Here is a 72,089-nt window from a genome sequence, read left to right on the forward strand (position 1 = left end):
CAACAGGTGTTCACTGGATGAGGGTATCCTAAAAAATAACAGTACAGATCCCTACTCCGGGTTTATATACAGGTGTGGTCACTGCCGGTACTATAGTATACAGGAGCTGTAAAAGTAGTTCTCCTCTTAAAGGTACATACACTACACCTCCGACCCCCGCAGACCTCCTTCACATCTTCTCCAACCCGGTGGGGTTCTCCGAGGTTGGGAAGCCTTCACCTGAGAAGGTAAAATGGCACTAATCCTTTTTTCTGCCTGTTAACTCCCTTTGAACAGGCAGTTAAAATGATTTAATCCCTTTCCTGCCTCCAGGAGATGGGACCCGAAACAGCACATCTTCCCGCCTCCTGGCAAAAGGGCATGGAGGTAGGATGGGGGCGGGTTTGCCATCCACCCCCCACTTTCTGCTACTTTACCGGCAGTCCCGCCTCCATGCCTGCCTCCTCGGAGCTGAGAAAATCCAGCCCTAAATGTCTGCAGCATCATGGACTGCTGTACAGTGAGATGCATGCCCCGCTGCCCAAAGAATAGCAACTCTCCTTTTCTGCACTTCATTGGACAGCAATTCTAATGCAGCACCTTCAAAAGGAGCAGCGCAAGTTGCTTATTTTCTGTCTTTCATAATTGGTTTCTGAAACTGGCAGCTTCTTCCACCACAAATTATCTGCCTTTAAATTTGAACAATAGCTCTTTAAGAGCAGCTTCCTCACTGGATATCCTGCCCACACATGCAGTATGCACCTCACATCTGGATCACCCTGCACAGGGAACATGGAAAGGATCTTATCTTGCTATATCTGGCAAAGCCAGCCTTTGAAAACTATGTGCCCCGAGTGCACGCTGCAAGCCAATTTTGCACTTAGACTGGATATTTTATGAGTCAGATTATTTAGTCTATTTTATACAATTGTTAATTGTGTTTCAAGTAATTGTTAATTCTATTGATTTAATAATAAATCTGTTACTAGTCCATTTCCCTTCCATCCTACCAATTATTATTTGTTACCTAACTCGATAGCATTCTTAAAAATACTGTAGTGTGCATTTCTTTTTATATTTCATGATATATTCTGACTAAAGCTTTGTATTTGAAGGCAATTAAATCTGATTTCTGTTTTGCTTTTAGTACAAGTGATGGTGAGCCAAATGAAGTTCCTAGTTTCTCTATGGTTCAGAAGACAGTTCTCATCACATTTCTTTCAACTATTATGATAATGACTATTTTGGGGAATCTACTGGTTATGGTAGCTGTATGCAAGGACAGGCAGCTACGGTGAGTGGTTATATAAAATAATGTGAATCTAAGCTAAAATCTGATAATGGAAGCCATTTTTGTCTTTGTTGCACTTTTCAGGGTATCAGAATGACTATACTACAGATGACTATAGTATCAGAATGACTATAGTACAGACTATACTACATACTACATGTTGATTTACATAACAATATTTACTGAAGCATTAACAATATGCGTTGAAGAATCGTCAAGCTGCACATGAAAACTGTGTGCATCTGGTGTACATCAGGAGGGCAAGAAATCTCAAAAAGCTGTGGGAAATATCCATATGGAAAAAGCCCTGAATTGGTTATCTTTTTCCAATAGGAGATTTCAGCCAATCAAAAAATACTTTCTGAAAAACAAAATTAGAACGGAAATTCCTAGGGCCCTGCTTCACTGGTGAAAGTGCAGCGAAGTGGAGCCCCTGGCCGCCTGCCCTTGCCCAAAGCTGGAGACCTTAGCCCAAATTCAGGGGATGGAGTCATTTGCATAGCTGGAGCCTGCAAGGATACATCAGTGGTGGCCAACCCGACCCAAGTCTGTATTAGATTTTTTTTCTCAAACCACAGAAGAAATGTGAGAAAGCCTCATTTTCAGATTAAGCCTTGAATGTATTTCTAACCCCCATGACGAAGAAATGTGTATACATTCTTGATGGGGGAGAATGGGCCCTAAGTATGTAAAAGAGACAACAGGCATGACAATATGTGAGTGAAAGAGTCAGCAGTACACTGGCAGAAGAAATTGCACAATTTGAAGAAAAGTACAAACATAAGACTTGAATATAACTTCAGAATAACAGCACAGGACATAAATGGACCTGAAGGAAAGTAGTGGTTGTTAGAAATATATGCAAAAATTGCCATACTAATGCATAGAAATGTTAGGCAGGAAGTAGCTTTGCAAAGAAAAACTCTACTGGATAGGATTTAGCAAGTAAGGCAGCAAATGAGAATGCAGGTTATGCAAATCACATTGCATATACCACAATGGGAGAGAACAAGTACTGCAAAAAAGAATTTAAATGGGCAAAAATCACCTGATTTAAAAAAGTACTATTGCATGTTAGTCCATTGTGAAGGAATAGGAGTCCCATAGCAACGCTAAACACAGATGAATATTCCATTCAGCACACATTACACTTTATGTACAACCTACATTTTCACACAAATCATTGACCAGAGGAAAATGTACCTGTAGTTTAGTATTAAGTATGCAGACAATCTGAAAATATAATTAAACTTTTATAAATGTCCCTGTGATCATATAATCAGTATTATTCAGTGATAAATGTTATTGTCACACATCATTTTACTGCTTTGCACAATAATTTATAAATAAGTTGATATATGTACTGTGTTCCTTCAGCTCCTATTATAAACCTGCTGTGATAGTTTTCAACTGTTTCCCATATGTTATAAAGAAATGCATGTCATCTGTAAGCTGCTGAGAATCCTTATTAGTCATCTGATGGGGAAATCACATTTTTTTCTTCTATGGGAACAGTGTTTCCCATAACACTGTCAGCCACACTGATAAGAGTGGAGGTGTATTTTTTGGCCAGTGAAGGGTAATCTAGTCCATTAATAGATGTTGCGGAAATGATCTTCATGATTGTGAAAATCTGCAGTGAACCAATGCTTTCGCTCCTGATTGCTACCAGAACAGGATGGGAGGCAAAAGGGATGAAAATTGGAAAAGGGAGAAAACTATTAGGTAGAAGCAGCCTGAGAGCAGATATTTTGTCCAGCGCTGCTCTGTGACAGCATGACATTCCATTGCAAATACATCATGGGGCAGATTTTATATTATATATTGAGAGACTGCAATAAGTATATAGATCTCTGCCAATGCAACATATAGGTTTATATGAAAATACAATTTCTTTATTTGGGATCTATTTTTACAATTTCTCATCGTTTTTTTTATGAGTTTTTCTAAATGTTCTGATTTGTTATAGGAAAATCAAGACCAATTACTTTATCGTCTCTTTGGCATTTGCTGATCTGCTTGTTTCAGTCATGGTAATGCCTTTTGGAGCTATTGAACTAATACAACAAAACTGGATATATGGAGATAGATTTTGTCTCATTCGGACTTCGCTGGATGTCCTGCTTACCACAGCATCTATTCTTCATCTGTGCTGTATATCTTTAGATAGGTAGGTAAAATTAGGTACAGTTCTATGCTGCATCCTATTTAAAATAGCTCACAGAGACATGATAAATATACATACAGCACATTCTTTTTGACATAACCAAGTATTACTGTATGGATAACCATGTCATTTTTGTAGCCTTGGCGCAAAAAATATTGGGCTAGATTTTCAGTTGCTTGCGCCAGCAGTTAGCGCCTTAAGAGAAGTGATTTTCGGGCGCTATGCGTGTAGCGCCCGGGCGCAGCGCAGTTTGCGCCCCGCCCCAAATTAAGTTGCCCGTTAGCGCCGGCGCAAAGTTTAGCGGCCGCCCGGATGCGCGCGCAGAAAATGACGTCACATCCTCGTGCAACGCCCTTTGGCCGCCCCGAATACAAACTTCAGTCGGACCGCCCGATTGTGCGGCTGGCGTCCAGAGCGTTTGTAAAATGGAACGCAACACACCCTGGGGAGCGCAAATTAAAGGGCCCTCCTCCTGCACTATAATGGAAGGAACCAGTGTGTTGTGAATGGTGTATTGATGTTTCCGGCCACCACCACCACCACCTCTTCCTCCTCCTCCTCCTCCTCCTCCTCCTCCTCCTCCTCCTCCTCCTCCTCCTCCTCCTCCTCTTCCTCTTCCTCTTCCTCTTCCTCTTCCTCCTCCTCCTCCTCTTCGTCTTTTCCCCCCCAGACTCTGCCTTTGCAAAAAAAACACATGCACCCTTCCCCTTTAAGAGCTCACTGGCACCAGAGTGTCTGCCGTGCGCTGCGCCCGAGCTCGGGCGCAGCGCTCTGCACCGCCGGCTTAGCGCCTGAAGATAGTAGTGGAACACCTCTTTTAGCGCTCCACCAACCTCTTAGGGCGAAGCCACTGAATTTCCAGCAACGGGGCGCTACTTTGGGGCGGGCGCTAACTTCGGGCGGGCGCTAAGGTTAGCGCCCCAAAACTGTCTATACTGAAAATCTAGCCCATAGTTCCTTACAGTTCGTGACTACGAACTATTATATTTTATATAAAAGATGACAATAATCTTCAGGCATGGGAAAATCAATGTAAGTATATGTCGTAAATTTAATGGATGTATTAATAAGAAATAGTTTTACACCTCAAAATACAAAAAAAAATCAAAGATCATAGTACCTTCAATTTGCCATCGTTCATTTGTTTTTTGTAATTCAATAAAATGTCCAATCGTTGTCATGATCTGGAATGCACTACCTGAAGAGGTGATGGAAGCAGATTCAATAGTAACTTTCAAAAGGGAATTGGATATATACTTGAAGAGGAGAAATTTGCAGGGCTATGGGGAAAGAGCAGGGTACTGGGATTAATTGGATAGCTCTTTCAAAGAGATGGCACAGACACAATGGGCCAAATGGCCTTCTTCTGTGCTGTATGATTATATGATTCTATGAATTGTCATAATTAAATCAATATTTTTTCAGGCACTTATTTTTATTTTTGTTCTCAGGATGTGGACAAGTCTGGCAAAGCCAGATAATATGGCCCATTCCTTGTTGCCCTGAGAAGATGGTGGTGGGTTTTCTCCTTGAATCACTGCAGTCATTGTGCTGATGGTACCCCACAAGGGTATTAAGTAGGGAACTCCAGGATTTTATCCCAATGATGATGACGGAATGCATCCAAGTCAGGGTGGTGTGTGACTTGAAGGGGAACTTGGAGTTGACAGTGTTCCCATAATCTTTTATTATGTTGCTTGGCTCTCTGGCTTCAGGTGTGTTGCCGAAGGACTGGAGGACTGATAATGTGGTACCCTTGTTTAAAAAGGGAGGAAAGGATAGACCGAGTAATTACAGGGCAGTCAGCCTAACCTTGGTGGTGGGAAAATTATTGGAAAGAATTCTGAAGGACAGGATAAATCTTCATTTAGAAAGACACGGATTAATCAAGGATAGTCAGCACGGATTTGTTAAGGGAAGGCCGTGTCTGACAAACTTGATTGAACTTTTTGAGGAGGTAACAAGGAGGGTAGATGAGGGTAGTGCGATTGATGTAGTGTATAAGGACTTTAGCAAGGCTTTTGATAAGGTTCCACATGGCAGACTGGTCACGAAGTTAAAAGCCCATGGGATCCAGGGCAAAGTGTCAAGTTGGATTCAAAACTGGCTCAGAGACAGGAAGCAGAGGGTAATGGTTGATGGGTATTTTTGTGACTGGAAGGCTGGTTCCAGTGGGGTTCTGCAGGGCTCAGTACTAGGGGGGAGAAATTCGGTTGGTAGCGCCAGCGATTAGCGCCTAAAGAGGCCAAGAAGTGGGGCGCTAACCAACTAGTGCCCGGGCGCAGCGAACCCTGTGCCTCTTCCCATATTGAGTGGACTTTTAGCGCCAGCGCTAAATCTTACCGCCCGCTCACGGGCGCAGGCAGATCATGATGTCATTTCAGTGTGCAACGCCTTTTTGGCGCCCCGAACTGGAAATTCAGTGGCACCCCCTCCGTTCCGCCTGGCGCTAATAAGGACAGCTTACCTGGAACGTTCCCCAGTCGTTCTCGGGCTGGGGGGGCATTCTTTAAAGGGGACTGCACTGGTATAAAAGCGGCAGCCATTTTGGGAGCACAACTTCTTCGAGAGTTTCACAGAGTTGCTGAGCTGCACTCTGAGAGCCATTTCACCAGTGAGCCAGCGCTGGCAGAGGAACGTCAGCCTTCTGACCATCACCTTGCTGCTGGTGAGCATTTACAATGGGAAAACTTTCTTGTGCGCTATTATTATGGGGGCTGCATTGGAGGGGAACGTCCTGCTGCTGAACCATCTGGAAAGGGCACAGAGATGCAGGGAGAGAGGGGCAGGCATGGCCAGACGGAGGCGGGCCAACAGACGTCGCCACATCAGACCTTACGCTGCCAGGGTTTTCCGACAGCAGTTCTCTTACTTGAACATGTCAGAGGAGCAGTGTCTCAGAAGGCTGCGCTTCAGAAGGGAGGTGGTGACTGTGCTGTGCCACCTGCTTCAGCCAGATCTGCAGCCTCAGATAAGGTGCAGGACCTCTCTGTCGGTGGCTGTCAAGATGACTGTTGCCCTGAACTTCTACGTGAGCGGCTCCTTTCAGGCCGCAACTGGGGACATAGCCAACATATCGCAGTTTGCGGTGCATTGCTGCATCCATCAAGTAACTGATGCCCTGTTTAAAAGGAGGCGGCAGTACATCTCCTTCCCTATGACACTGGACAAGCAGCGGGAGCGCGCAGAAGGCTTCGCAGCAATAGCGGACTTCCCCATGGTGCAGGGCGCCATTGACTGCACGCACGTGGCTTTGCGGGCGCCTGTATTGAATCCGGAGGAATTCCGCACCCGCAAGGGGTTCCATTCCTTGAATGTGCAGCTGGTCTGTGACCACCGACAGCTGATCCTCGCAGTCAATGCGCAGTTCCCAGGCAGCAACCACGATGCCTTCATCCTGCGCCAGACTTCAGTTGCAGACCTTTTCGAGGCCCCGGCTCACCCAGGAGGCTGGCTTCTCGGTGACAAGGGCTATCCTCTGTGCCCATGGCTGATGACCCTGCTCCATTCGCCCAGCACCCCTGCTGAAGAGCGCTACAATGTGAGCCATCAGGCGATGAGGAACATTGTGGAGCACACAATCGGCGTGCTGAAGCAGCGGTTCCGCTGTCTGGACCATTCCGGAGGCACCCTGCAGTACTCACCTGAGCGAGTCTCCCACTTCGTGGTTGTATGTTGCATGCTGCATAACCTCGCTATCCTACGCACCCAGCCAATGCCACCAGACATTGAAGAACCAGCAGAGGAGGAGGAGGAGGAGGACCAAGATGGGAGGGAGGCACAAACTGGAAGGGCCGTCCGTCAGAGGCTGATCAGAAGTCGCTTCTAGGCCCCTCTCACGGAATGCTTGGTGCCATTCGAAGAGCAGGAATGGAACCGTTCTGATAACCCAAAGCCTCTGAAGGGCAATATGAATGTAAATAGCAGACATGGCCAATGGAACTAAAAACATTTGTTTATTTTGCAAAATGTGCTTCCTTCCAACATGACAAAGCAATGGCAACAGAAAGCAAAACTAACACTCTAACACATAAGTGACTCGCACACCCGGGAGACTATCCAAAACATAACTAACATTCAGACCAGCATCCACGGCCTTGATTTCTACACATAAGACGTCTCAGCAGCACCTTCTACTCTTTCCCCCTTGATGGTGACCTACTTCACTTGCGAGATCGGCCCCTTCCCTCCCTGCAACTCCTCCGCAATGGGACCCCAGTGGCTGCATCAAGGCTGGGGGACGCCTGCTGACTGTTCGAAAGCGCAGATGCCCCTGAGGGACGTCCTGGACGACCTCTGGCCTTGGAGGACCCGGATGCTGACTGCTCCAACTGTGCATGGGTGGAAGCAGTCTGTCCTGCAGGTGGTGGCAGCTGCAGTGGAGACGTGCCAGTAGTGGCATGAGGAATGCTGTCATCCTGAGAGCGGACACCTGCTCTGTGGTTGGCCGACACACTGACACTCTGACACTCTGACGGGGCAGCACCACAGCATGCGCACCAATCAGCTGGTCCACAGATTGCTGGCCTGCTGTGGTGCTGCAAGGGCCCCGGGTAATCCTGCCTGATCCAGCGAGGGTGGCAGCAGTCAGTGGTCGCGTGGCCTCAATCTGCGTCTGCATGAGACCAGTGAGTGACTGCGTGGCAGCACTCAGCACTTGTGTGGCAGGTGCCAGTGCTTCGGTGAAGCCCTGGACAGTCCTTTCCAGTGCTTCGGTGAAGGCCGGGACAGTCCTTTCCAGTGATGTCCCGATGCCCTGGACAGTCCTTTCCAGTGCTGCCCCGAAGTCCTGCGCACTCCTTGCCTGTGCTGCGCCGAAGCCTTGGACACTCCTTGCCAGTGTCTCGATGGATTCAGGCATCCTTGCCACTGCAGCCATGAGCTCAGTGTGCCTGAGCCGAGCCTGGGCGCTCATTTCTGCGAGGGCACGCACCTCTTCTGCGCTCTGTGCAGCAGTACTCGCGGCCTGACTCGCCCTCCGGGGAGACGCCCCGAGCTTCCCTACCCCCCTTGCGTTGCTGCATGCAGCCCGCTGGGTCCTGGAGCTGGTTCCTCCTCAGAGCCTTCTCCCCCGCTCCCCTCCAGGGAAGTACTATCCCCGGTCTGCAGATGGGCTGGCTCGCCTAAGGGTGGTACGGATGGTCCGGCTTCCTCCTGCTCGTCGCCTCCAGAGTCAGTGGCAGTGGCAGCTTGAGGGACCGGCTCCCGAGCTGGTGATGCAGCATCTGAAAGCAGGGAGGTTGAAGAGTGGCTTTAGCAAAAGGACAGGGTGGCAGCAAGGGATGCATGAGTGCTGCAATGCTCTGACTTGGGTCCAGAGTGAAAAAGCATGCTGGTGGGGGGAACAAGTGGAAGGAGAGAGTTCAAAAAGGTGATGACCTTACCATCGCTGTGCACAATGGGGTCGGCAGCTCCATTGGTGACAGGACCAATCATCCGGCTTCCAACAATCTGGTGGACTCGTTCCTCCAGGTCCGTGAGTGTCTCCGGTACAAAGCTGCTCCCTCCGGTTCCTGGCCAGCTTGGCCTGCAGGAGAAAGGACGGGAAGTGATGATACATTATGCCCTGAGCTGACATCACATGACCCCCATGGTAGAATAGCCCTTACATTATGCCCTGAGCTGAATCTGCGTGTGTGTTTCCAGAAAGGGCCATGTGTGCTGGCTGACAGATGGCCATTGGGGCTTCGCGCACCCTCTGGCCATAAAGTCAGGTGCAGATGGAGGGATCACAGAAATCACAGAAACCCCACAGTGCAGATAGAGGCCATTTCGGCCCATCGAGCCTGCACCGACACATATCCCACCCGATCCCCGTAACCCCTACACCAACACATATCCCACCCTATCCCCGTAACCCCACGTGTATTTAATCCCCCTAACACTAAGGGTCAATTTATCATAGCCAATCAACCTAACCCGCACATCTTTGGACTGTGGGAGGAAACCGGAGCACCCGGAGGAAACCCACGCAAACACGGGGCGAATGTGCAAACTCCACACAGACAGTCGCCCGAGGCCGGATTTGAACCCGGGTCCCTGGCGCTGTGAGGCAACAGTGCTAACCACTATGCCACCGTGCTTGAAGATGAAGATGATTGCGAAAAAGGCACTCACCCTAACGACCCGAGTGAGGTCGTTGAACTTCTTCCTGCATTGCACAGGAGTCCTGGGCACGATGCTGCTGGAGGCGACTCTTTGACAAACTTCCCTCCAAGCTCTGCGGTACTTGCTCTGATGAGGCCTCCTGCCATTGTTGGGGTACAGCACAGCTCACCGGCGCTCCACTGCGCCAACCAAAGCATCCAATGCCCCATCGGTGAAGCGCTCCGCTCTCTGCCTCACCCTCTCCATCTGTTGAAAGTTTGGAACGCCACAGAATGCACAGCGCCGATTTTGAGGCCTGCAAGGTGCAGAGTGTGGCAGCTGATCCTAATTGACCCGCCCCTTTAAGAACTGGCCGGCACCAGAATGTCTCAGGGAAATCAATTATTGACAGCACCTGCGCTGCGCCCGGCCGCCGAGAAATTGAGTAGCGCCGCCGGGTTAGCGCCTTAAGAGTCCCGTGCAGTGCCTGATTTTACGCCGCAATCACCTTGAGGGGCGCAGCAACCCAATATCGCTCGAGGTGGCGATAAGTTGCGCCTGGCGATAAAATTTGCGCAGCGCCATTTCTAGCGCCCCAAACGGGGCTATACCGAATTTCTCCCCTAGGTCTCTTGCTTTTTGTGGTATACAGGTATAGCAATGATCTAGACTTGAATATAGCGGGTATGATTAAGAAGTTTGCAGATGATACTAAAATCGGCTGTGTGGTTGATACTGAAGAAGGAAGCTGTAGACTGCAGGAAGATATCAATAAATTGGTCAGGTGGGCAGAACAGTGGCAAATGGAATTCAATCCAGAGAAGTGTGAGGTAATACATTTGGGGAGGGCTAACAAGGAATGGGAATACACATTAAATGGTTGGACACTACGTAGTGTAGAGGAACAAAGGGACCTTGGAGTGCATGTCCACAGATCCCTGAAGGTAGCAGGCCAAGTAGATAAGGTGGTTAAGAAGGCATCCACAGAATGCTTGCCTTTATTAGCTGTGGCATAGAATACAAGAGCAGGGGGGTTATGCTTCAACTGTATAAAACACTAGTTAGGCCTCAGCTGGAGTACTGCATTACAGGAAAGATGTGATTGCACTAGAGAGGGTACAGAGGAGATTTACAAGGATGTTGCTGGGAGTAGAGAAGCTTAGCTATGAGGAAAGATTGGATAGGCTGGGTTTGTTTTCCTTGAAACAGAGGAGGCTGAGGGGAGACCTTATTGAGGTGTATAAAATTATTAGGGGCATAAATAAAGTGGATAGAAAGGATCTATTTCCCTTAGCAGAGGAGTCAAAAACCAGGGGGCACAGATTTTAAGTAATTGGTGGAAGGTTTAGAGTGGATTTGAGGGGAAATTTCTTCACCCAGAGGGTTGTGGGGGTCTGGAACTCACTGTCTGAAAGGGGGTAGAGGCAGGAACCATAACCACATTTAAAAAGTACTTGGATGTGCACTTGGGACGCTCTAACCTGCAGGGCTATGGACCAAGAGCTGGGAAGTGGGATTAGGCTGGATAGCTCTTTGTTGGCCAGCGCGAACACGATGGGCCGAAATGGCCTCCTTCCGTGCTGTAACTTTCTATGATTCTATGAAAATGATTCTATAGAGGTCACGGGGCTATTAGGAAATGTTAAAGTTAGCTTGGTGAGCTGCTGCAATGTATCCTGTAGATAGTACATACTGCAGTCACGGTTCCCAATGGGTGCAAGAGATGGATATTGAATCTGGTGGCAGAGGCACCGATAAAGCAGACTATTATCCTGGATCATGTTGGTGTTCCCCAAATCCACTGTTATAGTACATTGTACCCTTAATAATTGGCCAACCTGCTAGTTGTAATGCACTAATGGTAGACATTTGCCATTGTGTTGACTCAAAGTAGAATATATAGAAAGGCCTAAACATTGCAAATTGTGTTCTTACCTAGATTTCAATCATCTGCTTTGAAAAGAAAATTAAAAAGTTCTGTCAGATTTTGTGATAGCTACTGCCCTGCTAAGTGACCTAGTCCTGCTCAACAGAAGTGCGCTTCTTGTCAACTTATGAAATAAACATGAAACTGACAGTGGAGAGTCTGTACCCAGACCATCCTCCAACTGAAGGGATGGCAGAATAAGGAAATGAAGGGACCTAAAGAGACAAGCAGGTGGATGAGGGGAGGAGAAATTCACGTGTGAAGAATGGAAATTAGTTATTAAGAAATGCAGTTTTTGTTGTTTTGTTTTCTAGGTACTATGCCATTTGTTGTCGACCTCTGGTTTACAGGAACAAAATGACACCCTTGCGTGTTACTATAATGCTTGGAGGTTGTTGGATTATCCCATCATTCATTTCATTCCTTCCTATCATGCAAGGTTGGAACAGCATTGGAATACAGGAATTGGTAAGTGAATTACAACCTAATAAAAATGCGTTATGTTATGAATGTATGTTACATACCAGTGTGTCATACATCGAAAATAATAAATGTGATAATTCAAAAGTCCTTGAATGTGTTGTCACCTCCCAAATTTGTGCCCATCTTTCCTACAACTTCATGTTTGAATCGCTCCATTTAGGTTTCCGCCCCTGCCACAACACTGAAATGGCCTTTATCAAAGTCACAAATGACATCCTATGTGACTGTGGCCATTGTAAAGTATCCCTCCTTGTCCTTCTCGGCCTGTCTGTAGTCTTTGGCACGGTTGACCACACCATCCTCATCCAATACCTCTCCTCTGCTATCCAGCTAGGTGGGAATGCCCTCACCTGGTTCCATTCTTATCTATCCAATCATAGCCAAAGAATCAACTGCAATGGCTTCTCTTCCTGCTACTGCACCATTACCTCTGGAATACCACAATGATCTATCCTTGGCCCCCTTCCATTTATAATCTACATGCTGCCCCTCGGCGACATCATCCAAAAACACGATGTCAGGTTCCACATGTACGCTCAAGACACTCAGCTCTACCTCACCACCAACTCTCTCAACTCCTCCACTGTCTCTGATTTATCAGACTGCTTGTCTGACATCCAGTACTGGATGAGCAGAAATTTCTTACAACTAAATATTGGGAAGACCGAAGCCATTGTCTTCGGTCCACACCACAAGCTCTGTTCACTAGCTACCGACTCCATCACTCTTCCTGGCTGAACCAGACTGCTCGCAACTTTGGTATCATATTTGACCCCGAGATGAGCTTCCGACCACATATCTGCTCCATCACCTAGACCGCCGACTTCCACCTCCATAATATCACCCTACTTCGCCCCTGCCTCAGTTCATCTGCTGCTGAAACCCTCATCTGTGCCTTTGTTACCTCTAGACTTGACTATTCCAATGCACTCCTGACTGACCTCCCACATTCTACCCTCCATAAACTTGAGGTCATCCAAAACTCTGCTGCCGGTATCCTAACTTGCATCGTTCACCTATCACCCCTGTGCTCGCTGACCTACACTGGTTCCTGGTCCGGCAATGCCTCGATTTTAAAATTCTCATCTTTGCTTTCAATTCCTTCCATGGCCTCACTCCTCCCTATCTGTGTATCGTCCTCCAGCTGGGATCTCTGCGTTCCTCCAATTCTGCCCTCTTAAGCATCCCCAATTATAATTGCTACACCATTGGCGGCCGTGCTTTTAGCTGCCAAGGCCCTAAGCTCTGGAGTTCCCTCCCTAAACCTCTCTGTCCCTCTTACCTCTCTCTCCTCCTTTAAGATGCTCCTTAAAACCTACCTCTTTTCTGTCCTAATATTTCCTTATATGGCTTGGTGTCAACTTTTGTTTTATAACGCTCCTGTGAAGCGCCTTGGGCCATTTTACTACATTAAAGGTGCTATATAAATGCAAGTTGTTGTTGTTGTAGCATATAATATTGCAACACTTGTACTGCAGCAATTTATACTGTAACAGTTGGGGTTCAAGCTAGCACCCGTGATAGCCCCACTCTGAATTATACTGTAAGAGTTGGGGTTCAGGCTAGCACCCGTGATAGCCCCACTCTGAATTATAGCTCCCTCCTCACAAGCTACATCTATGACCATAATCTGACACTTCTAAAATCAAACTCTTTCTGAAGCAACATTGCTTTAAGAATGCCATTTCACCAGTGCTGCTGGCTGTGTCACTGTACATAACTGCTCAACTGCTGTTAGTCACTTTGTTTTTGTTGACTGTACTTGCTGACCGTAACTCCACACGTGTGGTGTGCAAATGTTGATTGAACATCAGCCTCTGGCTGCTAATGCAACTAAATCAGGAGAGATAACTGGCCTGCACTGAAGAGATAAGGAATAGGTGCAAAAGAGGAATTGCAGTTTTGCAAAGGTATGAGAGAACATAACTACCAAAGCGGGGAGATATCCTAAAGGTATTATATTGAAAGTGGTACTGAAGTCAAAAAGGAGAGAGACAGAGAGAAACAGAGAGAAAACCACAGAAGGTTAGTGATGAGCAAAAAAGCTACAATTTACCTACATGCAAGACCTGGCTGTCCATTTTCCTGCTTTCTGCCATTGCCACTGCTTGTAATCAACTTTTCTACCACAACTCCAGCAGTAAGGAACTGAGCTGGCCTGAGCAAGATAAGACATTTATATGTTCTACTGAAGTGGTCTATAGTCTTGATTAAGTCATCCTAGCATTTACACATGTAATTCTAGACTGTCGCCCTTCCTCGCCTCATGTCTGGGTCTGTTGTAGACTAATTGATAGAGATTGATTGCCATGATTAGTCAACAACTCTATTATTGTTGTATCAAGCAACCGCCAGGATGGTAGAAGATGAACTAGATGGGCCTTGGTCTTTTTTCTTCTAGCAATTCCTATTCCTATGAACCCAGTGTGTTCTTACTGGCTGCCACTCAGTTACCTGAACTCTCCTGTCCTATCATCCCCTGTCTGTTTCCCTCTGCTCAGCTTGGCTCACTGAGTTGACTATCAACGAGCTTGACTGAATGCCTCATAACTGTTTTTTGCCACTTTACAAAAATGTCTAACACAGGAAAACCTATCAGAGGCAACCAAAAAGACAATGGCATGGCACAAAAACAGAGAAGATGATGCCACAATTTCTCAGGATCTGATCTTCAAAATCTAAAACCCCTTCCTCCACTATAACAGGGTAATATCGCCACATCTCTTAGTTCAGCTCTTTCACTTGACACATGTTCCTTAACTGCTAGCTTTCACCTACTTTACTCAATCTTGTTGCATCCCCAACCGGAAACACCTCACGCCCCAGGAGGCGAAGTTCAGTAAACTATTGGGATGTGAAAACGTCAGAGATACATAGCTGGTGCCAGATTAGTGACTGAATACCTACACTATCACCAAGGTACCCTTGTGAAGCACCACACAGCCACGAGCTTCCACCCGCTTCTCTGTTTCCTTAATCCCAAGGGGTATTGTTCATCCATCTTAGTTTGTACACTCTTTGCCTGCAAATCCACCACAGCAACAGGTGTAGGGGAGGAGATCACAGGTGCAAGAAGCAAAGGAAGATGTGCATGAGGAGGAGGACAAAAAGAGACACAACTAATTCCATGTGAGCTATGGTGATGGTGAGGAAGATGTGGAGAATGATAATGGAGGAAGAGATGAATTTGTACTCAAGCCCACACAGGAGTTCCTGAAGAAATCTCCCATCACATATTATTCTGCCCCAACCCCTTTGAGCTCACCCAAGAGGCACTCTAATGCAACAATCCAGATACTTTCTCATGGGGGGAGATTAGGTACTGTTTGTGAGAAAGTGGTACGAGTGATTCACAGAGCACTGAGCTGGATAAGTGGGGAGTGGATGAAGATGTGTTACCTTCCCAGTGGAGGCTGGAGGTGAAACTTTCAACTTCAGCGAGGTGGTATTGGATCAGCCGCCCGTTATGCATCCTTGGCGGGAGTTTACGCTAGGTTGCGCTGATTTTTTTCAGTGCAATTCGCCCAAAATCGGCCAAACCAGCACAAAAGCCCAAGGAATTTTAAGCACAAAATTACGTCCAGCGCAGAACTAGTTTCCACGATCTTTTGTGCTAGTTTAAAAACCATTGCAAGTTTCCGCTAATTGCGCCAGTTTACAGCCCTTCGAAGAGGCTCTTAAAATTAAGCTGTATAGTTTAGGTGCAAGGACACTAATATTATTTTTATTTAAATTTACTAAGGCCGCAATTTTGCTGGCACTCAGAGTGTGGGTTTGGAGGCGGGTCCGCTGTCAAACCGAAATGATTGACAGTGGGTTGGGAACCCGCTGAGAACCCGCCGCCATGTAAGTTTCCAAAGTGTCAGGTCTGCGACTTCAGAACAGACCCAACACCAAGCAGTGGGGGAGGCATTTAAGATAGTTAACTGCTTGTTAAGTGCTTGTCAACTACTATTTTGCCAGCCTTTTCTATTTTCCCACATATTTAACGGGGTTCACGTCGTTCGGAGATCACGTCAGGTAAGTAGGTCAGGTTCTCTATGTCTCCCCATTGCTGTGAATAGGTGACAGCTGCAAAAGTGGTGTGAAAGCTATCATTTCACAGCTGGTCACTTTCCAATGCCAGAAGCTTGAGCCTTCAGGACTTGGAAGACACTGTTGAGCTGTATGCAGTTTGGAAGTGTTTGTAGTAAACTCTCTATCCACTGTCAACTCCTTGGAGCAAGCTCTCTCACCATTGACAGATTGCTTCTGCCATTTCATCTTCAGCTGCCATCTATTCCAGCAACACCAGTGCCCTTAAATAAATCTCAGCTTGGTCCTCTGAATCCCTCCACAGTCAACCCCAACACCAAAATCACCAGGCACACCAACATCACAAACAACAACACCAACCTTCTCCGCAATTACCTGGTGCTGCACAGGACACAGGGCATCAGCACCCGAGCACATTGCTACCCGGGAGGCCAGCAATGGCACCACCATGGCCAGATTTACTTCACTTGACGCTGTACACCCTGGCTGCCACATGATGCACCAGGTTAAAACCACCCCACACCAGCACCATAAAGGATTCCTAAAATGACCAAGCCATTCCTTATCACACACATCACCATTGCGAGGGGTACCGTTATGTCTCACCATTCACTGCAACTCACTAAGACACTTCCAAAGGAGAACACAGATCTATTCAATAAGGCAAAGTGTTGAAAATAAAGATTTCAATGTTTGACAACACATTAATAGAAAATTTACATGAACATTGCATAAGACACCCAAGTGCCTACCATTGTGTGTTGTTAGTTGGTATGATTGCATTAGGATGAGGGTGAGTGTGAGGGGTGGCTAGTGAGATGGGGAAGTGATAATGTAGATAGAGAGGGATGGGTGGAGGTGCAAGGTACATTGGCGTGAATAAGGGTGTGCAGGAGTAGGGTAGGGAAGGCAGAGTTATGAGGATGTGATGAGTGGCACAGCAGGATGAGGGTGGCTTTGCACTAACGTTTCGTGATCTACTGAGATCATCGAAAGGTTTGTGCCACTGCAGCCTGGTCCTCCTGACGACATCCCTGCTTGTGTCTTCCTGTGCAATGTGTAACCAGGCTACATTGATCTCCTGGGGAGGTCTCTACCGCCCATAAGCATATGGAGGGAGTCATGCGAGAACCTGGGTGCAGCCGTGCACCTTTGTGCAGTGCTTGTCAGTGTTTGCAGCACCTCAATGCTGCAGAACACTGACAGCACAACTGTCAAAATCAATTTGGACATGGCCCCTTTAAGGAAACCGGCTGATGATGCATCATCAAATGACGTCGTCAGACCCGCTTCCTTTTAATTGGCCAGGAACCCCGCAGGGCGGGCTTAATTTGCAGATCCAGGGTCCAGTGGAATGGCGCTGGCCAGAGTCGACCTTCCTAATATTGCCGTCTCTCCGAACAGCAGCACATGCCAGGCCTCTGGTCTTCTTTCTGAGCACTGCGCCAGTGGAAGGTAGGAGGTGACTCTGAACAAGCTCCAGAGATGCAAACAGAGCAGCTCCCTGCCAAAGGTAAGCTACCATGACAGGAGGGCCACCTGAGACCCATGACCCTTTTGTAAAACGTAAGCAGCCAACCATCTCTTGCGATACTGGTCCTGAGGTTGCACTTAGGAGAAGCACTAGTGTAGGTGAAAGAAAGGCACGTTTATCCACCCAGGGAGGTAAGCAAGAATAGGTTGCTTCTGTTCACTTTGGACTTTGCTGTAATAAAATACAAAGTGCACTTACGTATGCTTTGTTTTTTTTGCCATTTGTTTATGGGATCTGGGCGTCGCTGGCAAGGCCAGCATTTCTTGCCCATCCCTAGTTGTCCTTGAGAAGGTGGTGGTGAGCCACATTCTTGAACCGCTGCAGTCCGTGTGGTAATGGTACTCCCACAGTGTTGTTAGGTAGGGAGTTCCAGGATTTTGACCCAGCGAAAATGAAGGATCAGCGATATACATCTAAGTCAGGATGGTGTGTGACTTGGAGGGGAACTTGGAGGTGGTGGTGTTCCCATACACCTGCTGCCCTTGTCCTTCTAGGTGGAAGAGGTCGTGGGTTTAGGAGGTGCTGTCGAAGAAGCCTTGGCGAGCTGCTGCAGTGTATCTTGTACATGGTACACACTGCAGCCACGGTACACCAGTGGTGGAGGGAGTGAATGTTTAAGGTGGTGGATGGGGTGCCAATCAAGCGGGTTGCTTTGTCCTGGATGGTATCGAGCTTCTTGAGTGTTGTTGAAGCTGCACTCATCCAGGCAAGTGGAGAGTATTCCATCACACTCCTTACTTGTGCCTTGTAGATGGTGGAAAGGCTTTGGGGAGTCAGGAGGTGAGACACTTGCCGCAGAATACCTAGCCTCTGACCTGCTGAGATTAGAGTCATACAGGAAAGGGTACACTTATTTGATGCTGACTTATTCAATCAGACAATGATTATTGTCATGGGCATTCAGGGCAGGGGTTCTCAACTTTTTTGCTTCAGAGGCACCCCTCCTGTGTTATAAAAATTCCGTGGACCCGTTGTAACACAACACAAGTACTTTTTCTGTATAAAAATTAGTTATTTGTTATTAATAGCTCTATTACACCTTACATGAGTGTCCACGACAAGGCCTTGGACAATGTGGACCACTTTCCATACCTCAGGAGCTTACTGTCAACAAGGGCAGATGTCGGCGACGAAGTCCAACACCGCCTTCAGTGTGCCAGTGCAGCCTTCGGTTGCCTGAGGAAGAGAGTGTTTGAAGACCAGGACCTCAAACCCGGCACTAAGCTCATGGTCTACAGAGCAGCAGTGATACCCGCCCTGCTGTATGCCTCAGAGACATGGACCATGTACAGCAGGCACCTCAAAGCACTGGAGAGGTACCACCAACGCTGCCTCCGCAAGATCCTGCAAATCCATTGGCAGGATAGGCGCACCAACGTCAGTGTTCTTGCTCAGGCCAACATCCCCAGCATCGAAGCTTTGACCACGCTCAATCAGCTCCGATGGACAGGTCACATTGTCTGCATGCCCGATACGGGACTCCCAAAACAAGCGCTCTACTCGGAGCTCCGGCATGGCAAGAGAGCCTCTGGTGGGCAGAGGAAACGCTTCAAGGACACCCTCAAAGCCTCCTTGAAAAAGTGCAACATCTTCATCAACACCTGGGAATCCCTGGCCCAAGACCGCACAAAGTGGAGGAGAAGCTTCCGGGAAGGCGCCAAACACCTCGAGTCTCTTCGCCGGGAGCAAGCGGAAGCCAAGCGCAAACAGCGGAAGGAGCGCACTTCAACCCAAGCACCCCACTCACCCGCCCCTTCAACCACTGTCTGCCCTACCTGTGACAGAGACTGTAGGTCCCGCATTGGACTCATCAGTCACCTGCGAACTCATTTTTAATGTGGAAGCAAGTCATCCTCGGTTCCGAGGGACTGCCTAAGAAGACACCTTACGTAAAGAAGAATTTATTAAATCCTAAATTTACATAAGCAAAATACTGCAGATGCTGGAAATCTGAAACAGAAACAGAAAATATTGGAAATACTCAGCAGGTCAGGTCTGATGAAAGGTCATTGACCTGAAACGTTAACTCTGTTTCTCTCTCCACAGATGCTGCCTGACCTGCTGAATATTTCCAGCATTTTCTGTTTTTATCCTAAATTTACACTATGTGCCCATTTGTTGCCCGAGGTCTGCTCCACCCCATCAACAATTTGTTTAACAGGAAATGAACTTGGAGCAATAAGCGCCGAGCTCACTACAGGCTCGTTTCTGTGTACACTCAGTCGGACTGGACTAAAATTTCAGGTCCACGTCCTACATTTTGGAAACAGAATTTCCCTCTTATTTCGATACCAAACCCCAACACAACGGTGAAAGCCAGCGACTTGAATTAACAACACCAGGATTGGTGGAGACGAATGACACATGAGAGAATTGGAGAAATATACAGGGCCTTGCGCGACTTTACCTACCCGACCTGATCGCCATAAATCCTTTAACGACAAATGCAGCCTTCTCTTTCCTTCTCCCCAACCCTTTCATAAATAGCCAGCAGTATCTCAAGGCCCAGTCTAGGTCTATCCCTCCATCAGAGAAGCTCATGGCCATGAATATAAAGCTCCGAGTCTGAGGTACGAGGAAAATCGTGATAGCACTTCAGCTATTTTATTAACTCAGACTGAAGACATTGAAGGAGAGAGTCACATCTGATCCCGATCATTATGGCCTTGCCACAGGCCCAGAGACTGGAAAGTCTCTTTCTTTCCTTTCCCCCTGTCCTACAAAGCCACGTGGCATGTATGCACTCATTCCACTGATGGCACTCTTTTCAAATGCATGAGTGGCTTCCAACCGACACAGGGCGGCTCCGCACGAGGAGAAAGAAAAGGATTGAAAGGAAGGTGCGTGCTACCTTGGTCCATGCAACGCCGGATTAATTCACGGATTTCCCCACCCCCAACTCAGGTTAACCCCCCGGAAGAGAAGGTATAACTCCCACTATTTTATTTAATAGTTAAAAGTGGCAAGTGGTTTATGAACTTGGAAACGATTAGGGCTGGATTAAAAAACAACTTATTGAGATAAATACTGCTGTAAAAGTTAGTGACACGTAAAGGGACTTGTCTAAGTGTTCAAAAGGTGTCCAACAGTAAGAACCTGAATTGACTGCGCATGCACAGCCTTTGTATCATTGAAACTATTCCACTCATCTCAATATACAGGATAGGCTACTGATGTTTATGCCATAAATATCAGTAGTCTCCCCTGTATATTGATGGGACAAACCAACTGGCGGACCCCCTAAAATTTTCTCGCGGGCCGTTAGGGGGCCACGGACCCCGCGTTGAGAGCCCCGATTTAGGGAAAAAGATGACGGATGTATTATAATGTTCTAGGATGGGTCCTGGATTGAAAAATTGTTCCTTTATTTGAAAGTGGGGAAGAAGGAGGTAAGGCATTATCATCAAAGATGTGTTACACAGAAGAGAAGACTTCAGTGATAAGGGGCACAAAATTTTGGGGGCTGTAACTGAGTTAAGGCCGGACATTTAGCGCCTTGCGCGGAAGTACCACCTCGGCTGCTAAATTCAGCTTACCGCCCCACACAGGAAGTGGAGCGCAATCTCGGGCGCTCAACTTCCTGGTGGGGCAGTAACCGAGGCGATGTCGGGACACGGAGCGCTGCCGCGTTTCAACGCCCCTCCCTTTCAGTTAAAGGGGAGGGCCGCTGCGCACTCTGCAGGGCCGCCGATGGCCCACACTAGGCCACTAGGGCGGCGTGGTGCTATGGCAGCAGCCCAGTGCCGAGATGCGGTGCCGGGCTATGCGATGGCGACCAGGGCCATGCCATGGCCCACCACGGAGGGCCGACCTGAAGGTCGGCCAAAAACAGAAATTTAGTGCCGCGGATTGTGGCAGCAACTCCCCTTTAAATGCTGCCCCGCGAGCGGAGGCCGGCCCAGTTCGCGACCTGCAAGGCTGGCACTGACATTGCTGGTGGCAGCCTCGCAGGGCGCAGCTGAATTTATGCTGCGGGGTGGTAAGGGGGGCAGCACCTGGGGCACTACCAGCGGGGGCGCGGTGATATCGGGTAGCACCTCAGCAACAGCCCGCCAAATTTCTTGGGAGGTGCTTTTTTTGCCTCCCCAGGGCGATAAGCCCTTTATGCCCCGTTAGCGCCCCTGGAGGTGCTGACAGCAGGCGCAAAGGAGCCGAATTTCTAGCCCCAATGTGTTCCGAGATACCTTTCAGCAGTCACTGAGGAGTCCTCTGAGTGCAGGTCGTCATGATGCTCACCTCCATATACTTCTACTCCCCAAACTCTCCTATCCTCTTACTCTGGCCTTTTGTGCCTCCCTCTCCCTTTGCCCCACAATTGACAGTCATACTTTCAACTGCTTAAGCCCTAGAACTCCCTTCCTAAACCCATCTGCTTCTCCACTTCCCTTACTCCTTTAAGACCTTCCTTCAAACTTGCCTCTTCAACCAAGCTTTTAGTCACCCCCTCCTAATATCTCCTTCTTTAGCTCAGTATTAATTTTTGTGCTCCTTTTAAAATGGCGTTTCTTTTTCTGGATGTCTTGCTAAGTCCTCTGAGCTTTGAAATTACATTCACTCCATCACTGACATATTCCCATTGTTTGTCATCTTCTTTGCATTGTTGGAAATGGGTCTTTACTACAAAATCAGGTCAGGTTTGTGTTTCTCCATAATATAGTTTACCAGCATGGCTACAGCCTGGTCCTTGAAATGGGCTATATGTTGCCATCGGTCAGCTATTTATGACTTCAGTTGCACATTCCCATGCTGGATTCTTGGATTTTTTTTACCATTTCTAGGAGTCAAGTGTCTCACTAGTTGTTTCAGAAGTGTGAAAGGATTTGCAGGTTTATTATGATAAGCTGTTACTTTGCCATTGCTGCTAACAAATCTTTATTTCTCTGAATTCACATGTAATAATGCCCCTTGCTTCCAAAATTTCATTAGCATTTCTTAAAAATGGCAGTAAAGGATGTTTTTTCTCCTATTTCTTCTCACCAGATGAATGTATGGCCCCAAATGTATTGGGTCCAAGTCACAAGTAGTTTAATTCTTGCTAAATGCTGATCCCAGGGCATAGAGCTGACTTAAACAAATTATATTTATTTTCTCCCCTCCTATAATCTCCTGAAGGAGTTCACTTCATGCTGGGTATGCTTTCACTAGCCATCCTCCTGTCCTTGGCCCAAGTGATTATTCTTCATCTCTTGATACTATAGTTAAAAATATATAGGCCCGTAATTTCCAATAGGAGGCTTCCTGCATGTGGATGCAAAAATCTACGCCCTTACCTGAGGGCTCCCGGGGTCTGGACTCTTCCGCTCCTGGGCCTCTCCTGGTGCGCACGCAGAGGCACAGGTATCCCGGGGCGCAGGCAGTTTGCAAGCGTCCCTGGGATCATGTGGGCCATGGGGAGCCAATGGGAGAAGGGAATAATTAACAATCTTGTGCGAGGCCCCTTGGGGCGGAGCGATCATAATATGATAGAATTCTTCATTAAGATGGAGAATGAAGTATTTGACTCAAAGACTAGGGTCCTGAATTTAAATAAAGGAAACTACGATGGTATTGGGGAATGTTACTCAAAGGGTTGACGGTGGATAGGCAATGGCAAACATTTAAAGATCGTATGGATGAACTACAGAATTTGTTCATCGCTGTTTGACATAAAAATAAAACAAAAAAGGTGAATCAACCGTTGCTAACAAGGGAAATTAGGGATAGCATAAGATCTAAGGAGAGGCCATATAAATTGGCCAGAAAAAGCAGCGAACCTGAGGATTGGGAGCAGTTTAGGATTCAAAAAAAGAGGACAAAGGGATTAATTAAGAGGGGGAAAATAGAGTATGACAGTAAGCTTGCAGGGAATATAAAAACTGACTGTAAAAGCTTCTTTAGATATGTGAAGAGAAAAAGATTGGTGAAGTCAAGCGTAGGTCCCTTGCAGTCAGAATCAGGGGAATTTATAATGGGCAACAAAGAAATGGCAGACCAATTAAATACATAATTTGGTTCTGTCTTCACAAATGAGGACACAAATAACCTCCCAGAGATGTCGGGTAACATAGGGTCTAATAAGAGGGAGGAACTGAAAGAAATCAGAATTTGTAGGGAAATGGTATTAGGGAAATTGATGGGATTGAAGGCCGAAAAATCCCCAGGGCCTGATAATCTACATCCTAGGGTACTCAAGGAAGTGGCCCTAGAAATAGTAGATGCATTGCTGGTCATCTTCCAAAATTCTATAGACTCTGGAACAGTTCCCATGGATTGGAGGGTAGCAAAGTTACCCCACTATTCAAAAAAGCTGGTAGAGAGAAAATGGGGAACTATAGACCGGTATGGCTGACATCGGTAGTGGGGAAAATGCTAGAGTCCATTATAAAAGATGTAATAGCAGAACACTTGGAAAACAGTGACAGGATCAGACCAAGTCAACATGGATTTACAAAAGGTAAATCGTGCTTGACTAATCTACTGGAATTTTTTGAGGATGTAACTGGTAAAATAGATAAGGGAGAACCAGTGGATGTGGTGTATTTGGACTTTCAGAAGGCTTTCGATAAGGTCCCGTTTAAGAGATTAGCGTGTAATGTTAAGACACATGGGATTGGGGGCAAGGTACTGACTTGGATAGAGAACTGGTTGGCAGACAGAAAGCAAAGAGTTGGAATAAACGGGTCTTTTTCCGAGTGGCAGGCAGTGACTAGTGGGGTACCACAGGGATCGGTCCTAGGACCCCAGCTATTCACAGTATATATTAATGATCTAGACAAGGGAACTAGAAGTAATATCTCCAAATTTGCAGACGACACAAAGATGGGTGGGCATGTGTGCTGTGAGGAGGATGCAGAGAAACTCCAGTATGATTTGGACAGGTTGGGTGATTGGGCAGATGCATGGCAGACGCAGTATAATGTGGATAAATGCGAGGTTATCCACTTTGGTGGCAAAAACAGGAAGGCAGATTATTACCTAAACGGCAATAGATTGGGAGAAGGGGAAGTGCAATGAGACCTGGGCGTCCTTGTGCATCAGTCGCTGAAGGTAAGCATGCAGGTGCAGCAGGCAGTTAAGAAGGCAAATGGTATGTTGGCCTTCGTAGCAAGAGGGTTCGAGTACAGGAACAAGGATGTCTTGCTGCAGTTGTACAGGGCCTTGGTGAGACCACATCTTGAGTATTGTGTGCAGTTTTGGTCACCTTATCTGAGGAAGGATGTTCTTGCCATGGAGGGAGTGCAGCGAAGATTCACCAGACTGATACCTGGGATGGCAGGAATGACGTATGAGGAGAGATTGGGTCAATTGGGCTTATACTCGCTGGAGTTTAGAAGAATGAGAGGGGATCTCATTGAAACTTATAAAATTCTAACAGGACTAGACAGACTAGATGCAGGAAGGATGTTCCCGATGGTCGGGGAGTCCAGAACCAGGGGTCACAGTCTAAGGATAAGGGGTAAGCCATTTAGGACTGTGATGAGGAGGAATTTCTTCACCCAGAGAGTGGTGAACCTGTGGAATTCTCTACCACAGAAGGAAGTTGAGGCCAATTCATTAAATATATTCAAGAAGGAGTTAGATATATTTCTTAAGGCTAAAGGGATCAAGGGATATGGGGAGAAGGCAGGGACAGGGTACTGAATTTGGATGATCAGCCATGATCTCATTGAATGGCGGAGCAGGCTCGAGGGGCTGAATGGCCTACTCCTGCTCCTATCTTCTATGTTTCTATGTTTCTATGTTTCATACTTTTGACAGGTAGACCTACTAAACATATGAATGGGGATCACTGAAAAAAGACAGAAAACATTAAATAGTTTTTTAAAAAACCATCACGTTTTTAAAATGAGTTAAATTCACGTTAAATTAAATATTTTAAACAAAAATTTAATTTTTTGAAAAAAATAATTAAAGTTTTTTACAGGGCTAAAAATAAACTTACCTTTTTTAAAAGTACTTTTAAATTATAAATGAGTGAAAATTTTTTTTTTTAAACTCTTATGCTAGTAAAAGTAGGCCTTACACCTGCTTTTACCAGGCATAAGGGCCTAGAAATTAGGTATAGCCCCGCTTGAGGCATTAGAACTGGCGCTGCGCAAAGTTTATAGCCAGACGAAACTTATCGCTGCCTGGCAAGATATTGGGTTGCATCGCCCCCAAAGGGGATTGAGGCGCGAACTCAGATGTTGCACGGGGCTCCTAAGGCGCAAAAGTTCAGGTGCTACCCAATATCGGCGCGGACGGGCGCAGCACAGGTGATCTCAATTACCGGAAACCACGAGACTTCCAGGCGCCGGCCGGCTCTTAAAGGGGTGGGTCAGTCAGCCTGAGCTGCTACACTCAACGCCCTGTAGGTCTCAGAATCGGCGCTCGCCCTTCTCTGGTGCAATAAACTTGGTGAGGATGGAGAAGGTGAGACAGAGAGCAGAGCGCTTCAGCACTGAGGCTCTGGACCAGTTGGTGTCTGCAGTTGAGCGCCGTCGAGATGTTCTGTATCCTGACAATGGCAAGAGTCCGAATCAAAAGGCTTACCGGCGATCTTGGAGGGAGGTTTCTCAGAGGGTCAACTCCAACAGCATGGCGACCAGGACCCCTGTTCAGTGCAGGAAGAAATTCAACGACCTCACTCAGGTCGTTAGGGTGAGTGTTGGTTATGCAAACTTCTGATTCCCTCCATCTGCACCTAACTTCGAGGACCCTGTTGCCATGATGCCCCAATGGCCATCTGTCAGCAAGCACCCATGGCCCTTTCTGGGCACACACATGGACATTTCACTCAAGGCCACATGTAAGGGCCCTTGCACCATGGGGGGCATGAGATGATCTCTCAAGGCCACATGTAAGGGCCCTTGCACCATGGGGGGCATGAGATGATCTCTCAAGGCATCATGTAAGGGCTCTTGCACCATGGGGGGCATGAGATGATCTCTCAAGGCATCATGTTACAGAACTTCCCCTTCTTTCCCCTGCAGTCCAAGCTGGCGACGATGCGAAAGGAGCAGCGTCGAACCAGTGGCGGACCTCCACAAGTGGTCACTCTCACGGATCTCGAGGAGAGAGTGCACCAGATTCTTGGAGGACGCCTGTCTGGTCCTGTTACCACTGCAGCTGCCGACCCCATTCCCGACAGCGAGGGTAAGGCTCTCACCTTTTGCAGCTGTCTCCTTCCACTTGGTCCCCCCGCCAGCATGCTTCCTCAGTGTGCCGCAATCTGCCATGCCTTTCCGCCAACCTGTCCTTTTGCTAAAGCCACTCTTCCACCTCCCTGCTTTCAGATGATGCATCACCAACTGGGGCTCCACGCCCTGAAGCTGCCAGTGCCAGTGCCTCCGGAGGCGAGGATCAGGAGGAAGCCGGACCATCCGTTCCAATCTCAGGGGAGCATACACATGTACAGACTGGGGATAGTAGTTCCCTGGAGGGGAGGGGGGTGGCTCTGAGGATCAGGCAGTTGCCGGAACAAGCGGCATGCAGCAACGCAAGCGGGGTAGGCAAGTTCGGCAACCGTCTCCCCGGAGGGCAAGGCAGGTAGTGATGACTGCTGCACAGAGTGCAGAGGAGGTGCATCGCCTGGCTGAAATGAGCACCCAGGCCCGGCTCAGGCACACTGAGCTGATGGCTGAAGTGGGGAGGATGCCTCAGTCAATAGATACACTAGCAAAGAGTGTGTTGGACTTCGGGGCAACAATGGAGAGGACTCTCCAGGGCTTCAGGGCAACAATGGACAGGACTCTCCAGGGCTTCGGGGCAACAATGGACAGGACTCTCCAGGGCTTCAGGGCAACAATGGAGAGGTCTGTCGAGGGCTTTGGCCCAACAATGGAGAGGACTGTCCAGGGCTTCGAGGCCGCTATGGAAAGGACTGTTCAGGGCTTCGGACAATCCCTGGAAAGGTCTGTCCAGGGCTTGTCCGAGGCAATGGAGCGGTCGGCTCCGGCCTTGTCCAAAGCAATGGAAAGGACTGTCCAGGGCTTCTCCGCAGCACTGGCACCTGGCTCACAGGTCCTCACTGCTGCCACGCAGTCACTTGCCGGCCTCGTCCACACCCAGATTGAGGCTATTGTGTATGTACCTTTAAGGGAATAACTGGTCTCAGACTGCAGTACCGGCAGTGACCACCCCTGTATAAAAGGCCCATGCAGGCTTCTGTAGTTTCAGGTTCCAGGTTGTCTCCATTCAGTAAAGACTTGTTATATAATCAACTCCTGCAGTCCGTGTCTCAATTATACACGGACATAATACTGGCGACGAGTAAGAAACGAACTTACCTGCAACTCGGCAGCACCTCAGATGACGTTATTGAAGGTGGAAGCCAGAAGAAAAAAAAAAAATCCGAAGAAACTCGAGAAACGGGCGTCGACCGTGGGCAACCGCCCTCCAAATCATTGAATTGAAAAGTGCAGGAGAGACTGTCGAGAGCCAGGCTTGGTTCTCCAGTCTGTGGTTTCCCAGCTAATCGGGCTGGTGGCAGGTAGTGCACTGATCCTTCCTGGGCTGCGGCGGGCTAGAGCTCGATCGGGTGGCTCTGCAACGGGGCCGGGCAGCGAGTCAGGAAGCAAAGAGAGAGAGAGAGGGTGGAGCACACAGGGCGCGGCCAGTGCTTCGAAGCTGGGCAGCGTTCGGACTTAAGAAGAGGGAGGGAAGTGTCTCAGAGGGTCCGCTCCACGACGGGAACGGTTCTTCAATTAACGGAGCAAACATTGAAGCGCGATAGAAAAATAAAAATACCGCGGAGCGCGGCGTTGGCAGCAGCGATCGGGGAGGCGTGAAGACCATAGGGCATCGTCATTACAGGATAGTAAAATAAATATAATCGCCAGCAACAGCGTTGGCAGCAGCGGCAGCGGCGGGAAACCGCGGGAGGCGCCATCTTAACTCGGCGAGGAAGAAGGAAAAGCATGGGAGGCGCCAATTTGATCCATCGGGGACGAAGGCAAAGCGCGGGAGGCGCCATCTTAGATTTTCAAGATGCCAAAGACTGGCGATATCACTGCCTTCGATAATGCAATAGAAGACTGGACCACGTATGTGGAAAGAGCCAAGGTATATTGCGAGGCAAATGAAATAGCCGATGAGAAAAAGGCATCGGTATTGCTAAATTTAATGGGCGCAAGAACGTACGGCCTATTGCGGGACCTGATTACTCCAGCCAAACCGAAGGCGAAGAGTTTTAACGAAATTGTTGCTATCCTACAGGAACACCTAAATCCTACACCGCTGCTGATAGCAGAAATATTTAAATTCCACAGGAGAAATCAGCATAAAAATGAGAGCAATGCTGATTACCTTACGGAACTATGCAAGCTATCAAAGCACTGCCAGTTCGGAGCAGGACTGGCAGATACCTTACGGGACAAATTTGTCTGTGGACTCCTGAGTGAAGGAACCCAGAAGAGGTTACTCTCAGAGAAAGAGCTGACGCTAGATAAGGCTTTCAGCGTGGCAGTATCGTACGAAGCAGCAGCAAGGGGAGCTGCGGAAATACAACAAAAGCCACAGGAATATGGCACCCACGAAATGAACGGGGATTTGCAAAATGTTATCACTGCGGCAGAACAAACTATGACCAGAAGGACTGCTGGTCCAAGGACAAAATATGCAGGCAATGCGGAAAGATGGGACACATTGCACGAGTTTGCAGGTCTGGGAAGAAGAACAACGTCAACAAAAAGGCTACTAAGGAACCGTACAGGAAAGTACAAAAGATGACGGACAGTAGTTCCGAAGACCAGATGAGCGATAGTGAATCCAGGAACAAGAGACTAAGCTGTCTCAAACTTCACAACGTAATCGCAAAAGAGGATCTCCGAACCATTTGGGTCACCCTCACGATAGCAGGGTCCCAAGTCAAAATGGAATTGGATACAGGATCAGCGCTAACCGTCATGAATCGACGAGACTACGAGCGGCTATTCTCACACATACCCTTGAGAGAGACATCCATTGTCTTGAGGGTGTATACGGGGCAAAAAGTATACCCCAGAGGAAAAATAAGGGTGCCTGTCGAATACAACGGCAAGAAAATACGGAAATTGTATCTCTACATTCTGCAAGATGGTGGACCACCGTTATTGGGACGTGAATGGATCAGAAAGATAAGTTTAGACTGGCACTCCATTCAGGCACTGACGGTGGCTGGTAAAAAGGATGACGACGTCACTCCTGGACGATTGTCAACAATCTTAACTGACGCCAAAGAGGTATTTCAACAAGAACTGGGCACTCTTAAAGGCGTAACCGCCTCGATAAAAATAGAGGAGAATGCAATTCCCAAGTTTTTCAAAGCAAGACCGGTACCATATGCAATTCGCCCAGCCGTCGAGGCAGAGCTGGAGAATCTGAAGAATGCAGGCGTGTTACCTAAGGTAGGCTGGAGCGAGTGGGCGACACCCATTGTTCCTGTCATAAAGAAAACGTTAAACAATAAGTCTGAGGAGCCAAGGAAGGTTCGCATCTGTGGAGACTTCAAGGTGACGGTGAACCCAGTCCTTCACACAGTACAATATCCTCTTCCAAGGATAGAGGATATCTTCGCCTCACTATCTGGAGGGAAGCGTTTTACAAAAATTGACCTAGCACAAGCATATTTGCAGATGGAGGTTGAAGAATCCTCTAGGAAGAATCTCACGATAAACACTCACAAAGGTCTTTACCAGTATAATCGACTGGTATTCGGAGTAGCATCAGCTCCGGCGATATGGCAAAGAGCGATGGAACAAGTCCTGCAAGGGATTCCGGGGACTCAGTGTTACTTAGACGACATCCTAGTGACAGGTGAAGATGACAGTGAACACCTTGCCAACCTAGAGCAGGTGCTCACTAGACTACGTGAACATGGGCTACGAGCCAATCGCCCCAAGTGCGAGTTTTTTAAGAAACAGACATCGTATTGTGGCCATGTGATTGATGAAGAGGGGTTGCATAAGTCCCCTGACAAAATTGAAGCGGTAGTTAAGGCTCCAGCGCCTGAAAATCTGTCGCAACTGAGGTCATTCCTCGGATTGGTGAATTACTACCATAAGTTTTTGCCGAATTTGTCCACAATTCTGCATCCACTGAGCGCCCTACTACGAACGGGAGTAGCATGGAAATGGAGCGATGAATTTAAGCGGGCCTTTCAGAAGAGTAAGGACCTAATCACTTCAAGAGAAGTATTGGCTCACTACAACCCATCACTACCGATAAGACTGGCGTGTGATGCGTCTCCCTACGGCATTGGGGCGGTACTGTCAAATAAATTCTTTGATGGTTCAGAGAGGCCGATAGCTTTTGCGTCACGCTCGTTAACTTCAGCCGAGCGTAACTACGCCCAGATTGACAGAGAGGCCCTCAGCCTGGTGTGGGGGGTGAAGAAGTTCAATCACTACCTGCACGGTCAGAAATTTACTCTACTAACTGATCATCAACCTCTCGTCTCCATTTTCAACCCTCAGAAGGGCGTACCGATAATGACGGCACAACGGCTACAGAGGTGGTCCCTGTTCCTAGGGGCACACCAATATGACATCGAGTACAAAGGAACTAAACAGCATGGGAATGCTGATGGATTGTCGCACCTACCGTTGCCGATGGTGGAAGAAGAACTGGCAGTGGATCCAGTGGAGTTATTCCACTCGACTATAGTCGAATGTCTCCCTGTGACGACTGCAAACATAGAAAAGGAAACACGAAATGACCCGACACTCTCCTGGGTCTATGATTTAACAGTGAAGGGATGGCCAGCACATGGCGAACCACTGCTGCCAGCATTCTCGCCGAGAACAGCTGTCAGTGTGCAGAGGAACCTTGATGTGTGGATCCAGAGTCGTAATTCCACCCAAATTGAAGGATAGAGTGCTCAATGAGCTTCATGAGGGTCATCTGGGAGGGGTAAAAATGAAGAACTTAGCCAGAGCATTTGTGTGGTGGCCGGGAATCGATAGAGAAATCGAAGAGATGACCAAGAGCTGTACAGGATGCCAGAAGGTCCAAAACGCCCCACCACAAGCCCCTGGGAGTGGCCCTCATCTCCATGGCAGAGGGTGCACATTGATTTTGCTGGTCCCTTTATGGACTCGATGTTTTTAATTGCGGTGGATGCACATTCAAAGTGGCCAGAGGTAATAAAAATGTCCTCAACCACCACAGAAAAAACTATCACAGTCTTACGAACCATATTCGCCAGGAATGGGCTGCCTGAACAGATTTGCTCTGACAATGGACCACAGTTTATGTCTGAAGAGTTCCGGAGGTTCTTAAAGCACAATGGTGTTAAGCATTACACATCCGCCCTATATCATCCAGCCACTAATGGATTGGCCGAGAGGTTTGTTCAAACATTCAAGAAGGCTATCAAGGCAATGTGTAATGAAGATATACCCCTACAACACAAGGTGGATAACTTCTTGTTTGCCTACCGGAATGTGACACATGCGGTTACCAACCAAACTCCAGCCATGATGTTTTTCAATCGAAGACTACGATGCCGCTTGGATTTGGTTAAGCCAAACATCAGAAGAGATGTGGAGAACAGGCAGTTTCAGAATATGAATGAAAGGCCGACCAGGAGTTTTAAGATAGGTCAACCAGTTTTGGCCCGGGACTACCGCACAGAGAAATGGCAGCCAGGAACGATCTGTACACGGCAAGGACCTCTAATGTATACCGTGGACGTTGGAGAGAGCATTGTAAGACGCCATGCTGACCAGATTCTAGAGTCACTGGATAACGTCAACTCCACACCACGATCTGATACACCTGGCGATGAAACCGAAGTACCAATTGCATCTACCGCAGAATCGGTGATATTGGAAGCAGACGAACCAAACAACGACATTGATCCCGACGCAACCTTGCCAGAAGAACCTGATATCCCAAAGAGGCGTTATCCAGACAGAATCAGGAAGCCTCCTCAAAGACTGAACTTATAATTGCTTAACTTCAACCAATGTACCCAGCAACCGTAATTGTAATTGTAATTAGTTATTATTTAGTTGTTAAATGAATGTTATGTACTGTTTATCTAAAAGGGGAGGAATTGTTGTGTATGTACCTTTAAGGGAATAACTGGTCTCAGACTGCAGTACCGGCAGTGACCACGCCTGTATAAAAGGCCCTAGCAGGCTTCTGTAGTTTCAGTTTCCAGGTTGTCTCCATTCAGTAAAGACTTGTTATAATCAACTCCTGCAGTCCGTGTCTCAATTATACATGGACATAATAGAGGCAACGCGAACTCTCACTGCAGCCACCCTATCTGCATCAGCTAGGATCACCCCGGGCCCTTCCAGTCCCATACAAGGCCAGGAATCAGTGGAGCATGCGATTGTGGCGGATGAGCCGAGCCGATCCCCTCAGAGAGCCAGTGTGTCGTCCGACAATGGTGCAGGTGTCCTCTCTCGGCAGGTGACCATTCCACATGCCAGCGCTGGCACGTCTGCAGTGCAGCTGCCACCACCTGCAGGGCACACTGCTTCCAGCCATGCTCAGATCAAGCATCCTGCGTCCGCACCCTCCAAGCCCAGAGGTCGGCCAGGCCGTCCATCAGGGGCTTCTGCGCTTCCAGGCAGTCAGCAGGTTTCCCCCAGCCTTCACCCCGCCACTGGGGTTCAATTACGTAGGAGCAGCAGGGAGGGAAGGGGCCGAGCGCGAAAGAGAAGTCGTTCTCCATCAAGGGGCCAGCGGTAGAGGGAGGTGCTGAGACGTTTCTTTGGCCTAAATCAAGGAGACCCTTACCTGTTGGAATTGTTGGAAATAGTTTGTTTAGTTTTGCGGCTTTGCCGAAGAGTTAACTGTTATTTTGTTAGTTATGGTTTCTGTTGACATGACGTTGTTTTGCTGTAATGAAAGACTTTTGTGACAATAAAGAGAAGTTTAAATGTGCTATGGTGCACGTGACTAATTACAGTGATGCTGGCCTTCAGAGGCTTTCAAACATCCAAAGTGCGCAGCAGTTAAGACACTCATCATTCAGCCAGAGGGGCCTCGATACGAGTCCTCATGAGCCTGTGACGGATGGCCCTTCCACTTTCAGGAGCCCTTCCATCTTCCTCCTCCTCCTCCTCCTCCTCCTCGTCCGCGTGCTCCTCCTCCTCCTCCTCCGTCTGCTTCTCCAGGGTCAGAGGGAAGGTGATGAATTGATGCCTTCGCCTATAAAGGGCAGCTGTAACTTGCCGGATGCAGCAGTGGACTGCAACCTGAGAGATATTCGCGATGTCCCCAATGGCTCACTGAAAGGATCCGTTGCCATAAAAATTGAGGCCAACAGTCAGTTTAGCGGCCACCAACAGAGAGGTCATGCACCGTAGACGTGGCTGCAGATCCTCAGCAAGCAGGTGGCACAGCTCAGTAACAACGTCCATCCCGAATCGGAGCCTTCGCACACACTGCTCCTCCGACATGTCAAGGTAGGACACCTGGGCCTAGAAATTCAGTTAGGGGCGCCCAGCTGGCTAGCGCCCAAAAGTTAGCGCTGGGCGCGGAGCCATTTGCGACCGTCAGATATTCGGCTTCTGCGCCCCAATCCGGAACCGGGCGCTATTTCAGGGTGTGCCCGCCTCCGCTTGGGGCACTGAAACTGAATTTCAGCGCTCTTGGCGCCGCTGCGCCAGCCGCTGCAGAGTGGCAGGCTGCGGTACTGCAGGCCTCCTCCTCTTAAGGGGGAGCTGCCTGCAACGGGGAGATCGCCGCTGGAGAGTGCCGGCAAATGAGCCCGGCACCTCGGAGAAGTGCCGGGTTCGCGGAAAGCAGCCGGCAATGCCGCAGGGGGGGGGTGGAGGAGGCCGGGGAAGGAGGTGCGGACAGGCGGCCGCCGAAAAAGCGGCCGGCCGCACCTCCACCTTAAAGCGCCCCACTAAGGCTAGAGTACGGCCCCGTTTTCTGGTCGCTGTTTGCGGCCGCTGCGGAAGAGGTGGCCGCAACTAAATATGGGGATCGGGCCGGTTTCGGGGCGGAACCGGGGCACTGCGCACACTGATGATGTCATCGGTGCCGGCGCAGCGCTAACGGCTACCGCCGCCAATACCGCTGCGCTGAATATCAGCGCAAAATCATTTTTGGCGCAGAAGCCCTCTTTAGGCGGTAACTGGCCGCAAAGCTGGCAGCGCCTTAATGAATTTCTAGGCCATGCTGCCTAAAGACCCTCACAGCATACCCTCGGATTGGCCGACCTCCATTGCCCCTCCTCCTTCTGGCCAATCCCGGCCCTCTCTCCCGCTGTCTCTCTGCCCCTTCATAGTGTTCGGCCATGAGGCCGTCGCCCTCCAAAGCATCTCCCATTCCGATGCCAGTTGGTCAAAAGGCTGTTAGGTCTAGTGCTCCAACTGCTCCGGACAGGTTTGAGGGTCCCAAGTACTCTAATGCTAAATTCCAAAAACTCTGCTCCACAGTAGCTCACCAACTCTCTCCACCAACGATCGCAATGAACAGGCCAAGTGGCTGAAGCTTCTGTACTAGAGCTGTCCCCTTTAAATAGCGCCCCCCGACTCCGAGAAGGGCCTGCTAATGCTCCTTCGAACTGTCACTAATAGCGCTAGGCGTAAAGGCTCCGGGCGCCACCCAATATCCGCTCAGGCGCCCCTAAAAGGCGTTGCACAATGAAATGACGTCATGATCTGCTTGCGCTCGCGGGCACGCGCAAACACTTAGCGCAGGCGTTAAATGTATAGTCAATATGGGAGTTGTCGCTATCTTCATTGCGCCCGCCCCAACATTAGGTAACGCCCCAATTCTCGGTCTCTTTAGGCGCTAACCGCTGGCGCAAACAACCGAATTTCTAGGCCCATATTTCTAAGGGTTTTCAGCGGGTGGAGGTTCTGCAGAAAGCGGAACTCTCCACCCGCAGAGGTCCTTCTCCAGGGCAGGTGGATGATCTGTCGTGGGGATCCTTGACTGATCGGCAGTGCCGGTTTTCAGCGCATGCGCTTCGCATGCCTGAAACCGCCACTTGCGAGGTCCCTACAGATGTGTACGCAGCTCGTACACACCCGTAGGGATCAGAAATTACGGGCCATAACTTAGGCAAAACAAAAAGGTGTTCCTTCACTTATAGGGGTAGGATTGCATGAGTGTAACAGATAGAAGAAAAACAGACAGGGAAGTGTGCATGCCTATAAGGGAGCCCACCTAATTTCACTCGACTCACTGTGCCCATGCGCTGTATTACTGCTAGGTGCAGAAATGAGAAAGTCTGCCCCATAATTTATTTATACATTAGTATGTTATTGACCTTAAAATAAGAACACAATTATCACCTTGCTGATAACTTTTTTTTTAAATAGTTTAATTCTATCTTAAATGAACAGTTTCCTTCATTGGTTTATTTTTTACATTTTCAACAAAGCTGTATTGTGCCCTTGGACGCTGGTTAATATATATATATTTACATTTGTTATAATACATCCTAATGATGCTGATTCTACCACTCATCATGTCAGTGAAGTTCTGCCACTTCTTTAATAATATTTTGGCAAATGAATGTTGAAATAAATGTAGTTACTTATTTTAAAAATCGATATGTGAGAAATCAAAGTGTTCTCAAAGAGATAGTTTTATTTTGATTAAAATGTCTCCATATATAATTCAATTAAAAAAACGGTGCATAATATAGCAAAATTTTGTTTTTTTTGTCACTTTACAGGTAGAAGGAAGAAAATTCAGCAATGACACAAACACAACATACTGTATTTTCATGGTGAACAAACCATATGCCATAACATGCTCAGTTGTAGCATTTTACATACCTCTTATTTTAATGATGCTGGCATACCAACGGATATATGTGACTGCCAGAGCGCACGCGCGGCAGATTGAAATGTTGAAACGTGCAGGAACCTCAACGGACTCTGGGCAACAAGCTGACCATCCGGGCAACCACAGAATGAAGACTGAAACCAAAGCAGCCAAAACCTTGTGCATTATTATGGGATGTTTTTGTCTCTGTTGGGCACCATTTTTCATCACAAATATTGTGGATCCATTTATAAACTATTCTGTTCCAGACCAGTTGTGGACAGCCTTCCTATGGCTTGGATACATTAATTCAGGGTTGAATCCATTTCTGTACGCTTATTTGAACAAGTCCTTCAGGCGTGCCTTCCTGACAATTCTGTGCTGTGGTGAAAGGTACAGGCGATCTTCTTTACTGGGACAGACAATACCTTGTTCTACGACAACAATTAATGGATCAGCGCATGTATTGAGGTAAGTATTACACGTTAAATTTCCTTTTAAATCAGTCCAAATGTAGGTGATCAAACAATTTCAATATTAGCTGAAGGCCCCAGCTTTATGATCTTGATAAGTTTAAACTTTTAGTTTGCACTTCCAGTTCCTACTTTATTTCTCAAAGCAGTTAGATTTAAGACATGATAACACAGATGTTCTGAGCTTATAAGTATGTTTTTGGGTGGTTTCTGAGCAGGCGAGTGTAGGAAATACATTGGGAATCTTTTCTGCTGTTGGGCGGGTGTATTCTAATTAAATATTAATGACGGAAGTACATTACCTGACATATTTTCCATCATTAACACCTTAGCAATGCCTGGCAGCTTGAACACCATTCCATTCTTGGCAACCAGCATTGCTAAAGCAGTGGACGGGGATTTAAAACTTAAAGGGTAGCAAAGACTACTGCAAATGATCACAGAGCATCCGACTGCAGTAAAACATGGCAACTGAAAAAGTTACCTCAAATTTTAATACTTCTTTCTTTGGACCAGCATTTGCCACACATGATTTCCCTCCCGTCGATCTGAGGCAATGACCTGGTAGGATTGGAAATACCACTAGGAACCCACCACAATTATTATAACTAACCTGACCCCAGAAGATCTGCCAGAGTCAGGGTGGAATAAGACAGGCGGGCAAAAAGCCACTGAACTGACAAGAATTCCTCTGGATCAGGGATTCCCGGCCAGTAAGAGTTTGATAAGAGGAATAACTGATAGCTAAAACCTTTAGTGGATTAGAGGAATAGGAATGTTTCCATTTAATGTGATCTTTAGACAGTTCAAGAATGTAGATATTCTTAGAAAGGATTGTAGAAGATGGATGTGCATTGGTAATTATATTTTTAAAGTTCGTGCTTCCAAAGCTGACTTTGTGGTGAGTTGATTGAAATGTATTTTGTTCATGCAAGCTGCAGTTATTCATATTACTTAACAACTTAATTCCAAATATGGGCGTGGAATTTCCTGGGGTGGGGGACAGTGCAATTTAGGCAGATTGCCCACTGAGATTGAGGGCATGAATTTGGGGCAGTGCCCTGATTGACTGGATTTCTGTCCCATTTACCCTATGTCTGAAATTCTAACGGGAGCACCGATGAGTCTTACACCCGCCTCTCCAATGTCTACATCCAGCTTGGTGGGCATGTCTGGGGTGTTCCCAGCTTACCCTGGGGGTTTTACCCTTGTTAGGCCCAACAGAAGCACACCTGCTGGGAGCAGGCATGGGTTTCATGGTGCGTTTACTATATGCCCCAAAAACGTAATGAGAGAAAGGCAATCGATCCCATAGAGGGCGATTGCTTTCTGATTTCAGTCCCTTTGCTTCCTGTGGAAAAAAAAATCGGGGAACTTATTTGTTTGCCCAAAAATGTCTATGTGGTTGCCCCATCAGAATGGCAGGGTGCTGCTGCACCTTTCTGGCACCTCATCATGTCGAGTGTCTCTATTGTACCTCCATAGGTGCGGGCTGCCCACCCTGTTTATTAAAATGCCCAGGATTTAGGATGGTCAAAGGCCTGACCAGTCACTGGAAGGAAATCCCTCCCCACTGCACCTCCAGCAGCAGAACAGGATCCCAACCATTATGTGGCAATATTCTCAAATGTTTATAACAAAATACAATCCATGGCAGTAAATATATATAAAATGTATTTTTGAAATACATTTTTCATGTACTTCAAGTGCAAAAAAAAAAGTTTGTCCTGCTTTTATATGGACTCTTTTTCTTAACTATTTTCCAAGTTTTCTCCTTTTCTCTTCTGAAGTTAGTGGCTTATTATGGGGTATGGCTCACAGCCTCTGGCAGTCTTCCAGTACATTGCCCAAGTGGCCATGTTTCATGTTTAAGTCTTGACAGTGAGTGTTAGCAGTATCGATCATAGTGAAATCACAAGCAAGCCTACTCCTGTCTTCACCTAGAGTTCACACAAACATGCCTTCCAGGTTAATGATCAGGGCTGCTTTAATTTTTATACTTCTTTAGCCCAGCAACACTGAGGTCGATTGTAATGTATGTGCCCAACTGCAGTCAACGGACTCAGCACAGAATAGGGAGTGAACTTGGGATCAAATCCATCTCGATGAGTCATTGTCATTACCACGCAGCGCCTTTTCCTACTGAGCCACCACAATTTTCATGTCTCAAAAATCCAGCAATGAAACCAAGGAATTCACCGGAAGAAATGGAGTAGATAGAGTAGAAATTCGTTATGACCCATTTTAGGGGGCACAACCGAATGGGCGCGCCCGAACCCAGGGGCCCGAGGCTTGCCGAAATTGGGCCTCGTGCCTCACTGCAATAATTGGAGCAAACTGCCAACACCTTTCGTGCCTCCAGAGGCAGCTCACCCATTACAATCCATTCAGTTTGGGCCACCTGCCTCGCTGGCAGGAGACCTCGGGTTGGTCCCGGGATGGGGCGGGAGAGCTGGAAGGAGAACTGAGGTGGGTGATTGTGCCCAGCAGCCGCTCTCAAGGGTGCTGTGAAGCTGGCAAAAGCAGTCCTGCTTCTCGTGGCTCCACATGAAGGTTTTTAATTTTTTTTTTAATGTTACTTTTGTTGGTGGCTGCTTGTTAGGCCGCATCCATGGCAGGAAAACCTAAGCACCTCAGGGCAGCCCAATTTCAGGAAGGTGCCTTAAAACAAGCATTAGGCCTCTCGTTAGCATCTGCAGGAGGCCTACTGCCTGTTTTAGGTGGCAGCCAGGGACTGCTGAAAAATCCCCTGAGCTAATATGGGCTCGGACATAGTTCAGGTGTCTTTGAGGTGTGGGACATAGCGACACCAAATTGGTCCTTTTACCCCTATTTTCCACCCATAAAATGGGCACAATGAGCTCCAATTTCTACCACGAGCACTTCAGTGAGGAACTAGCACTGCCACAGGCATGGTGGGGTGCATGGCCGCCCATGCTGAAATTTCTGTGATTAATGAAATCCATATCCCAACAGCTCAGAACCATTGCATGTCATGGAATATTTGATCATCTCTATCTATTCTTAATATTATAACCTTCGGTTCCACTCATAGCCAGATACTAATCCAGCAAAATGTGACTGGACAATGCTGCATTCTTATTAGGTATCATAGAATCATAGAATCATAGAAAGTTACAGCACGGAAGGAGGCCATTTCGGCTCATCGTGTCCGCGACGGCCAACAAAGAGCTATCCCGCCTAATCCCACTTCCGAGCTCTTGGCCCATAGCCCTGCAGGTTAGAGCATCCCAAGGGCACATCCAAGTACTTTTTGAATGTGGTTAGGGTTCCTGCCTCTACCAACCTTTCAGGCAGTGAGTTCCAGACCCCCACAACCCTCTGGGTGAAGAAATTTCCCCTCAAATCCCCTCTAAACCTCCCACCAGTTATTTTAACTCTGTGCCCCCTGGCTTTTGACCCCTCTGCTAAGGGAAATAGATCCTTTCTATCCACTTTATCTGTGCCCCTCATAATTTTATACACCTCAATAAGGTCTCCCCTCAGCCTCCTCTGTTCTAAGGAAAACAGACCCAGCCTATCCAGTCTTTCCTCATAGCTAAGCTTCTCTACTCCCGGCAACATCCTTGTAAATCTCCTCTGTATCCTCTCTAGTGCAATCACATCTTTCCTGTAATGCAGTACTCCAGTTGAGGCCTAACTAGTGTTTTATACAGGTGAAATAAAAATTCTAAATTGGGGAAAAGCAATTTCCAGTCACAAAAACACCCATCAACCCTTACCCTCTGTTTCCTGTCTCCGAGCCAGTTTTGAATCCAACTTGACACTTTGCCCTGGATCCCATGGGCTTTTAACTTCGTGACCAGACTGCCATGTGGAACCTTACCAAAAGCCTTGCTAAAGTCCATATACACTACATCAAACGCACTTCCCTCATCTACCCTCCTTGTTACCTCCTCAAAAAATTCAATCAAGTTTGACAGACACGACCTTCCCTTAACAAATCCGTGCTGACTATCCTTGATTAATACGTGTCTTTCTAAATGAAGATTTATCCTGTCCTTCAGAATTCTTTCCAATAATTTTCCCACCACCGAGGTTAGGCTGACTGCCCTGTAATTACTCGGTCTATCCTTTTCTCCCTTTTTAAACAAGGGTACCACATTAGCAGTCCTCCAGTCCTCCAGCACCACACCTGAAGCCAGAGAGGATTGAAAAATGATGGTCAGGGCCTCTGCTGTTTCCTCTTCTGCTTCGCTTAACAGCCTGGGATACATTTCATCCGGGCCTGGGGATTTATCCACTTTTAAAGCTGCTAAACCCCTTAATACTTCCTCTCTCACGATGTTTATTTCATCTAATATTTCACACTCCTCCCCCCTGATAGCAATGTCTGCTTCGCCCCTTCCTTTGTGAAAACAGACGCAATGTATTCATTAAGAACCCTACCGACGTCTCCTGCCTCCACACACAGATTACCCTCATGATCTCTAATAGGCCCTACCCTTTCTTTAGTTATCCTCTTACTCTTAATATATTTATAAAACATCTTTGGGTTTTCCTTGATTTTACTTGCCAAGAATTTTTCATGCTCTCTCTTTGCTTTCCTAATATCCTTTTTAATTGCACCACTGCACTTTCTGTACTCCTCTAAAGATCCTGGAGTATTTAGCCCTCGGTATCAGTCATACACCTCCCTTTTTTTCTTTATCCTACCCTGTATGTCCCTAGACATCCAGGGGGCTCTAGATTTGTTAGTCCCATCTTTTGTCTTTAGGGCACATATTTGGTCTGAACCCTCCGGATCTCCTCCTTGAATGCCTCCCACTGCTCTGACACTGATTTACCTTCAAGTAGCTATTTCCAGTCCAGTATAGCTAAATCCCCTCTGAGCTTAGCAAAATTTGCTTTTCCCCAATTTAGAATTTTTATTCCTGGTCTATCCTTGTCCTTTTCCATAATTACCTTAAATCTAACAGAATTATGGTCACTAGCACCAAAATGCTCCTCCACTAATACACCTTATACCTACCCAGCTTCATTCCCTAAAACTAAGTCCAGAACCGCCCCCTCCCTTGTTGGGCTTGCTACATACTGGCTAAAAAAGTTATCCTGGATGCATTTTAGGAATTCCGCACCCTCTATACCCTTCACACTAATTTTATCCCAGTTAATATTGGGGTAGTTGAAATCCCCTACTATTACTGCCCTATAGTTTTTGCACTTCTCAGAAATTGGTCTACATAATACAAAGTACTGGATTGGTAGATATAGTTGACATGATGAGCTACTATTGAGAATTCCTCAACTTGCACCAGGATCAATAGGAAGCTTGACCAGAACTAAATATAATACTGTATACCTATTTCTGCAGGTAGTTCTAGCATTGCTGTTGGCTAGCTATAAAACCCATGTGGCCTGCCTCCTAGCGTCATAGAATCATAGAATTGTTACATCACAGTAAGAGGCCATTCGGCCCGCCGAGCCCATGCCAGCTCTCTGTAAGGGAACTTCAGCTAGTCCCAATCCCCCGCCCTTTCACCATAGCCCTGCAATTTTTTTTCCTTCAGGTACTTATCAAATTCCCTTTTGAAAGCCATGAATTTTTTTTCAAATGACAGTTACTTGGTACAATAATTGGAAACATTTTATTTTTACAAACCGGTTGCATAAATAAAATAATAAGAGTAGTGCTTTTCTGGCAGTTCTTGGAGTTTGCTAATGCAATTCTGTCAAAAAAGAGTACATTTAGTGATCCTGAGCTCCCAGTTGGCAGCCACACTCAAAGAGAGCGTGGATTGGAGATCGGGCTGTAATGCTGTAACAACAGTTCTCCAACCCGTGTTCTTTTTGAGTGTAAATTTATCCTTTTAACCATTAGTTTTGAAAATGTATTTCTTCTGACATTATTGATATTTAATTTCCATGACACTTTGGTTGCACACTATGTGACAATTGAGTTAAGAGTGATAATTGAGTGATGTTGTGATAACTGAAGCAATCATGAGAAGTTAATAGCAAAAATAACCTTCTGTATTCCTAAAGATGGAATGATTATTTTAGTTTTGCAGTTAAACAGCTATTGTCACTTTAAGCTAATTGACTGTCATTTCGAAAGAGTGCAAAAGGCAGCAATCGGCCAAACATACCAACTATCAATCATTCTGAGTGACAGTCATAAATTGGCTCCTTTTCTCTCCATTGCAGTCATTTTATTCTAATCCAGAGCAGTATTAATATAGGGACTGGACCTGAACTCTGATTTCATCTTATCACCATGCAGAGACATGTATAACTCGACCTACCTAGCTGGATCTTTATCAGGAGCTGTATAATCCCTGCAGAACAGTCAAGAACAACATGACAGATGGTCAACAAGACACCATTATTTGGAGCACAGAACTGTCATTCAAGAAGGCACAGAGCTCCTCTAAATTAGTCACTGATGCCCTTGAATTGAATTGCTAGAGCTTGGCATTTATAGAAAACTCTTGATCCAAAACAATCTGTACTACAGACTTCCAGGCACAAAATTATATTTTTATAATTTTATTTTAACACTAGATTCATGTTTTGGAATTTCCAATTCTGTGATAGCATCACAGTGTATGTCATCTGAAATGAAAGAAAATGTAAGGGTGCTGTAGATGGAAAATTCATGTTTTTTCTTTTATTGAAGTGCAAGTTGGCCACTAACATGCACTAATTCTTTCTGATTTTTTTCAACCTCTAATGAGTTTTCAATATTTTATATTCTCATTTATATAAATGTTTATAAGGCATTGTACATTCTGATTATGCTGTGCTTGTCGAGGAGTAATTTGATACGACTTCACCCAAGTCCAGTCTGTCATTGAAAAACCTTGGAAGTCTGAGAGGTAACTGATTTAAACCTGAAATAATGTAAACCATGCACTTTTAGAGACCGATTTTCCTGATCTTTGCCCCGGGAATGCCTATCATGCAGGTGCAAAGGTTAGGAAAAGGAGATGGACAGCTGTCACACCGGGTCTCCGTTATCTTATGTTGCCTGTGATTGCTGGGTCTTCTGGGGATGGTGGGTGGAGGGAAGGATTGCATAAGAGCAGGGCTGGGGCCAGCAACAGGCACAGGCCCAACAGAGGTGGGAGAGAGCATGCTCTCCCTTCTGCCTCAATTTCTGTTGATGTAGCCTAGAGGCACCCAGGTGCAGGGCCACCCCATGAAGCTGATAATGGTGGCTTGCAAGGGTCTGAGTGACTTGATAGTAAACTTGCAAAAATAAGATACTTACCTTTCTGTTGCCACTAGAACTTTGCTCCCAGTCCCTTCTCAGCTCCTCTGGCCTGAAAGGGCTGTGGGCAAGTAGTAAGGCCCACTTGCTGTGATACCCCTACATTTGAACTTCCACCAAGCAGAGACCCAGAAAAATGAAATGGAAGGTGTGGTGACTTCACCCACACACATCCCTCAGGGAGACTTCTCAAAACACAATGCAAAGGGCACAAGAGACCCAGTCTAATGGCTTTCCATAATTTTTTCCTCTGCTTTGAACCCAGAAAATAAGCAGAGTACAAATCAACCATATTACCATATTCAGGGTGTTGCCAGGGTAGGCAGGGTGAAGTTAGAGCAGAACCCATCAAAACTTTTGATCCATTTGGGGTTGCCACGTGCAACTGTGGGCATGACATCATGCAACATAATTCTCACATTTGCATCTTTAGCAATGTTGAATGCAAAGATTGCCTGTGTGTCCCTGGTATCGAATGTTGCTATGGCGATGGAGACATTTAGGTGGAGAAATTCCCTACCTTAGCGCCACCTGTTAGCACAGCGTAATGCGGAGAAAGCGGCAGCTGCCGCTCTTCTGCCAGCTGGTGGTGGGTCCCACGGCGGCCTCTATTTTCATTGTCCAGTAGCACTGCCGGTAAGTAGCATCGCCGTGAAAAGAAAAATGCCGCTGTGGTGACATCAGTTAGCGTGCAATGCCAACTTAACGTCACCAGGGTGAACTTCGACCCTAGCACTGAGTTCAGCGCTGGGTCTTAAGCACACCAGGTAAACCCAGCGTGCAAGCATACCGATAGGGGTGCTGCCAGCACATCTTAAAGGGACACACACATCTTTTAGGTAAGTTTGCATTTAAGCTTTAGGACAGGAGTTTTTTTAGTGGCTTGCTGCAATACATGTTAAGAGTTTTTTTAAGTGTGTAGGGAGTGCTGCTGGATGCTTGCAAGGCCTTGGATGGTAAAGGAAGGCCTCTGAGCAGACAGAAAATTCTGGAAATACTCAGCAGGTCAGGCAACAGTTGTGGAGTGAGAAACAAGAGTTCACATCTCATGTCAAGGTGCTGCCTGACCTGCTGAGTATTTCTAGCATTTAATGCTGTTATTTCAGATTTACAGCATCTGCTTGCAGAGGGAAGAGGAAAAAGCTGAAGAGGAAGAAGCTGAAGTGGAGGAAGCCAAAGTGGAGGAAGTAGAAGAGGAGGAAGCAGAAGAGGAGGAAGCAGAAGGAAGGATGCAACCCAGACAGCCCCTTTCTGGCTAGGATATCCAGGATGGAATCATCTGCCTGCAGTTCCAGTGATCACAACCCCAATTTCCCTTTCAACTTTAGCCCCACACCTTACCTTCCCTCTGTTACTGACCATCATCTCTTGGCCACAATTCTGAAATAAAAGCCACCACAAAGCAAACTTTCCAATCCAACATTATACATCTATCCAGACAATATGACATCAAGAAATCAACTCATCGCCCTTATGCATTCCCTTAGTGACAGTCTAGCGTATGCCTTTGCCTATCCTAGTGATGTCACGCAGTGCTACCCCAGTGGCTGCAGCATGGCTGGTGGAGTGCACAAGGGTGGAGTTGTGGTGAGGGAAGGGCAGGAAAGCAAGAGATACAAGAAGGAGGATAATGTATGAGGATACCAGCGTCTTGGATCATTTCTGCCTCACCGCTAGCCAAGGGCTCAGTCATGCCCCTGCCAAGAATGGCCTGCACCGTGTTCTCCAAGGGGGTGAGGGGAGGCTAGGAATGGGAGATGTGCCTCATGATTGGTACAGATTGTTGGTAGGTGAGCGACTGGGGGATGGGGGAGTCGTGCATTGAGCAGAGTGTGAGGCTAGTGGTGCAGTTGGTAGGAGACAGTTTTTGAAAATGCATTCACTGACCTTGACCAGTGGTCTGAGGTCATGAAGCTTCTTTGGGCACTGGAGCCAGGTGGTGGGGGTGACACTGCTGGCAGTGATGGCATCAGTGATGTCATCCCACATCCTTTTTTCTGGAGGGCCTCCTGGCCCTTGTGGGTAAACATAGAAACATAGAAACATAGAAGATAGGAGCAGGAGTGGACCATTTGGCCCCTCGAGCCTGCTCCGCCATTTAATGAGATAATGGCTGATCATCCAAATTCAGTACCCTGTCCCTGCTTTCTTCCCATATCCCTTGATCCCTTTAGCCTTAAGAAATATATCTAACTCCTTCTTGAATATATTTAATGAATTGTCCTCAACTGCCTTCTGTGGTAGAGAATTCCACAGGTTCACCACTCTCTGGGTGAAGAAATTCCTCCTCATCTCAGTCCTAAATGGTTTACCCTTATCCTTAGCCTGTGACCTCTGGTTCTGGACTCTCCCGTCATCGGGAACATCCTTCCTGCATCTAGTCTGTCTAGTCCTGTTAGAATTTTATAAGTTTCAATGAGATCCCCTCTCATTCTTCTAAACTCTAGTGAATATAAGCCTAATCGACCCAATCTCTCTTCAGACATCATTCCTGCCATCCCAGGTATCAGTCTGGTGAATATTCGCTGCACTCCCTCCATGGCAAGAACATCCTTCCTCAGATAAGCCAACCAAAACTGCACACAATACTCAAGGTATGGTCTCACCAAGGCCCTGTACAACTGCAGCAAGACATCCTTGCTCCTGTACTTGAATCCTCTCGCTATGAAGGCCAACATACCATTTGCCTTCTTAACCGCCTGCTGCACCTGCATGCTTACCTTCAGCGACTATTGCACAAGGACACCCAGGTCTCGTTGCACTTCCCCTTTTCCCAATCTATTGCCATTCAGATAATAATCTGCCTTCCTGTTTTTGCCACCAAAGTGGATAACCTCACATTTATCCATATTATACTGCATCTGCCCAATCACCCAACCTGTCCAAATCATACTGGAGTTTCTCTGCATCCTCCTCACAGCACACATGCCCACCCAGCTTTGTGTCATCTGCAAACTTGGAGATATTACATCTAGTTCCCTCGTCTAGATGATTAATATATATTGTGAATAGCTGGCGTCCTAGCACCGATCCCTGTGGTACCCCACTAGTCACTGCCTGCCACTCGGAAAAAGACCCATTTATTCCAACTCTTTGCTTCCTGTCTGCCAACCAGTTCTCTATCCAAGTCAGTACCTTACCCCCAATCCCATGTGCTTTAACTTTGCACGCTAATCTCTTATGCGGGACCTTATCAAAAGCCTTCTGAAAGTCCAAATACACCACATCCACTGGTTCTCCCTTATCTATTCTACCAGTCACATCCTCAAAACATTCCAGTAGATTAGTCAAGCATGATTTACCTTTTGTAAATCCATGTTGACTTTGCCCGATCCTGTCGCTGTTTTCCAAGTGCTCTGCTATTACATCTTTTATAAAAGACGCTAGCATTTTCCCCACTACCGATGTCAGGCTTACCGGTCTATAATTCTCCGTTTTCTCTCTACCACCTTTTTTAAATGGTGGGTATTTTTTAAAGAGGGTAGAGAACCTCTCTTGCAGTGTTGACCCCCTGCACAAAGCTGGAGTGCTGCATGCGAGACCCTGGGTGCCCCTTCCCGGCTTGCTGAGCCATTTGTGTTAGTGCTGAAACACTTTTCCCATTTTTTGAGGTTCGATAGGGAATTCAGCTTTAAGTGCTGAAGACTGGCATATGGGACTTTTTGATGTTAATTTTTTTTTCAAAGGCACTAAGGGCTGAAAAATGCGTTTTTTCACTTGATTTTAATTTTAATTACATAGAAGATAAGAGCAGGAGTAGGCCATTCGGCCCTTCAAGCCTGCTCCGCCATTCAACGAGATCATGGCTGATCATCCAAACCCTAGCACCCGGTCCCTACACCGACAGCCATCCCACCCAAGCCCTATCCCTGCAACCCCGTAACCCCACATATTTAATCCCCCCTAACACTAAGGGCCAATTTTTATCATGGCCAATCAACCTAACCCGCACATCTTTGGACTGTGGGAGGAAACCGGAGCACCCGGAGGAAACCCACGCAAACACGGGGAGAATGTGCAAACTCCACACAGACAGTCACCCGAGGCCGGATTTGAACCCGGGTCCCTGGCGCTGTGAGGCAACAGTGCTAACCACTATGCCACTATTAGTTCTTAGTGCATTGCCCCTTTAATTCATAGCCCTTTTAATTGCCTACAAATCATTGCGAACTCCACATCCTCGCTTCCAGAGGCTGTAAGAAGCTGCAATGCCATTTCAGGCTGGGAACTTCGGGTCAGATGCCTCCACCAGCACCACCTGGAGGACATTTCACACTAAGTTAGCTCTGCGCTATAAATCTCCAGCCCCCAGGGTGGATTTTGCCCGGTAGTTTGCAATCATTTTCAGTGGCCATACACCTGAGGTCGCGGTGACATCAGAAGGTTTCTGTCGATGTCCAATTTCTTGGCGTTTGCCTTGGTGCCCCTACTGCAATTGATCACAGAAACTGGCTTCTCAAAAACACAACCAATTCTTTACTTTGGAATTTATTTGGGCAGGCACTATTAGAATCATAGAATCATAGAAATTTACGGCGCAGAAAGTGGCCATTCTGCCCATTGTGTCTGCACCGGTTGAGAAAGAGCTGTCCAGCCTAATCCCACTTTTCAGCTCTTCACGTGAATATCCAAGAACTTTTTAAATGTGATGAGGGTTTCTGCCTCTACCACCCTTTCAGGCAGAGTGTTCCAGACCCCCACCACTCTCTGGGTGAAAAAAGTTCTCAACTCCCCTCTAAACCTCCTACCAATTACTTTAAATCTGTGCCCACTGGTTATTGACCTCTCTGCTAAGGGAAATAGATGCTTCCTATCCACCCTGTCTAGGCCCCTCATAATTTTATACATCTCAATTAAGTCTTCCCTCAGCCTCTTCTGTTCCAAAGGAAAAACCAGTTGGCCAGGTCCTGTGCTGAGTTTCCTGAGGCAGCTGCCCCAGTTGTGCCTTTATTGGCATGGCCATCTGCCCTGTGCATACAAATACAACTGACCCTAGAAAATGAGATCTGGTCAGGGGTTCAACTTGTGACCAGGTAGATGTTCCTGCTCAGTTCTATCCCTTAAAGGTCTCCCAAGGAAATTTGGCCCCTTTGTGTCTAGTGCACATTTTATCTTTAATATCACACCTCCTTCGTCACATTTTGGAATGGGGGTGTTTATATGTAAACATTTTTGTCGTTGATTGGCTCAAAATTTGTATTCATAAAACAGCAACAATTCAGTACTGAACAGATACGGAATGTACAAATGAAATGTGAAGAAAGCGTTTACCTAAAATTACAACATTTGCAAGAAAATAGTTAATGTTACTATTAAAATAGCATTTTCTGTGTATAAAATCATTTCACAATGGTTTTCGTCAGAGGCCTGTGCTTCTCTGAGAGCCCTTGGGCTCGAGCTTATAGACTTGCTAGAGCCAACACTGACAGCTGAAGAGACGCAACAAATGCAATTACCAGCTAGCACCGGAGCCTACAATTTTTTAAATTTTTTTTATTCATTGATGGGATGTGGGCGTCGCTGGCTAGGCCTGCATTTAGTGCCCATCCCTAATTGCCCTTGAGAAGATGGTGGTGAGCCGCCTTCTTGAACCGCTGCAGTCCATATGGTGTAGGTACACCCACAATGCTGTTAGGAAGGGAGTTCCAGGATTTTGGCCCAGCGACAGTGAAGGAACGGCGATACAGGTCCAAGTCAGGATGGTGTGTGGCTTGGAGGGGAACTTGTAGGTGGTGATGTTCCCATGCGTCTGCTGCCCTTGTCCTTCTAAGTGGTAGAGGTCGCAGGTTTGGAAGGTGCTGTTGAAGGAGCTTTGGCGAGTTGCTGCAGTGCATCTTGTAGATGGTACACACTGCAGCCACAGTGCACCGGTGGTGGAGGGAGTGAATGTTGAAGGTGGTGGATGGAGTGCCAATCAAGCGGGCTGCTTTATCCTGAATGGTGTCGAGCTTCTTGAGTGTTGTTGGAGCTGCACTCATCCAGGCAAGTGGAGAGTATTCCATCACACTCCTGACTTGTGCCTTGTAGATGGTGGAAAGGCTTTGGGGAGTCAGGAGGTGAGACACTCGCCGCAGAATTCCCAGCCTCTGGCCTGCTCTTGTAGCCACAGTATTTATATGGCTGGTCCAGTTCAGTTTCTGATCAATGGTAACCCCCAGGATGTTGATAGTGGGGGATTCAGCGATAGTAATGCCATTGAATGTCAAGGGAAGATGGTTAGAGCCTTAATTGTAATTTTACTTTTCCTAAACATTTTGAAATTGTCAAGACCCTGCATTCAGAATCTGTGCAAGCACTGTCGAGAAAGCTCCCTTCATGAATCATGATTCATGATTCTCTGCAAGTAATTTGCCCAAAAACCGGAAACCTGGGCTATAACAGAATAGAGCCTTAATTGTAATTTTACTTTTCCTAAACATTTTGAAATAATGTAAAATATAAACTTGGAGCTTTTATTTTGAGGTAGGTTTTGGCAGAAAATCTCTTCTCTAGATTTTTTTTATTAACAGAGAGAAACACAGAGCTAGACAAAAGTAGAGAGACAGAAAGAAAGTGAAAGTGAGACACAGAGAGAAATAGAGAAGGACAAACCCACACAGAGGGAAGAGAGAAGCAGAAAATGAGAAAAACAGAGGCACATGCATACACTCAGATATATACAGAATTAGAGAAAGAGACCGACAAAAAGTCCGCGACAGAAAGGCACAAGTTTTTTTTCTATATTTTGTCCTTGAACAATACAACTGAGAAAGGAAGAACATTGGCACTTTAAAACCTACTGCTGATTAAAGGGCCACAGTGAGTAGAGAAATTGATGAGGAAAATTGAACTCTAGGGTGAACATCACAATATATATTAAAGGATATTCCTTTGATTACACAGCTATATTGTGCAATTAACTCTCTTGTCACAGTGTATCTTCTGATTTACCACGAGCAAGAACACAAACAGTCAACCAATATCTATCGATCTATAATCTGTAATATTTTATGTATCACGCTCACTTTCTTTGGTTACAAGAAAGTCTCATCATGCTATTTCCAGCGCGTTTGTGTGTTGTATCTGGGTGCCACGCTATTCCATCATATCTGGTACTTTTAAACTAAGATATGTATAAGATATCTATACTTATCATTAAACTTAACTCTTGACTCAGTAGTCTTGACTCTAGGTGGCACTACTGCTCCTCCAAGGTCTATCTCCTAGGTCCATTCCTCCAGCTGGTGCTATAGTTGCGTTTTATTTAAACTTTATCGCTCAGAAAACCCATAGGCCAGGTGGCGGACTCCCAGCATAAGTTAATGAGTATGCAGTGGAGGGGGCAGAAAACTAGCTGATACTTTGGGGTCAGGAGCAGAATTCACTGGTGCCTGCTCCACCTCATTTCTGCCAGTAGAGTGGGCCAGCTTATTTTAGGGGTCCATGGACATTATTCCCTTCCATTGGCTATCATGTTTACTGCATAATAGTTTCTAATGTCGTATCATGTTTCTAGTGTTAGCCGTAGCTCAGTGGTAGCAGCCTTACCTCTGAGTCGGAAGGACGTGGGTTCAAGTCCCATACCAGAGTTGAGTACAGAAATCCAGGCTGACACTCCAGTGCAGTACCGAGGGAGTGCTGCACTGTCAGAGTTGCTGTCTTTTGGATGTGAAGTTAAACCAAGGTCGTGTCTGCCCTCTCAGGTGGATGATAAAGATCCCAGGGCACAATTATCACAGAATCACAGAATCACAGAAACCCCACAGTGCAGATAGAGGCCATTTCGGCCCATCGAGCCTGCACCGACACATATCCCACCCGATCCCCGTAACCCCTACACCAACACATATCCCACCCTATCCCTGTAACCCCACGTATTTAATCCCCCTAACACTAAGGGTCAATTTATCATAGCCAATCAACCTAACCCGCACATCTTTGGACTGTGGGAGGAAACCGGAGCACCCGGAGAAAACCCACGCAAACACGGGGAGAATGTGCAAACTCCACACAGACAGTTGCCCGAGGCCGGATTCGAACCCGGGTCTCTGGCGCTGTGAGGCAACAGTGCTAACCATTATGCCACCGTGCTGCCCATTATGAAGAAGACCATTGGCGTTCCTGTTGTCCTGGCCAATATTTATCCCTCAACCAACATCACTAAAACAAATTACCTGGCATTATCACATTGTTATTGTGCAAATTGGCTGCCACATTTCCTACATTACAACAGTGACTACTCTTCAAAAGAACTTCATTGGCTGTGTAGCACCTTGGGACATCCTGGAGGTTGTGAAAGACACTATATAAAATGCAAGTGTTTCTTTCTTCTTGCATGTTAGTGTCAGTTTTATTTTAAGTTTTAAGTGTGAATTCAGTAGCATGAGTAACGTTCAGACCTTTTGAAGACCCCAAACCTTACTACAATAAGATAATTGATCCCTGAGAGGATTACTACCTTCTCGAATGTTAGAGTGGTTCCAGTGGAAGCCAAAGACTTAGGGCTGAATTTTGCCGGTGCTCAGAGTGTGGGTTTGGAGGCGGGTCCACTGTCAAAATAGCAAAGATTGACAGTGGATAGGAAACATGCTGTCAACCCACCTCCACGCGAGTCTCCCAGGTGTTGGGTCTGTCTGTGCAGAACTGACCCGACACCAGGCAGCGGGGGAGACAATTTAGATCATTAAATGACTTGTTAACAGACAATTTAATGCTATTTTGAGCCTACCTTGTAATTTTACATGCTTCCCCACGGGTTACCCACTGCTCGGGGAACACACCAGCTCACCCTGGCGTGAGTTGAGTCTACTTTGATTTATCTGATAACCTGACAGCTGCAGAAGTGGTATAAAGAATACCATGTTGCAGCTGTTCAGTTTCAGAGCTCAGAAACTGTTGGTTACTGCATTTGTAAGACATATAGAGATTTCTTTAGCTTGCAAGTGTTTAGAGCCAATGCTATATCCAGTGGCATCTCATTGGAACAACCTCTCTCACCAATAACAGATCACTTCTGTCATCTCAACTGCAGCTGCCATCTATTCCAGCAGCATCGGTGCCCTTGAAAAAATCACACCTTGGTCCTCTGAATCCTTCCACGATCAGCCCCAACATCAACATCACCAGGCACACCAACATCACCAACAAGATCACCAACAACCTCCACCATCACCTGATGCTGCACAGGTCACAGGGCATCAGCAACCGACCACATTGCTGCCTGGGAGGCCAGCAATGGCATCACCATGGCCAGATTTACTTCACTTGACGCTGTACATCCTGGCTGCCACATGATGCACCAGGTTGACACCATCCCACACCAGCACAATAAAGCATCCCTATAATGTCCAAGCCATTCCTTTCACACTCATCACAATAGCGGGGGGGGGGGGGGGGGGGGCGCGGGGGGGGGAGAGTTATGTCTCAACATTCACTGCAACTCACTAAGGCACAGATCTGTCCAATAAGGTGAAGTATTGAAAATATAGATTTCAATGTTTGACAACACATTAACAGAAACTTCACAGGAACATTGGCTAAACCTCTCAAGTGCCTACCCTTCTATATTGTTAGTTGGTATGCTTGCAGTAGGATGAGGGTGAGTGTGAGGGGTGGTTAGTGAGATGGGGAAGTGATAATGTAGATGGAGAGGGAGGGGTGGAGGTGCAAGATAAGTTGGTGTGAGTAAGGATGTGCAGGAGTAGGGTACGGAAGGCAGAGTGATGGGGATGTGATGAGTGGCACAGCAGGGTGAGTTTGAGTGTGGCTTTGCAATAAAGTTTCGTGATCTACTGAGATCATTGAAGGGTTTGCGCCACTGCAGCCTGGTCCTCCTGACAACATCCCTGCTTGTGTCCTCCTGTGCAATGTGCAACCAGACTGCGTTGATCTCCTGCGGAGGTCTCTTCCGCCCATGGGAAGGGAAGAGAACCTCCCGGCGTGCTGTGACTCCCTCCATAAGCATATGGAGGGAGTCATGCATGAACCTGCGTGCAGACATGCACCTTTGTGCAGTGATTGTCAGTGTTTGCAGCACCTCAATGCTGTAGAACACTGACAGCACAACTGTCAAACTCCATGTGGCCATGGTCCTCTTAAGGAAACCGGCTGATGACACGTCATCAAATGACATCATCAGACCCGCTTCCTGTTACTTGACCAGGAACCTCACAGGGCGGGCTTTTCAGAGAGGAGCTGCAGATGGGAGCAGGACCGGTACCCACCAACCAGCTCTCCCGTCGCCATCCCGCCTCCGCAGGGAAAATCCTGCCCTGAATGTTTTTTTCTTTGGTCCATTTAGACCTCAGGGGTAACTCGGACAGAGTGTCAAGGTGCCGGGTTGGGCAATACTCATACAACTGACTTATAACCAAGATTTAGAGCAGGCTGTCTGGTCTGTGGCTAGAGAGACTGAGACTTCTACTTACCCCAGCAGGGTAATATACTCTCTTCCTCTCTCTCACACCTCTCTCTATGGCATCAGTCTCTCACTCTTCTCTCTTTCTGACTCGCTCTCTCTGACGCCAGTCTCTTGATCTCTCTTCCATCCCCTCAGCTTAATGCTCTTTCTGATGTTTATAGAAAACAAAAGCTACAAGTGTATAATCAGAACGGTATTTTTTCTCATTCTCTCTCTCTCTCTCTCTCTCTCACACACACACAGCCTCTTGTTTTATTTAACAAAACATAATAGAAATGTTGTCTTAATGAAGCTTTTGAAATTTGACATTTTATTTTTCAAAATTACTTAAAGAAAAGCTACTGAGTTGAAAGTGCTGGTATATAGAAACATAGAAACATAGAAACATAGAAGATAGGAGCAAGAGTAGGCCATTCGGCCCCTCGAGCCTGCTCTGCCATTCAATGCGATCATGGCTGACCATCCAGATTCAGTACCCTGTCCCTGCTTTCTCCCCATACCCCTTGATCCCTTTAGTCTTAAGAAATATATCCAATTCCTTCTTGAACATATTTACTGAATTGGCCTCTACTGCCTTCTGTGGTAGAGAATTCCATAGGTTCACCACTCTCTGGGTGAAGAAATTCCTCCTCATTTCTGTCCTAAATGGCTTACCCCTTATCCTTAGACTGTGACCCCTGGTTCTGGACTCCCCGACCATCGGGAACATTCTTCCTGCACCTAGTCTGTCCAGTCCTGTCAGAATTTTATAAGTTTCAATGAGATCCCCTCTCATTCTTCTAAACTCCAGTGAGTATAAGCCCAATCGACCCAATCCCTCCTCATACGTCATTAATATCTGTTACATCTCCAGCTTTTTCCAGTTCTGATGAAGGGTCCCAGACCTGAAACGTTAACTCTGTTTCTCTCTCCACGGATGCTGCCTGGCCTGCTGACTATTTCCATCATTTTCTGTTGTTATTGCAGCAAGACATCCTTGTTCCTGTACTCAAACCCTCTCGCTACGAAGGCCAACATACCATTTGCCTTCTTAACCGCCTGCTGCACCTGCATGCTTGGTAGACCAGACTGCACAGTTCACATTCAGTTCACAGTGTCACAGGTCTGAGCAAAAATATCAAGTCCAAATCCAAGCTTTTAGGAGAGGTTGCGCCTTCAAGTGAAAATTTGAATATAGGCATTAAGAGACACAAAAGACAATTCAATGAATTCCTTTCAATTCATTTCAATTCAATGAGTCTCAGTCTCTCTAGCCACAGACCAGACAGCCTGCTCTAAATCTTGGTTATAAGTCAGTTGCACATGTTCTTGTGAAAGATGTAATTAAAAAAAAATGTTTTAACCCTTATTTTCTTACATTAGAAATTTCACTTACTGAGAGAATAAAAAATTGGAACCATTTTGAACAATTAGTGGGAACCCAGTAGTTAGTTTGTGCAATCACAGGGTAATATTACTCACTATAAAATAGCAGCTAATATGTGTCATAAAGTGTGACAGCTTTAACATTGGAAAGGCCCAACACACTGCCCCCTACATAAATAACATGTATTGCAAGTACTTATAAAGAATTTTCAATGAAACACATACCACATCTATATATATAAAATGATATGTCTCTCTGTCTATCTTTCTGTCTCTCTGTCCGGCTATACAATCAAAAGTTACAGAGCGTACCTACACATATGTTATATCAAAAGAAAGCTTGTAGGTGTATTTACTTTTTCGTCACACAAAAATTGTTTGCACAGTGTACAAAAAACATTCAAAAATACTCAAAAATCCACTCATTAGCGCTTGACCAATCCTACCTCTCATTAGCGTTGAGTAACGTGCTGCTTGACCAATCCTACAATTCACTCACCTGATGGTTGACCAATCGGTGTGTCACAGGCGGGACCTAATGCTCCAGTCTCCCTAAACTTCGCCGCCATTTTTTTCATCCCCACAGGGACACCACCAGCCAAACAAACACCCACATTCCGACTCCGGCAGCCGCAGGTGAGTTTCCACGCAGCGGGCGGGTCATCGGCAGCAGGCGGGTCATCTGCAGCAGCCGACCGTCAACCGCGCCACCCGCGGGGGAGCTCCATCCCCACAGCAACCCTCACATTGCGGCTCCCGATCCCGCTCCTGCCCCGCCGCACCGGCAGGTAAGTTGGGCTCACTCAGGCCATGCCTTGCAACCGCTCGGCCCGACACACACTGCGGTCGGGGGAGCGGCAGCGGCCGCCCGTCAGCCGCGCGATCCGCGAGTGAGCTCAGCTCGAGTCCGTCTCCGCCCGACAGCCCGGCCGCGCCTCAAGTGCTAGGCCCCGCACGGCCGCTATCAGAAGGGGAGGGGGAGGTGAGGGGAGGGGGGGAGGTGAGGGGAGGGGGGGAGAGGGGGGAGGGGGGAGGGGGAGGGGAGGGGGGAGGTGGAGCGGAGGTGAGGGGGGGAGGGGAGGGAGGGAGGCAGGGAGAGGACAGCACAGGGAGAGGGGGAGAGGGACAGAGAGGGGGGCACACAGGGGCACGGAGGCCACCCGCGGGGGAGCTCAGCTCAGGTCCGTCTCCGCCCGACAGCCCGGCCGCGCCTCAAGCGCTAGGCCCCGCATGGCCGCTATCAGAAGGGGAGGGGGAGGTGAGGTGAGGGGAGGGGGGTGGGGGGAGGGGAGGGGAGGGGGGGAGAGGGGGAGGTGGGTGGGAGGGGGAGGTGAGGGGAGGGGGAGGGGGAGGTGAGGGGTGGAGGTGAGGGGATGGTGAGGTGGGGAGGTGGAGGTGAGGGGGGAGGGGGAGGGAGGGAGGCAGGGAGAGGACAGCACAGGGAGAGGGGGAGAGGGACAGAGAGGGGTGACACACAGGGGCACGGAGACTGCGCAGCCCAAAATTGCCCTGGCAACGCCGGGCTCCCCTGCTAGTTTAATATATAATAGATAAATTTGTCTTGTACAGATCATAGAATTACATAAAATTTACAACACAGAAACAGGCCATTCAGTTGGTCTATGCTGGTGTTTATGCTCCACACAAGCCTCCTCAATCCCAACTTTATCTAGCCCTATCAGCTTAAACTTCTATTCCTTTCTCCCTTATGTACTTACCTAGCTTCTCCTTATTTTGTTTATAGATCAGAGAGGAAGATATCTACTGTTTGACACTTCTAGCGCAATGTGAATGCATCCCTATGAGGCCCATTGTAGCATCTCAACTGCCAATCCAGTTGAGATCAGATAATTTAACTCAGATTGGGAATTGAATCTAGAACCTTCTGCTCTGTGTGGCTTAGGGTAACATCAGGCAATGCTTTTTCTCATCAGTTCGTGGGGTCTCCATTTTTCCATAAAGGCTGAGGCAAACTTTAATCAGGTGAGGAAAATAAACTCTAACATAGTTTATATGAAGTTGCATGATGTCAGTGTGAAAAATACTTGGAGAGGCAGGTGTCAAAATTGGAAGTAGTTATTAGTTTGGAAAAGTACAGTGGGCAGGGTGAATGCTGAACATGCATATAATCTTCAGGGAAAAGCAGATGGAAAAATAAAGAGATCTGGGCACTCTAGTGCATAAATCTCTAAAGGTTCCTGAACAGTGCCGTGAACCGATAGCTCGAGATAATAGGTGTTGGTATTCATAAAACAATTGACTATAAGACAAAGCATACAATTCTGTCCTTGTACAAAACCTTGGTCAGGCCTCCGTTAGAATACTGTGCAAGCTTTGGTCTCCTCACATGGTGGGTGACATTGAGGCTTTGGAAAAGGTGCAGGGGAGGGCCACTAGACTAATTCCCAGTTTAAAGCATCTTAGTTACCAAGATAGGCTAAAAGAGCTTGGATTCTACATTTTAGAGATGCATAGACTTAGAGGTGATCTGATCGAGGTTTATAAGATGATGAAGGGAATAGATTGTGTTCAAGTTGACAGTCTGTTCCAATTAAATAGGTTAGGGAGGACCACGGGTCACAAATTTAAGTTGTATAAGGCCAGATCTAAGTTAGATGTCAGGAGGAGGTTCTTTTCCCAGAAAATAGTTGACCTTTGGAACAGGCTGCCGGCTCGTGTAGTGGACGCTGGTTACCTGAATTACTTCAAGCATGTGCTGGACCTGTTTCTAGCTGTGGTGGAGATCACCTCTTAAAAAAGGTAGGTACTGCAGGGAATTCAGAAACAGAGTGATCTCCTGGACTAGTTTTGATCGCCTAGTGGGAGGTCGGAGAGGATGTTTTCAGATTCCACCCCCCCCCCCCGAAATTGGCCTGGGTTTTTATCTGTTTTTTTGCCTCTCTTAGGAGATCACATGCTTTTGGGTAGGGTGGAGAGTGTATATATTGTGATACACAAGGTATGAAGTCCAAACATAAGGTAACACAGTTGTGTGGGGCAGGCTGGATGGACCAGAGGATCTTTTCCTGTCCGTCATTGCTCGTATGTTCGTGGGTTCTCACTTCCCCTCCCCTCCAATATTCTCACCTCCTTTTGGAAGGTCATAACACATCCAGGGAGTGGTTCCACAGACACTTTCCCAACCACTCAGCATCTCACCCATGTGGTCACTCTTCACGTTTGAACCTGAACAATGAGTATACCAGGCTGTTTGACCACACAGGACATCACAGCCAAGCCTGATCCGATCTCATCTTCTATTCACATGCTCGGACTTTTCCAGGAGTAATCATTGAATAGTGATCAGGAGTGAGAATCTTGGCTCATGCAGGGATTGTGAGGCCAAATGAAGAACCCCACTGCTGCCCATAGAGATCAGTTATTTCAGCACAGACTAGGGCGGTGGCGCAAAATGGGCGGTATCGGATCGGCCGCCCGTTATATGCAACGCTTGATATTTAATTCCATTGACTGCAATAGAACTGAATATCAGGCGCTGTCTTTAATGGGCAGCCGATCCGATACCACCCGTTTTGTGCCACCGCTCGAGACGAATTTCTACCCCGAGACTTTACTGATGTGTACAGCTCAATGTCACATCAGCTTACATAAACCTTCAAAAATCCCAAACTCCAGACTGTAAACTCTAGCTAAGGTGTTCAGTATCTAACAAGCACACACATGTTCTGAGGCACAACATTGATTCTGCCTAAGTAGAGAATGGTAGTCTTAAATACTGTCACAAATTTCCCCTTACTCTCATAGCCTCCGTCAAAATATTCAATCGATCCTATTTTTCCAGTAGACCTTATTATGATTGACCAACTAGCAAGATAAACTCATCTGCTGCAGCAATAAATTTACTGTACATAAGACATTAACCAAAATTCAAGCAATAAATAGATTGGTCATTTGAATTAAGCTAACACAACACTCACTTTGTTCTTTCTTGTAACTCAGTTGTTTAATAAGTAAACAAAATGGCATATTGTAAAATAGGTTTACATGATGCATTTAGTGTGCCAACAAATAGGGAAACTTCAGAACTTAGAATCATACAAACCTTGCAGAGAAATGATTGGGTCAGTGGCAATTAGCTGGGACATTTAGTTACGTTAAAAGGACAACTTGAATTTGTTTAGTTGTAAATAAAAGATGACCTACTATATGTTAACAATAATACTCACACAGAAGCATTAACACAAACACTAGCCTGATTTATTGAATAAGCAATAAATCTGATACTGTAGGAATGGCTAGATTCCTAACTAAAGGACTGAGATCGAGTCAGTCTATTAAACAAACAATGTTTAATACTAATAAACAGAGTTTAACACTAAAACAATGGAAAGCTGGATAACAGGTCTGTACTGGTTGTTAGCTCTACGAGGACTGACTAGAGCCCCTCCCTGGTCGGATGTCATGACGTCATCACGTTTTCCCACCGCTGGAGGATCACGTGATAAATGTGATGATGTCATCGCGTTGGGTCTCAGTCTTAAAGGGACCGCGCTATGTACATGCGATAATATGAACAGAGGTACAGATTCATTCTGTAGCTAACAATTAGTTAAAGATAATTATGTACATAAGACCAGAGTCCCCTTGGTGGCTCTGCCACATGCGCCCCCCCAGAATTATCTTTAACAGTAAAAGTCAATCGACTAGGAGGTCTGACAAGCCTGTCAGAGCGACTCCTGTATTCTCGGAGTGAACGTTGTTGAACAGCGGGCGGGCTGGTGGATGGGAGCCTTCGGACTGGTGTGGATGCAGCTGGAGGGCGGTCACGGCATGGCGGCTGTGCAGTCTCTACTGGCCAGTCGATGTCCAGATGCGCCGGTTTGAGACGATCAATGGAAATGTGGTCTGGTTTACCACCGATGTCAACCGAGGAACTCTTGTCACCGGGCTCTATTACGCGGAAAGGTCCTGTGTAGGGAGCCTTGAGCGGATCCCTATGGGCATCATGCCGAATGAATACGAATTCAGCATTCTTTAGCTCCGCTGGAACGTGCGAAGATGGCAGGCCGTGATGCAAAGTCGGAATGGGCGTGAAAGCCTTGGCCATTTCCCGGTGGTTGCTGAGTTGGTCGGCCGCAGACCATGGCACGGTGGGGAGTGGTAGGAAATCTCCCGGTACGCGGAGCGGCTGACCGTACACGAGCTCTGTGGCAGACGATTGCAGGTCCTCTTTGGGTGCCGTGCGCAGCCCCAACATGACCCATGGAAGCTTATCCACCCAGCCGGCGCCTTGGAGGCTGGCTCTCAGCGATGCCTTTAACGATCGGTGGAAACGTTCGCACAAACCGTTTGCCTGTGGGTGATAGGCCGTAGTGCGGTGGAGTTTAGTGCCAAGACCCTGGGCCACAGCGTTCCAGAGCTCGGACGAGAATTGTGGACTGCGGTCTGAAGAAATATCCGCCGGAACGCCGAAACGTGCGACCCATGAGGAGAGGAACGCTCTGGCTACATCGGCAGACGTAGTAGACGCCAAAGGTACTGCCTCGGGCCATCTGGTAGTACGATCGACCATGGTTAGAATGTATGTGAAACCCTGGGACGGTGGCAGCAGTCCAACGAGATCCACAGTGACGTGGTCGAATCGCCGTTCTGGTACCGCGCACGTGGCCAATGGGGCCCTGACGTGGCGCTGCACCTTAGACTTTTGACAGACGACGCAAGTGTTAGCTCAGTCATGGATATCCTTATGCATTCCTCTCCAGACGAACTTAGCTGACAGTAATTTTTGGGATGCTTTCACACCTGGGTGCAAAAGCCCATGGATGGCATCGAAGACTTGGCGGCGCCAGGCAGCTGGAACGATCGGGCGAGGAGCCCCTATGGAGACATCGCAGAGCAACGAGCTGCCTGCTGTGTGGAATTGCACATTGGCCAGTTGGAGGCTAGAGGTGTCGGCGCGATACGACTGCGTTTCGGGGTCGGATGCTTGGTCGGTGGCCATGAGGGCATAATCGATGCCCAACTGGACTGCCCGTACGGGCACGCGAGAAAGGCAATTGGCTACCAAATTGTCCTTGCCAGCTACGTGCTGGATGTCTGTCGTGAATTCCGAAATGTTAGTTAGCTGTCTCTGCTGTCGGGCCGACCACGGTTCGGCAGTCTTGGCCATTGCAAAAGTTAGTGGTTTGTGATCTACAAACGCGGTGAAGGGACGTCCCTCCAACAGGAAACGAAAATGGCGAATGGCCAGGAACAGTGCCAGCAACTCACAGTCGAAAGTACTATATTTGCGTTCATTGCGCCGGAGTTGGCGGCTGAAGAACGCCAGTGGCTGCCATGACCTGTTGACCCACTGTGCTTGCACGGCGCCTATGGCATAGTCAAAAGCGTCCGTGATGAGGGCGATGGTGGCTCCTGGCAGAGGGTGCGCCAACATAGTTGCATTGGCTAGAGCGGTTTTTGTATTGTCGAAAGCGTCATCCATTGCCGCCGTCCAGGTTATTGCATCCTTTCCCATCTTGCCTTTGAGGGCCTCGTAGAGGGGCTGCATGAGTTGTGCTGCCTTTGACACAAAGCGGTGATAGAAGTTCACCATGCCCAGGAATTCTTGGAGGGCTTTGGTGGACTGTGGCTTCGGGAATGCCGAAATTGCTTCGACCTTTGACTGCAGCGGGATTGCACCATCCTGGGTAATGCGGTGGCCCAAGAAGTCAATCTGATGTAGGCCGAACTGGCATTTGGCTGGGTTGATTATGAGGCCATGCTGGCTGAGGCGCCGAAAAAGGGTGCGGAGATGGTCGACGTGCTCCGCTTTGGTGGAGTTGGATATCAGGATATCATCTAGATAGACAAATAAAACTGAAGATCCCGTAGGACTGAGTCCATGAGTCGTTGAAAGGCCTGCGCGGCATTCTTGAGCCCTAAAGGCATTCTGAGGAACTCGAACAGTCCAAAGGGAGTAATAACCACAATTTTTTGGATGTCCTGCTGGTGTACGGGGACCTGATGGTAGCCCCGGATGAGGTCGACCTTGGAGAAGATTGAGTTTCACGCCAAATGGGCGGAAAAGCCTTGAATGTGCGGGATCGGGTACCGATTGGGCGTCGTTGCATCATTCAGTCGACGGTAGTCCCCACATGGCCACCATCCGCCGCCGGGCTTTGGAACGATATGTAAGGGTGAGGACCAGGGACTATTCGACCGGCGAATAATCCCCAGCCGCTCCATCGTGGCAAACTCGGCCTTCGCTGCCGCGAGCTTACCGGGTTCCAGTCGCCGAGCTCGTGCGTACACTGGGGAGCCGGTCATAGTAATGTGGTGTTGGACACCATGCTTAGCTGCCGAGGCGGAGAAAGTGGGCTTGGTCAGCTCCGGGAATTCACTTAGTAGGCAGGTGAATTCGTCCGGCGAGGGTAACGCGCAGGAGACAGTATGGGCCGGTGCGGAACTGCGGAAGCACGGAATGGAATGGAAGGTAGCTGCATTGACCAGTCGACGGTTTCGGACATCTACCAAGAGGCTGTTGGCGCATAAGAAATCCGCACCGAGGATGGCTTGTGATACTTTGGCTGTGATAAATTCCCACTGAAACCGTTGTCCGCCGAAGCACACCCGGACCTGCCGTTTGCCAAAGGTACGAATGGCCCCGCCATTAGTTGCCTCAAGGGTGGGACCATGCCTCCCAGACTGGATGTCAAGTGCTGAGGCGGGAAGGATGATGCACTGCGCCCCGGTGTCGCATAAAAAGCGCCGGCCTGAAAGGGAATCGGTAATGTAGAGGAGCTTCCCGGAATTCCCAATCGCCATCGCGGCCACGGCCCGTACCTTAAACTCGATCCTCCTTTTCTGGGGCTGCTGCCGGGGTTGCTGTTTTTTTTTTATAGGCGCGAAACTGCAAGGAGGGCGGCAACTTCTGGCTTTCACGCCGAAACGGGCGTGGTAAAAACACAAGCCGGGGGATGGAGGCGTCGGGGCGGCGTCCGCGGAGGAGGGTTGTCTCGTGGTGGAGCAGTATTGCTGCATGACCGCATAAACCGTGTCTGCTTCTGCAGCCAGTGCTGCGCAATCCGCGTGTCCGATCTAGCGAGAGCGGCTTGAACCTGTTCGGGGAGTTGGCTCAGGAATAACTCCCAAAAAAGGAAGCATTGGGGTTCGGAGCCCAGGAGCGTGAGCATCTGGCTCATTAACTCAGATGGCTTGGAATTGCCCAGGCCGGGCATAGCGAGCAGCCGGCGTGCCCGCTCTGCCTTCGTGAGTCCGAAGACCTGCATTAACCGCGCTTTAAGAGTATCATACTTGCTGGCCTCTGGGGGGTTTTCGAGCAGGTTGATGATCCATGCGGCCGTGGAGCTGTCGAGTGCGGAGACCACATGGAGGTAGTGGGTCTGATCCGCGGCGATGTTACGGAGTTCGAATTGTGCTTCTGCTTGGACGAACCAGGAGGCAGCATGTTGTTCCCAAAACTGTGGGAGCTTCAAAGCCACGACGTGTGCTTCCATGTTTCGTTACGCTTCTTTCGCGAAAATTATCCACGAAAATTCAGGGTCACCACTGTAGGAATGGCTAGATTCCTAACTAAAGGACTGAGATCGAGTCAGTCTATTAAACAAACGATGTTTAATACTAATAAACAGAGTTTAACACTAAAACAATGGAAAGCTGGATAACAGGTCTGTACTGGTTGCTAGCTCCACGAGGACTGACTAGAGCCCCTCCCTGGTCGGACGTCATGATGTCATCACGATTTCCCGCCGCTGGAGGATCACGTGATCAACGTGTTGACGTCATCGCGTTGGGTCTCAGTCTTAAAGGGACCGCGCTATGTATATGCGATAATATGAACAGAGATACAGATTCATTCTGTAGCTAACAATTAGTTAAAGATAATTATGTACATAAGATCAGAGTCCCCTTGGTGGCTCTGCCACAATACCATATTTGTGCACATTCATTTATTCTACTTATAAATTATATATATATTTATCAAATTTCTACAATACATAACTAGCAATTACAGCATGTGTCAACTCTTAACAGCTCCTAACAGCTGGTTCAAAAGCAACATTTGCAGAGGCTGAGCAATAACAACAACTTGTATTTATATAGTGCCTTTAACATAGTAAAATGTCCCAAGGTGCTTCACAGGAGCGTTATCAAACAAAATTTGACACCAAGCCACATAAGGAGATATTAGGACAGAGGTAAGATTTAAGGAGTGTCTTAAAGGAGAAAAGAGAGGTAGAGAGGCGAAAAGGTTTAGGGAGAGAATTCCAGAGCTGAGGGCCTTGGCAACAGAAGGCATGGCCACCAATGGTTGAGCGATTATAATCAGGGATGCTCAAGAGGCCAGAATTAGAGGAGCGCAGATATTTCAGGCAGTTGTGGGGCTGGAGGAGATTACAGAGATAGGGAGGGCGAGGTCATGGAGGGACTTGAAAACAAGGATGAGAATTTTGAAATCGAGGCATTGCTTAACCGGGAGCCAATGTAGGTCAGCGAGCAAAGGGGTAATCAGTGAACGGGAATGTGAGAGTTAGGACACGGGCAGCAGAGTTTTGGATGACATCAAGTTTACAGAAGGTAGAACGTGGGAGGCCAGCCAGGAGTGCATTGGAGTAGTCAAATCTAGAGGTAACAAAGGCATGGATGAGGGTTTCAGCAGCAGATGAGCCGAGGCAGGGGCAGAGTTGGCGATGTTACGGAGGTGGAAATAGGTGGTCTTAGTGATAGCGCGGATATGTGGACGGAAGCTCATCTCGAGGTCAAACAGTCTGGTTCAGTCTCGGACAGTTGTCAGGGAGAGCGATGGAATCCATGGCTAGGAAATGGAGTTTGTGGCGGGTCCGAAGACAATGGCTTCGGTCTACCCAATATTTGGCTGCAGGAAATTTCTGTTCATCCAGTACTGGATGTCGGACAAGCAGTCTGACAATTTAGAGACCGTGGAGGGGTCAAGAGAAGTGATGGTGCAGTAGAGCTGGATGTCGGCAGCGTACAAGTAGAAACTGATGCTGTGTTTTTGGATGACGTCACCGAGGGGCAACATGTAGATGAGAAATAGGAGGGGGTCTATGATAGATCCTTGGGGGACACCAGACATAACGGTGCTGGACTGGGAAGATAAGCCATTGCAAATGATCCTCTGGCTATAACTGGATATATAAGAATGGAACCAGGCGAGTACAGTCCCAGCCAGTTGGACGATAGTGGAGATTTGTTAGAGGAGGATGGTGTGGTCAACCATGTCAAAGGCTGCAGACAGATCAAGAAGGACGGGGAGGGATAGCTTACCTTTGTCACAGTCACATAGGATGTCATTTGTGACTTTGATGAGAGCCGTTTCGATACTATGGTGCGGGGAGGGTGGGGGGAACCTGATCGGAGGGATTCAAACATGGAGTTCTGGGAAAGACGGACATGGATTTGGGAAGCAACAACATGTTTAAGGACTTTGGAGAGGAATGGGAGGTTGGAGATGGGACAGTCGTTTGCAAGGATGGAGGGGGTCAAGGGTTTTTTTTGAGGAGAAGTGATGATAGCAGATTTGAAGGAGAGAGGGGACAGTACCTGAGGAGAGAGAACCGTTAACAATATCAGGTAACATGGGAGCCAGGATGGAAAGTTGGGTCATCAGCAGGTTAGTGGGAATAGGCTCGAGGGAGCAGGAAGTGAGTCTCATGGACAAGCTGAACTCGGAGAGGGCATGAGGGAGATAGGAGAGAAACTATAGAATGATGCGAGTTCAAGGGTACGGCAGGGGGGAACCTTAGAGGAAGTTTGGCCCAGTGGGCTAGGGGAAGGGAGGGAAATGGCAGTGGTAGCTGATCGGATGGTCTCAATCTTAGCGATAAAGAAGTCTATGAGCTCCTCGCACTTGTTGTTGGAGGTGAGGGTGGAGGAGGCAGGTGAGAGGGGTTTAAGAAGACGGTTTGCAGTAGAGAAAAGAAGCCGGGGGTTATCTTTGTGTTCCAGGATGATCCTGGAATAGTGAGAAATTTTGGCAGATGAGAGCAGGACCCGGTAGTGCTTTACGTGATCCAGCCAGACCTGGCTGTGAATGGCTAAATCAGCTGTCCACCATATCCCTTCAAGTCTGCATCCCCTGGACTTGGGGGAAATTTTACCCTAAACAAAATGGGTGGGTTGGAGGCGTGAGGGTAGTTAAAGTTTAACAAATCAGAATCCCGACTGAACCGGCCTCCAACCCACCCAATTTCGGTTTTAACGGAGGCGGGATGGGGGCAGGCAGTTAACCCGCTGCCAGGAGGTGGGCCGTCTATTTAAATATTATAATGAGGATGGAAGCCTCTTCTTTAACATCCATTTTGTGTTTAACTGTAGCTGGCCGGGTTTTGCACACCTTGTAAAACTCGTCAGCTACAGCAAGGCGAGGACTGCTGGATCCAGGAGGTAAGTGCCTTTACACCTATCTGCTGGATCCAGGAGGTAAGTGCCTTTACACCTATCTGCTGGATCCAGGAGGTAAGTGCCTTTACACCTATCTGCTGGATCCAGGAGGTAAGTGCCTTTACACCTATCTGCTGGATCCAGGAGGTAAGTGCCTTTACACCTATCTGCTGAATCCAGGAGGTAAGTGCCTTTACACCTATCTGCTGAATCCAGGAGGTAAGTGCCTTTACACATAACTGCTGGATCCAGGGTCCCTGCCTAACCTACCCCCCAGCGATTAGAGCCCCCCTCAGGCCTCCGATCTCCCACTCAGGCCTCCCCTCCCAGGCCTCCAATCCCCCCTCCTCCCCCAGCCCACCCCGTGCTGCTCCTCTTCGGAATCCCCCATTTGGGCTGAAATCAAATCTGCATCTCAAAGGTGAAATGATAAGAGTGTTATTGTACTGCAACACCCTATTTCCAGCCACGTTATTGTAGCTGCAGTCACACATTCTGTCCCTGAAATTACTGCAAAGGTTATTAATGTCAGAACGTTCATGCAAAATTCTTCTTTCTGTTATTTTAATGGCAGCCTTAACACATTTCCATGAAATGAATAAATACCTTCATGAGAATGGCAGAGAGTGGATTGTCAAAAGGACATAGAAACATAGAAAAATAGAAAAATAGGAGCTGGTGTAGGCCATTCGGCCCTTCGAGCCTTCTCCGCCATTCAATATGATAATGCCTGATCCTCTATCTCAATACCATATTCCCGCTCTCTCCCCATACCCCTTGATGCCTTTTGTGTCTAGAAATCTATCTATCACCTTCTTAAATATATTCAGTGACTTGGCCTCCACAGCCTTCTGTGGTAGAGAATTCCACAGGTTCACCATCCTCTGAGTGAAGAAATTTCTCCTCACCTCAGTCCTAAATGTCCTACCCCGTATCCTGAGACTGTGACCCCTCGTTCTAGACCCCCAGCCAGGGGAAACATCCTCCCTGCATCCAGTCTGCCTAGCCCTGTCAGAATTTTATATGTTTCAATGAGATCCCCTCTCATTCTTCTAAACTCTGGTGAATACAGGCCTAGTCGACCCAATCTCTCCTCATACGACAGTCCTACCATCCCAGGAATCAGTCTGGTGAACCTTCGCTGCATTCCCTCTATGGCAAGTATAGAGGGAACACATTAAACATTCTCACACTTGTATCAGGGCCTTTGAGTTTACCTAGTTTAATGTGTCTAAGAAAGAACCTGCATTTAAGTAGCTTTTCACAAATTCCAGAAATCCAAAAGCATTTCACAGCCAAAGAATTAATTTCTAGGCATAGTGACTGTTTTGTAGGCAAACGTGGCAGCCAATTTGCACACCGTAAATGCAATAAATGTCCAGGTAAATATTTTGGATAAAGGATGAATGTTGACCAGGTGTCTGGGAAAACTCCCTGATCTTCTTTGAAGTGTACCATTGGATCTTTTATGTGCATTTGAACAAGCAGACATCTTGGTTTAACATCTCATCTGAAAGACTCACCATTGAACTGAATGTTTCTGAATTCCTACCTCTTCCTACTACACCTTTCATTAACTGTAATACTGATAAATAAACAAATGAATTATACAAATCATTATTTTAGATCTGGGATATACCCAAGAATTGTTCATTTGTCTAGACGCTATTAGCATCCTGATTTAGTGTAATCTTCAAAATATTTACTTGTACTTGTTAGTTAATAAAAGGTAGGAGACTTTCCTAAGTATTTTTCTTTAATTAAGAGGTAGAATATCAGGTAAAAATGAAGTCTACTGGCTGGCTTTTGATTAACAGTGGTTATATATAATTGATATGTAGCACATTGTGGTGAAATCGATATGCTTTAGTCCTTTTAGCTACTGGTTCCTATCAGTTGACAAGCACAAACTGAAAGTGGCATTTGAAAATCTCTGCTAATTAGTGTTCTTCCTTTAATAAGGTTCTCAGGTTATTTAACAGCTTCTCAGATTTGCCAGTTTTGATGTTTCTGCCATTTAAAACAAATATTAAATATATGTGAGCCTTCTATGTAAATGTTTATTATAATTAGTTGATCTCTAACATAGTTGATAACTACATATGGGTATGATCTTGTGGCCATTAAAGAAACATGGCTGCAGGGTGACCATGACTGGGAATTAAACATACGAGGGTATTTAACAATCAGGAAGGACAGGCAGGAAGGTAGGGGAGGTGGGGTGGCTATGTTAATAAAGGAAGGAATCACTGCAATACAGAGAAATGATATTGGGTCAAAGGATCAGGATAATGAAACAGTTTGGGTGGAGATAAGGAATAATAAGGGGAAAAAAACACTAGTGGGCGTAGTCTATAGGCCTCCTAACAGTTGCAACTCTGTTGGATGGATTATTAATCAGGAAATAGTTGGGGCTTGTAATAAGGGAACAGCTATAATTATGGGGGATTTTAACTTTCATATTAACTGGACAAATCCAATTTGGCAGGGCAGCCTTGAGGAAGAGTTCATTGAGTGTATTAGGGATGGGTTTCTTGAGCAGTATGTAACTGAACCGACCAGGGGGCAGGCAACCTTAGATCTGGTCCTGTGTAATGAGACAGGATTAATAAAAAATGTCCTAGTAAAGGATCCCCTTGGAATGTGTCACGGGGCCGTGCATTCACGGGGCCGTTTTGCTAGGGTTTCGGTGGTGGGCCCAAGTGCAGGAAACCTATCCAAGGACTCGAGACCAGGTAGAACTTGAAAGATGCTTCACTTGATACTCGAAAACACAGAGACATGGTAACACTCGAAAGGAGATTCACTTGAGACTCGAAAACACAGAGAAACTCAAGAACGCCAGAAACACAGCAAGAGCTGTTACTTGCAAGCAGGCAAACCCAGGACTGAGCAAAGAGGACAGGAAACAGGAAGCTTAAATACAGGCCAGAGTGGTCACATGACATAATTAATCAAATGAGACAGGAGACAAATACATTAACAAGACACAGGTGAGGCCAGAGGCATAGAGGACAAGACAAGGACAAAAACAAACAACTTTATTAACTAGCCTAATTACTCTGATGAGATCAATTACTCGAGAAACAGGTGAAGAGAGGGGCCCAAAGGCACGGCAGCAGTGCACCGAAGCCTCAAAAACCACCCTCAGGCGGCGTGAACAGAGGGAAGTGCCGCTGAAGCCGTTACAGAATGAGTGACCATAACATGGTTGAATTCCATATTCAATTAGAGGGTGAGAAGGTTGGATCTCAAACAAATGTACTGAGCTTGAATAAAGGAGACTATGAAGGTATGAGAGCAGAATTGATTAGAGTGGACTGGGGAAATAGATTAAAGGGTAAGACGGTACATGATCAGTGGTGTACATTTAAGGAGTTATTTTACAACTTCCAAAAAAAATATATTCCACTGAGGAAAAAAGGGTGTAGAAGAAAAGACAGCCATTCGTGGCTAAGTAAAGTAATAAAGGATAGTATCCGACTAAAAACAAGGGCATATAAGGTAGCCAAATCTAGTGGGAGGATAGAAGATTGGGAAGTCTTTAAAAGACAGCAAAAATAACTAAAAGATTGATTAAGAAAGGGAAAATAGATTATGAAAGTAAATTAGCTAAAAATATAAAAACAGATAGCAAGAGTTTCTATAGTTATATAAAAAGAAAAAGGGTGGCTAAAGTAAATGTTGGTCCCTTAGAGGATGAGACCAGGAAATTAATGGTGGGAAACATGGAGATGGCAAAAACGCTGAACAAATATTTTGTATCAGTCTTTACAGTAGAGGACACTAAGAATATCCCAACACTGGGCAAACAGGGGGCTCTGGGGGGGAGGAGCTAAATATGATTAAAATCACTAAGGAAGTGGTACTCGGTAAAATAATGGGACTTAAGGCGGATAAATCCCCTGGACCTGATGGCTTACATCCTAGGGTCTTGAGGGAAGTGGCGGTAGGGATTGTGGATGCATTGGTAGTAATTTTCCAAAACTCCCTGGATTCAGCAAAGGTCCTGGCAGATTGGAAAACTGCTAATGTAACACCCTTATTTAAAAAGGGTAATAGACAGAAGGCTGGAAAGTATAGACCAGTTAGCCTAACATCTGTGGTTGTAAAATTTTAGAGTCGATTATTAAGGAGACAGTAACGGGACATTTGGATAAACATAATTTAATAGGACAAAGTCAGCATGATTTTACGAAGGGGAAGTCATGTTTGACAAATTTGCTTGAGTTCTTTGAGGACATAACATACAGGGTGGATAAAGGGGAACCAGTGGACGTAGTGTATTTAGACTTCCAAAAGGCATTTGACAAGGTGCCACACAAAAGATTATTGCTCAAGATAAAAAAATCACGGGATTGGGGGTAATATTCTGGCATGGGTGGAGGATTGGCCATCTAATAGAAAGCAGAGAGTTGGGATAAATGGTTCATTCTCAGACTGGCAATCAGTAACTAGTGGTGTTCCGCAGGGGTCAGTGCTGGGACCCCAACTCTTTACAATCTATATTAACGATTTGGAGGAAGGGACCGAGTGTAGCATATCAAAGTTTACAGATGATACAAAGATGGGAGGGAAAGTAGTGAGTGAGGAGGACATAAAAAACCTGCAAAGGGACATAGATAGGCTAAGTAAGTGGGCAGAGATTTGGCAGATGGAATATAATACTGGAAAGTGTGAGGTTATGCACTTTGGCAGGAAAAATCATAGAGCAAGTTATTATCTTAATGGCAAGAAACTGGAAAGTACTGCAGTACAAAGGGATCTGGGGGTCCTGGTGCACGAAACACAAAAAGTTAGTATGCAGGTGCAGCAGGTGATCAAGAAGGCCAATGGAATGTTGGCTTTTATTGCTAGGGGGATGGAATATAAAAACAGGGAGGTATTGCTGCAGTTGTACAAGGTATTGGTGAGACCACACCTAGAATACTGCATACAGTTTTGGTGTCCATACTTAAGAAAAGACATACTTGCTCTCGAGGCAGTACAAAGAAGGTTCACTCGATTAATCCCGGGGATGAGGGGGTTTACATATGAGGAGAGGTCGAATAGATTGGGACTCTA

The 72,089-nt window shown here is 47.1% G+C and overlaps 1 protein-coding gene across 1 annotated transcript; it reads left to right on the forward strand.

Moving 5' to 3' along the window:
• Positions 1-3,244: 3,244 nt before the first annotated feature.
• htr4 (5-hydroxytryptamine receptor 4) lies at positions 3,245-36,662 on the forward strand. Its single transcript, XM_085995323.1, has 3 exons — positions 3,245-3,440; positions 11,766-11,919; positions 36,096-36,662. The coding sequence occupies exons 1-3, from the start codon at positions 3,301-3,303 to the stop codon at positions 36,660-36,662; spliced, it is 861 nt and encodes a 286-aa protein (XP_085851449.1). The 5' UTR covers positions 3,245-3,300.
• Positions 36,663-72,089: the final 35,427 nt, after the last annotated feature.

This window comes from Somniosus microcephalus, chromosome 8 (assembly GCF_052327205.1).
Source record: "Somniosus microcephalus isolate GS21.2 chromosome 8, FLI_Smic_1.0, whole genome shotgun sequence".
NCBI classification, from domain to species: Eukaryota; Metazoa; Chordata; class Chondrichthyes; order Squaliformes; family Somniosidae; genus Somniosus; species Somniosus microcephalus.

Bases quoted from the DNA above. Each gene is read 5' to 3' on its own strand.
- htr4 (XM_085995323.1), top strand. From the start codon at position 3,301: ATGGTAATGCCTTTTGGAGCTATTGAACTAATACAACAAAACTGGATA. The intron at 3,441-11,765 runs GTAGGTAAAATT...TTTGTTTTCTAG, and splicing joins TGCTGTATATCTTTAGATAG to GTACTATGCCATTTGTTGTC. The intron at 11,920-36,095 runs GTAAGTGAATTA...GTCACTTTACAG, and splicing joins GCATTGGAATACAGGAATTG to GTAGAAGGAAGAAAATTCAG.